The 72,089-nt window shown below is 39.2% G+C and overlaps 1 protein-coding gene across 1 annotated transcript; it reads right to left on the reverse strand.

Annotated features, from left to right (window-relative positions):
* Positions 1-23,812: 23,812 nt before the first annotated feature.
* TMEM200C (transmembrane protein 200C) lies at positions 23,813-32,891 on the reverse strand. Its single transcript, XM_037509731.2, is given in 3 exon segments — positions 23,813-28,445; positions 28,448-30,009; positions 32,755-32,891. Coding segments are annotated over 2 exon segments (1,881 nt in total). The 5' UTR covers positions 29,916-30,009; positions 32,755-32,891; the 3' UTR covers positions 23,813-28,032.
* Between the last annotated feature and the right edge of the window lie 39,198 nt (positions 32,892-72,089).

Here is a 72,089-nt window from a genome sequence, read left to right on the forward strand (position 1 = left end):
CAGCTTCAGGAATCCTTTACTGAGACCCTAAAAAACTTTCATTTTTGTGTTTGTGCATAATATTATTTATGTATGTATAATGTATAATGGTAGAAGTTAGATCTGAAAAGAATTTTTAACATAAGAACACACAAGCTCATGCTGTTAGCCCTCTATAAGATCCTAGTACAGCACTTTTAGAGAAAAACGGGCATTAAATATAAAAATATTATATAATACATGACTTTTTATTTTAAGAAATGGGGTACAGGCCAGAGTCGCGGGGGTGGGGGTGAGAAGATTCACCAGAGAGAGCAGGGAGCAGAACAGGCAGATGTACCAAACTATACCACTGAGGGGAACAGAGGGCCATGTGGGTTGCTCCCCAGCCAGTCAGGGATCGAACTCGCGCCACAAAGGCAGTGGACAGCCTCACACCACTGTGCTCAACCCCCTGCGCCACCAGGGAGGCCCTATAATATATGAATTTTAATCCATGAATCAGTCTGGAGATCTAGAATAAGGAGGAAGGAAACAGTCTATAATCACAGGTCTGTGTGTGTATTTATAATGATATGATATATGACCTCTGCCCCCAAGTAAACAACAAAGATGACAAAAATAAGGAATATAGTTAATGCCTTATACCTGACAATAGAGAGCACAATGTTTATGTTTTCTTCTAGGTCTACCACTTGGAGAAATTATCAGACTTCTTTAACATCAGTATCCTCATCTATAAAATACTCATAAAAACTTCATTATAAGGGGGCTTCCCCAGTGGCACAGCGGGTTGAGTGCAGTGCTGTGACGCTGTCTGCAGCCTCCACAGTGCGGGTTCGATTGCTGGCTGCCCAGGGAGATACCCACATGGCGTGGCAGACCTCTCCTGTCTCGCCCACTGCTCCCCTCAACAGTGCTTTCTGTCTGTCTGCCTGTTCTGCATCCCGCTCTGTCTCTGGTGAATCCATTCACCTTCCTGTGTCTCTGGCCTGTACCCCAGCTCCTGTATAAATAAGTATAAATACCTTTAATTATGCAAACATAAATATCTATAATTATATCTTTAATTTTAATTATAAATATTTATAAAAAGTATAATACTAATTTTGTAGGACTGTTTATAATACAAAAAAATATTATCGATGTCAAGTACTAGCACAGTGCTTGGCATATAGTAAGTACACAATAAATGTTAGACATTTTTACTACTATTGCCTGTGATGTACCATTCAATTGCATAACTAAAATTATATCGAATTAAATTCACTTGCAAAAAATGCATTTATGGTTTTTTAAATAAAAGGTTAACGAAATAGCTTATATAATCTGCTTCTATTTTTGAAAAGGGCAAGTTTTATTAAAAACATCTGAGAATAAATGCACAACTTGTTAACTTTAAGGAGTACAGGTCGTTTACCTATTTATTTTCCTTCTGTGTATCAGTACCTTCCAGTTTTCTTCGATGGCTGTGGCTTACATAATAAAATGTTTTCCTTTGGGGCTGTACAGTATCTTTGCTGGCACTAGAGGGCGCAGAAGGACTCTTCTGAGCTTCTGCCTCTAAAGCTGAGCGTAGAACCCACAGTGAGCTGTCCAGGGTCAGGAAGTCAAGACCTTCAACCCAGACAGAAAGAGTAACAAATAACAAACTAACAAGTAAATACCTGCACCTTATGAGCTATTGGTACCAGGGTCCCACTTCAGACTAATTTTTTTATCTGACTTTGAAGGTGGATCTAGACATTGAATTTTCCTTTTTTTTTTTTTTTAAGTTCTCGGGTGATTCTAACGTGCAACTGGGGTTGCAAATCCCCCGATGCATAAGAAAACTGAAAGCCACCTGATTCCAGGTGCCATGCAGGTTAGGAACGAATTATGCCTTTCATTCTCATTCCCTCAAAGACATGATCAAATTGCCTAGGTGAACCCCAACTCCACATTAGTGAATCTCCTTCCCTCTTCTCCTCACCCCTCTGGAGCTTTCTCTGGACCTCCTACCCAGCCCTGGAGCACAGATGGGGTGGCACTAAAGGAGCTGATGCTCTCCACAGACTAAAGATTGAAACAGTCAAGTCTGCTTCCTCCAGATGTTTCACATAATGAGTTCTTCCCAGCACAGATGTTTCCTTATTCCACACTATAGCCCCAAGCCCTGGAAGAAGTTTTTGTCACTGATGAAATGCCTTACCTACAGATTTCCTGGTGGCCAGCTCTCAACAAGGCCTGCTTCTATGTTACAGAGAAAGTACCTGGAGGTTAGTGTGGCGGGAAACCTGCATCTGATTTCTTGTATTGCACAATTTGGGGCAAGTGGGATGGCTTAGAGAACTAGGCAACTCTAGAGGCAGGAAAGGGAGAGAAGTAAAGTTTAGAGGATCTGCTTCCCTGGGGAAGAGGGCTGCCCTGTGCATTACAGGATGCTTATAGCATCCCTGGCCTCTACCCACTAGATGCCAGTAGAGCACACATAACATTCATGACAACCAAAAATATCCCCCAACATTGACAAATGTCCCTTAAGGGGTGGGGGGTGGATTCTGTCATCCCTGACAGAGAACCATTTATCTGCCACAAACGTTGATTTTATTTTCAAGTGTTTTGTTTCTCTGTTATCAACAACTACTTTCAGAACCACCTGGATTCAAATCTGGTTTTATAAATTAATATCCTCAACTTGATAAATCTGTTTGCTCAAGAACAGGTTCACTTGTCAATTTGTAGGTGGACTCAATGACCCCTGTGCTGTGCAATAGAAAGTACACCATCATACGTGGACACTCCATTAAGAAACAATCAGCTGCTCATTTTCTTGTTTCCCACAGTTGCTTTTATTGACTTGTGTTGGGCTCTCTAGAGCCAGGTTGGGCAAGTGTGGCCACTTCAAAGGAAAAGGGAAAAGAGACTCAGCATGTGGATAGAAATGGAAAACATTTTACAATTTGCTGAGATTTGAGTTACTTTAATTTTGTTCACACACGAAAGGAAATCTGCCACCAGTGAGGTTCTTAAATCACACAGTTTGTAGAGCAGCAAGCTTTATGACTGCTATTGATTATTATTAAAGTCATTTCTTCTCAAACAATTATTACTTATTAGCTTTTTCTTTTACTTCAATGTACTTTACTTCATTTCTTTTACTTCATTCCCTTCCCCGACATACTGGAGATGCAGTAATTACAATTATTAGTAATAATAGAAAAATTTTTTTAAGAAAATCTTTGCCAACTTTGTTGGTGATACATGGTAACTTCTTGTCTTGATTTACATTTGTTTTCCAGTACTATTGAGTTTTAACATGTTTTTTCCTAGGGTTCCTTTTTATGTCTATGCCTGTCTTTCATGAACTTTCTTTTGGAACATTAATCTTTACTAGCAAGTGTATATTTTTATAAGTATGTGTGTATATATATATATATATACATACATATATAAAAGGCATTGACTCTTATTATATCGCAAATATATTGTCCAATAGTTTTGTTTAACTTTGTTTATGATAAGCAGTAATTTAAGTTTTCATGTAATAAAATAACCATTTTAAATGGCTTCTTCCTTTTTTCTTTCTTGCTGATAGAACTCTCCCCCAATTTGTTTTGTGATCGTCATTGCTATCTTTCTCCATTGCTTTTATATCAATCCTGCATTTAAACCTTTAATCATGGGCCTCCCTGGTGGTGCAAGGAGTTAAGACAAAGCCTATGAAGCTGTCCACAGCCACTGCAGCATGAGTTCGATCCCCGGCTGGCCAGGGAGCAACCCATATGGCGCAGCAGACCTCTCTTGACTTGCCCGCTGCTCCCCTCAGCAGTGTATTTCAATTAATCCACCTGTTCTGCTCCCCACTCTGTCTCTGGTGAATCCTCTCACCCTCCCCACCTCTGGCCTGTACCCCAGTTCTTGTATGCATAAATAAAGAAGTCTTTTTTTTAAAAAAAAAAACTTTAATCATTCAGAAATAAGTCTTTGTATATATTATAAGAGAGCAATTTGAATTTATGTTTCTATTTAATATTTTCAGATATTAGATGCATTTCTGGGTTGAAATGGCATATATGCTCGTGCTACAACCCAGTTTTTTTCCAGTTCATCAGGGCTGTTTGCAATGATGATAATCTTAGCTGAGAGGTGTTGTTGACACCATTATTTCTTGAAAGCGACGGAAAGACCCAGCATCTTTGTGCTCAGAAAGCATTCCATTTTGTCATCTCAGTTCTTTGATGTTGCCAAGAATCACTGAACTGTGAGAAGCTGAAAGGAAATCTATATTCCATAGAAAATATATTTTTGCTTAATAAAGAGTGAGCATAATATTGGGATAGTACCTTCTGCTCACAGAACTGGACACACAGAAAGACTGATAGTGAAAAGCACCATAAAGACACTGCCAAGATATCACACCATGACCAAGACCTTTTATTGCTTACCTTAGAAATAAAGTCTCCAAGCATTTATTTTTCATTGAAAAAGAAACTGATTTGAGGGAGCTGGAACAGCTTGCACGAGTTATCTGTGACGCTAACACGGTTATAGCACTGCCTTCACAGGTCTGATGAATTGCTGCCAGATTTTAATTGGAACCTACACATGAAAAAGACTCTTGACTGTCTATAAATAATCACAACACAGCGGAAATGTAGCAGCTATAGAAATAGTTACAGCAAATACGAATTTCCTTTGGAAAACTGCAAAGTCTTTCTTCTGTCTTTTCCCTTCACCCTTCATCAACTTTTTCTATTAGTGCCTATCACTGCTTCCTTATACTTGGAATTATCTCCTAATTTAGGTTTGTAAAGTAGACAGGTTCAGGGGGTCCTGGATTTGAGAGTTCCTTGGTTCTTGACTGTGGTGTAAGAAGAATTTGCAGCCACATCTTCAGCAGAAGCAGAAGCAAAGTTTATTTAGAGACAGAATTATAGGACACCCAGGAGCTGTCCCTGGAGGGGCAGAAATCTTGGTAAGAACAGCTGTGAAGGAGTTGTTGCTCCTGCTTTAAATGGAGTGCATGAACTGTTCACTTTGTCTTATCAGGGGTGCACTGTGCAGGGGCTCACAGGATGTTGGTTAATCCATCCACTGAGCAGTTTCTCAGTCAGCCTCCCTTCTCTACTCCTGAGTATAGTTTTATCAGCATTGGCAACAGGTCGGGGCAGGGAGAGTTTCAGGCCTGTGTTGTTGGGGTGTCACAGCTCTGTCCCCCATTGGGAGGGGGAGAACATTTGGGGATTTTCCAGGGTATTGCTTGTCCTATTTAGGGCAATCGCCTTATAGTTCAGAAACTCACCAATTTCGAGGTATTGATCCCCCTCTGGGTGCTTCTTGAATTGTCTCAAATGAAATTGCCAAGAAGCCTGATCCTGTCCAATATGAAAACATTCTAAAACTCATTTAGCCAGACGTTCTCTTTCAGGTAAATGAGCAACAAATTTGCTATTTAAATTTTACTTACTTTGATCTTTTTCTTTATGGATAAGCATAAACCTTAAGGAAAGGAAAATGTGTATCTATTAAAGAGTTGTATATGGTAATGGTAATGATGATAATTATATTTTTATAAGGTATCTATTCCTCTAATTAGAAGCATTTAACAATAGCTAACAAACCAACTCCAGCTAATAAGTTTTAAAAAAGGGCAAGGAATAAGGCAAAAAGGAACTGAAATAATTCTGTTACACTACCCAAAAAAATAAAAATGGAAGCAGGTTAAACATTGAAGGAGACCAGACAGTTCGGGGAACTTCAAAGACACTTTGAGAGAGAAGATTTTACATGAACGACATTCTCAATGAGTAATGGAGAACAGATCAGGGGCTACTGAGGGGGTGTGACTGTAAATGGGTAGACTTTGTGGAAATGGAACACCTCTGTATCCTGACTGGTACATTTTATCACCAAATATATATATAGATACATTATAAAATTTCCTCGAACTTTGTACAAATGCACATGGACATGCAAAGGAACACATGAAAATACTGGAGAAGTCTGAATAAGACCTTTAGTTCAGTCAATAATGTTGTACCAAAGTCAATTTCTTGGGTTTTGATGAAATATTATCATGATGGGAGGTCTCATCATTAGAGGTAGCTGGGGAAGGGTACATGGGACCTTTTTTTTTTAAAGCATTCTTTTTTTTTTTAAGATTTTATTTATTTATTTATTTACACAAGAACCGGGGTACAGGCCAGATTCACGGGAGGGTGAGAAGATTCACCAGAGACAGAGCAGGGAACAGAACAGGCAGACTGACTGAAATACACTGCTGAGGGGAGCAGCGGGCGCAACAGGAGAGGTCTGCCGCGCCATGTGTGATCATCTCAGGCTGGCTGGGACTGAACCGGTGCTGCAGAGGTTGCAGACAGCTTCACAGCGCTGCGCTCAACTGCCTGCGCCACCAGGGGAGGCCCATGGGACCTTTCTGTGCTATTTTTTTCAACTTCTTGTGAGTCTAAATGATTTCAAAATTTAAATTTAAAAATTTATAAACCTAAATAAAAGTATTTGAAGAAACTTCTATTTGGACTATGCCTGCTCTGATAACATAAAATTACAAAAATTAAAACCATACCTAGTACTCTTTATGACCATATGTCAGAAAGTTAGAAATCAGCCATTAAGGGAAAACCCTTACTGGACATCTATGTACCAATAAACTTGATAACCTTGAAGAAATACACAAATTTCTAGGGCAATATAAACAACCAAGACTGAACCAGAAAAAGATAGAAGAGTTGAAAATACTGATGTCCATCATGGAAATTGAAACAATATTCAAAAATCTCCCCAGAAACAATTTACTTTAAAAGTGAATTCTTTCAAACCTTTAAAGAACATATTATGTCCATCTTGTTCAAATTATTTTTAAAAATCAAAGGAATTTCTTTGATGTATTTATATCACAAATATATTTTATGATGTCAATATTTCCCTAATACCAAAACCAAGATAAAGAGAGCAAAAGAAAATTACAGACCAATATTCACGATAAATATTGATACTACTATTTTAAACAAAAACTAGCAAATTGAATTCAATAATACAAGTATTACACATCATGAGCAAGTGGGATTTGACCCATAGATTCAAGGATCATTTATAGGGCAAGTCAAGGATCAATTTTATATCCATAAAAATAAAAATAAAAATCATGTGAAATTATCAATAGATTTGGAGAATGCATTTGATAAGATTCAGGAACTATTTATGACAAAACTCTAAACAAGATGGAAATAAAAGAACCTATCTCAACATAATAAGGACCATATATTATAAAACAACAACCAATATAATACTTAATGTTGAAAAACTGAAAGTTTTCTCTTAATGGCATGGACAAGACAAGGATGTCCACTCTCAACACTTCTGTTTAATACTGAGACTGGAGCAGTGAGACTACACAAAAAACAAAGGGAATCCAGATTAGAAGATAAGAAGTGAAATTATCATTATTCACAGATAATATACTATATATAGAAAACCCTAAACACTCCATTAAAAGCTATTAGGAACAATAAACAAAATAGCATAGTGGCAGGTTCTAAAATAACATAAATCTATCACATTTTTATATGCAATGAACAAAAAGAAAAAGAAATTAAGGAAATAATTCCATTCATAATTTCTTAAAAGGGAATTAAGGGGTAAGAGGAAGGGAGAGAACAAGGAGAGAGAGAATACAATGGACTGTGGTGCTTTGGTAGCTTACCATGGAGAGCTATGGTGACCACACCTGAGGGAAGAAATCCTATACTGTCAAAAATCTAACAAGGATGTAAATCAATTGTATGTCACTTAAATAAATTAATTTTTTAAATGAATCTGATACCTCAGAATTAACCAAAGATGTAAAGAAGTTATACAATAAATACTACAAAACTTTATTAAATAATTCAGATCATGAAATAAGGAGATGGGAAGATATTTCATGCTCATGAATTGTGAGAATCAATATAATCAAAATGACTACGTTGCCTAATGTGATATGTAAATTTAATGCAATCAAAATGCCAACATATTCTTCAAAGAAATTGAAATATATATATATATATAACATATATATATATAACCATAAAACATCTCATAGAGCCAAAGCAATTCTGAGGGAAAAAAGAGAGAAAAAGAACCTGACTGTAAATTATACTATAAAGCAACAGTAATTAAAACAATATAGAACAATGGATGAATGGAACAGAATAGAAAACCCAGTAGTAAACTCATGTATGTATCAGTACTTGATTTATGATAGAGGAGTGATGGCCATAAATAATGAAAAGAGAGTATCTTTAACAAATGTTGCTGGGAATACTGGATGGACACATGTAGAATGAAGATGGATTTCTCTCTAACTCCGTGCACAAAAATAAATTCTAAATGAATTAAAAACATCAATAAAACCTGAAACAATAAATATAGATGAAAGCATTGCTGATATGTTTTATGACATCAATAATGAAGATTTTTTGAAATAAAAGCAAAAATAAACAATTAAGACTACTTCAAGTTATAAAACTCTTATACAGTGAAAGAAAATAAAAGTAGATATAAAAAAGTAGATTCCTACCAAATGAGAGGAAATATTTATACAATACACCACTGACTAGAGATTATTTTCCAAGACATGCCCCAGGTTAACCTCTGAATCCTCCTATTCAGACATAACCACCATCTTAACACTCGATATTTATAAGAATACATCTGAATTAATTCATTTTGAGGAGTAAATGATTTATAGTCCTTTGTATTTTCATTGTTTTTAAATTGTGGTAAAATACACATACCATAAACTTTACCATTTTAATCATTTTTAACTATACTGTTCTGTGGCATCAAGTACATTCACATTATTATCCAACCATAACCACTCTCCATCTCCAGAACTTTTCCATCTTCTTCATATGAAAGTTTGTTAACCATTAAGTAATTTCCCATCTTCCCTTTCCCCAGTTCAAGGTAATCTCTTATCTATCTCTGTCTCTATAAATTTGACTATTTTAGGTACCTCATATGAGTGGAATCTACAGTTTTTGTCCTTTTGTGAATGGTTTAATTAGCATAGCACCATATCCTCAAGGTTCACATTTTGTGTGGGTCAGAATTTCCTTCCTTTTTAAGGTAGAATAAAATTCTATTGTATATATAGTATATGTATTTTGCTTACTCATTCGCCTGTTGATGGACACTTGGGGAGTTGCATCATTTAGTTATTGTGAATAATACTGTTATGAACATCAGTATATGTTGTAAATATTTTTAAGAGTATCATGTTAATAACTCAAAGAAAATAATGTCTAGTCATGCAATTTCAGAAGAAATGGGAGATGGGGAAGGGAGTGAGAGAATTAAGCATTCCCTTGCTAATAAATAATTTCACCCACTATCTAACCTATATTTTCAGATTTGGGATTCTACATATGCTTGTTTCTGTATTTTTCAAGTAACAAAATAAAAGATAACAGGTTTTACTGTAGCTGAATTTATTTTTGTACCATAGTTATGGTACAAAAGGAGAAAAGTTTCAAATAAATAAAGATACCTAGAAATAATTTATTGTAATAGTTGGCAGTCTCCAGCTAAGACTATATCTCACCTTCCTTACTATTTTATTCCAATTCACTCAGCTTCCCCTTTTTTGCATCTTAACCACATGCTTTGGAATTTTTTGTAATTAAGAGATTTTCTTTTAAAGAAATTCAAACTGTTAATTTTATGTGTTACGATTGATGCAAAAGAAAATAGTTCTTGCCAGTGCCCTCAAAATCGGTCTTGAAAAATTTGGACTATTTCTTCTGGTAGAAAGCAACAAAACTACATATGTCTAAAAGCAACAAGAGGCAGATATCACCTTGGTATAGATTCTAACATTTTGTTTTTAGTTGATTTGAACTTAGGACACTTTTGTGGTCACAAATTTAAACTATGTCAGTTTTGTCAAACTGGAATTATATTTCTAGAATCCTCTCCAATGTATACCTCCAGGTTAGAGTGGCCTAACCACCATGGGCAGAAGATAGAAGTGAAGCATCCATCATCATTCTTGGAAGGTCATTAAAGATAGGGTGACTGATGTTGAGGTGTGAACAGATTCCAGTTTTTCTTTGTTTTCCTCTCTTCACATCCAGTTCTCTCCAGCTGCTGACACTGATGTCTAGCAGTGACCCCAGATGATTGGTAGCAGAGATAGTAGCTATTAAGGTATTACTTCCCTTAATCCATTCCAAGAACATTTCCTTCTCAGTCCCATTTTGGCAGCTGGACATGCTTGTTTAGATTCAGTGGTTTCTGACTTCTATGCTCTGCCAACTTCCTCCCAAAACTTCACATCCCCCAGCTCTTACCAAAATTGTACAAAATCTAATTTCAGCATAAACATCTTATTCTTCATAGCAGTTTTGTTTCTCTTCTTGGACACTGACTGATGATTATTAGCACCACAGAGCCTAAAGGTTGAAAATTTGAAATAGGTTCTCTGACTGACTTGATTAGATTTAAAGATATTAATGTCAGGTTTCCAAGAAGTAAGAGTCAGTAGTAGTCTGTATCACTCAATGTCAAAACAGTTATTTAAATTATCACTTATGGTCAATTATCTGTAACAGACGAAGCTTTAGGTGATCAGGTAACAACTTTCATAAAACATTTTGGTGAAATAATGGATATAATAATTTTGGTTGACTGCTTCTAAGCATGCTAGAGAATTTAGAAAAAAGAGAATTAAGCTTAGGGTTTTTCCAGTTTTTAAAGAACTAATACTGCTTCTAAAGAAAGTTTTATCTCCTTCAACAAGAATTAGGATTAATTTCTAAATCAAACTCAAAGTCAAGTCTTGTAGGAGATTGACTTACAATGTAAATTGAACTTTGAACCTTGTAGGGTCTTATGTTAAATCTAGGTCATTCATTGAGAACTAAGGTATCAATGATACTTTGAACACTGAAATGGAGAAAAATGGGCAAATTCCAATTAGATCAAAGAATTTAAAAAGCAATACTGTTTTCAGGAGAGATTATGTAAGTCAGTGTCACCATCAAGTGACACTGACCATCAAGATGCACAATGGTGACTACTACCACATCCCCATTTAACTTGTCTAATAGGTCTTTATAGAAAATAGTAATATTTTGGAAAGTGGAAGAATTATTGTAAACTTAATCAGGTAGTAATTCTTATTGAAAATGCTGTTATAAATGGATTTCACTGATGAAACTAATTAACACATCCCATGGCATCTGGTCTATAGTTATTGACCTAAAAATACTTTTACAGAAAAAAAAAAGTATTCAACTAGTAGGAGTAGCAATATTCTTATGACCATTTGCCTGTGTAAGCAAAAGTTAAGACATGGCTTGCAAGTGGCTCTGAACAACATAGTGACACCACAAAAAATGAACAGAACTGGGAAGAGGTATCTGGGAAGATACTGGAGTAACATATAACAGGAATCTATCTCCCTACCTAGAAAATAATTGTACTGTCAGAATCTGTCTGATGTAACTATTTTAAAACTCTGGAGTCTGTTGTAGGTTATAACTTACAGGGGAAGAGTTGGATGGTAAATTATAGTTAAATTCAATTCTTAGCACAGTTGCACCTATTCATCCCTCACCCCCAGTCACTTGGAAGGCAATTTTTCACCCGTTCCTAGAGCATCTTGCACCCAGCTTAGAAGAATCAGAGTGGACAAAAAGGATCCTGCCTTCCAAATATTGGGTATTTGTGCTATAATTGCTGGTTGCTAGTTTTGATCTCAGTGGTATGGACAAAGAAGTAGGTAGCCATTGTTAGTGTACCTGTCTCCATTGTTTCAAGCCCCTCTTTCAATCAAATGAAGTACCTTCCAAGTAAGGGAATAGTTTCATATTCCTCCCCTTAATCTTTCACCTTTTTCCCTTTGGGGAGCCAGACCTCAAATGTTTGAACATTCAGAAATAGCTAGATATATGGGGAAAATTAGAAAATGACTATATGTCCAGGGAAAGGCTTAGAATTGACCTGAAAGGAACTAAAGTTTATACTGCAGGCTCATCCATGGTACAGAGCTAGCTGACAACAATGAAAACAACAAAATAATTTTTTAAAACTTCACAAATCCTGGGGAAGGGGAAAATCTAATTTCCAGACTTACCACATTGTTAAATTCAAATGACCACTGTTCAACAACAACAAATCACAAGCACACAAAGAAGTAGGACAGTATGTCCCAATCAAAGGGGAAAATAGAAAATGTTCCTGAAAAAGATGTGCTGGCAAACCTACTAGACAAAGACTTTTAGACAACAGCCTTAAAAAATGCTCAAAGAACTAAAGGAATATGTGAACACTATCAATAAAACAATACATGATCAAAATGTAGCAATTGATAGAGGCAGAAAACCTATTAAGAAGCCACCCTTCCCCCAAAAAAGAAAATCTGGAGCTGAAAAGTCTAATAAATGAAATGAAAAATTAAAAGGAAGATTTGAGTAGGTAGAAACATGAATCAGTAAACTTGAAGACAGGACAATTGAAATGATCAAGTCTGAGGAACAGAATTTTTAAAATTATAGAAGAAAAGTGAACAGAATTGAGGGACCTTGGAGATACCATCAAGTGGAGCAGTATATGTATTGTGGGGATCACAGAAGGAGAAGAGAAAGACATAGGGATGGAGAGAATATTTGAAGAAATAATGGCTGAAAAATCCCAAATTTGAAGAAAGGCATACATAAAAACTTCCAAGAAGCTCAAACAACTCCAAATAAGAACTTAAAAAGACCCAAATGAACCATACATTTTATAATCAAACTTTTTAAAAAAAACAGAAAGAAAATCAAGAGCAGAAATACAGAAATACATCATCACATAAAAAATTCCTCAATAAAATTATTAGCCAATTCCTCAACGGTATCATGATAAGAGACTTCAATAATGGATAGAACAAACAGACAAAAGATAAGTAAGGAAATAGAGGATTGAAAAAAAAACCAATAAATCAACTATATTTGATAGACATACACAGATATTCTATTTAACAACATAATACATATTTTCAAGTTCATATGAAAAGTTTTCCAGGATAAGCCATACTTTAGGCTAGAGTTTAAGTCTCAATACATTTAAAAAAATACATTTCATATGAAGCATTTTATTTTATGTGACTTCATTAACAAATCATTAACAAAATCATTAACAAAAGAAAACTAGAAAATTCACATAATTGTAGAAATTAAAAACCAATGGATTAAAAAAAATTACAAGGAAATTAGAAAATACTTCGAGATGATGGAAACAAAACACAACATACCAAATCTTATGTTACACGGAAAAATTAGTGGTCAGGGGGAAATTTATAGCTAAAAACACATTATAACCATCAAAAAAGACCTTTAACAGACTAACCTTGTAACTTAAGGAAATAGAAAAAGGACAACTAAATCAAAGCTAGCAGACTGAAAGAAATAATAAAGGTTAAAGCAGAAAGATTAGAGAATTAAAATAGAGACTGTCTATGACACAAAAGTTTGTTCTTGGAAAGACTCAACAAAATTGACAAACTTTAACTAAATGGGCTAAGAAAAAAAAAGAAAAAATTCAAATACTAAAATAAAAAATGAAAGAGGGGATAGATATTATTACTGATTCAACAGAAATAAAAAGAAGTATAAGCAAGTATTATGAACAACTGTGCACCACTAGTTGGCTACAACATAAAACAGACAAGTTTCTATAAACACAAAATCTACCAATCCTAAATTATGAAGAAATAGAAAATTCAAATAGACATAACTTGTAAGGAGATTGAGTCAGTAATCAAAAATCTCCCAACAACAACAAAAAATCTTGAGCCTGAATATCTGTTCAACCTGAATGCCTTCCCTGGTGTATTCTACCAAATATTTAAAGACAAGATCATACCAATCATTTTTGAACTTCTCCAAAAATTAGAGGGGAGAACACTTCTTAATCAGATAAAAATTCTACAAAAAATAAAACTATTAGTCAATATCCTTAATGACCATTGATGCAAAAATTCTCAACAAATTACTAACACCAAATTCACCAGTGCATTAAAAGGATTACACATCATGACTAAGTTGGATATATCTGCAATGTAAGAGTGATCTGGAGCACAAAATTGGTCAATTCATAAACAGAATGAAGGAGGAAAATCTACGTGATTGTCTCAACCGGTGCAGAAAAGCATTTGACAAAAATAAAATACTCTGTGGAAAACAACATGGTAGTTCCTCAAAAAAGAAAATTAAACTGGATTACCATATGATCCAACAATTCTACTTCTGACTATATACTCAAAAGAATTAAAAGCAGGGATATTTTCACATCCACATTCATACCCACATTATTGACAACAGTTCAAAAGTGAAAGTAACCCAAGTGTTCATCAGTAGATGAATGGATAAGCTCCATGTGGACTCTGCATGCACTGGAATATGATTCAGCCTTCAAAGGGATGGGTATCCTGCAATTTAATGAGACATAAATGAACTCTGAGGACATTATGCTTAGTGAAATAAGTAAGTCACAATTGGACAAACACTGTATGATTCCACTTATCTGAGGTATTTAAGAATATTCAAAATCACACAGATAGAAAGGAGAATGGTAGTTACCAGGGATTGGATTGGGGAGAGGAGAGGCGGAGTTAATGTTTTTTTGAGCACAAAGTTTTGATTTACATGATGAAAAGATGAATGGGATAGATGGTGGTGCTGGTTGCAAAATAATGTGAATGCATTTAATACCATTTGTATACTTTAAAATGATTAGAATGGTAAACTTTACGTGATGTGCATTTTACCACAACAAAGAAAAATTGAACAAGTGGAGCAATATTGCACTAGCCCATGGTGGCATGGCAGAATCCTGCTGAAGGAAAATCCTCTTGTGGGCAGAACTTCTAACAGTACACCTGGAGTTCATATGCCTGGGAGGGGATGTGTCCAGAAGTAGGGCTCTGTGTTCATTCAGAGTATAAATGTCAGGGCTTAGAAAGAATGTAATTGGAAAATTCCCAACAAGAGGTCTTGGGAAAGAGATATGTGGACAGTGCTATTTGAAATGAGCACAGAGTATAAAGATATTTGTGTGCTGTATTAATGTTAATGGAAGAATAGTCTCAGGACAGGCAGATTTTAATCATCGGGTAGGCAACATAACCCATTTGTAAATTTCAGTGATCTTCTTTTCCCAGACCTTCCATCATTGTCCAGCGGGCTCGTAACCAAGTGATTATTGCTGAGACAACAGAGAGCCTCCCTCAGGGCAGCAGCTTGATTACCTGGGAGGGGTGGGCTCATCATGGGAAGGGCAGTGCTTTATTCTCACTGCAGTATGTTCTCACCCAGGTTATGGATTTGACATCCTCGCTGTCAATGCTTCTGCCAAAACCACTATCTCTGGGTTTCTGATATGCCTTTTCACCATCATGGTATTCCAGACAGTTTGATTCTGACAATGTAACTAATTTTACAGCAAATACAGTGTGGCAATGGCATCATGTACACAAAATCCACCAGTTTAAATAATCTAAACAGCTGGCCTAAGAGAACAGTGTAATGGCATTTTGAAGACTAAGTGACAGCGCTGGCTGAGTGGCAGTACCCTACAGGGCTCAATGTTATTCTCTGGGATGTGATATATTCTCTGAGTCACCACTAGTATCTGCCCCACAGCCATGACCCATGTGTCCAGTGACCAAGACATGGGAACAGAAGTGGTCCCTCCACTGCTATCCCTCAGGACCTACTAGTAAAATTTTGCTTCGAGTAGCTACAACTTTGTACTCTATTGGTCCAAAGGTCTTCATTTCCAAGGCAGAGATGCTTCAACCAAGGGACATAGCATCAGTTCTATTAAGTATTAACAAGGGGTGGTTTGTTGGAGGGTGAGTAGAGCATGTGCATCTATGGAAGAGCAAAATGTAGCCCCAAAACTTAGAATAAAATTTTAAAAGAAGAAAGAAAAAAATGGTAGCAAGAGAAAAAAATGGAAATTGAAGTTGCCATGTGACCTTCTGGGTTATTTGTGCCAGAGCACCTGTGGGCAAAGAAAGGCCTTACTAGGCTAGCTGATGTGATTAATGTGAAATGTCAAGGAGAAACTGGTTTGCTGCTACTCATTGTGGGTAAGAAGATGGAACACTGGAGACCCTGCAGGTGCCTGTCATAAGTCCCATGTCCTGGGGAATTATTATATTGAGAAATTACAATAGCCTGGCACAGACAGGCATGCTCTTGATAGGCCTTTTTAGGAATGAAATTTTGGATCATCTACCAGGAAGACAATCACAAATAGCCATTATAGTTGCTGAGGATTGTGAGACTATGAAATATGAACACTTTTTTTTCTTTTTTCCCCATTCTTTTATCTAATTTCAGCTATGCTGATAGTGGTTAATACATCTCAAATTATAAGTTTAAGCTATGGGGTAGCAGAGGGTTGGGTGGGATTAGCTACAAGAGGCATGAACATACATAGAAGAATACAAAATAACATCATACAAATAACCCATTAACTCCACATTTCCTTTTGTGGAGTGTTAGTCTTATCAGTTGTATGAGAGATAGTTATGTCATGCCAAATAGAAGCATTATTTTGTTATATCTTTATTAGTAAGTTAAATATGGCTAAACGTGTATAAGTGAATGCCACACTGACAGCAGATGAACTCTGGGATTCTTAAAGGGCGTCGACTTCATTAGGTTGGATCTTCTGTTTTCAGTATATACTGACCTGTTTTTAGTATATACTGGCCTGAGCTAGAATTGGCTAAAAGAACAATTGTGCAAGAAAGAAGCAAGCAGTAGTCACTATTTGGAATGTTGTATGAGGTTATGGCAGACACAGAGGAGCCAGAACAATCCCATTTATCTTTGCTCTCCTCCACCCCATGTCCAACTCCTCTTCTTGACTAAAGATCATTTAAAACAATAGCAGCCCCAAGTCCACCCATAGGTGTTTGGTGGTGACTGATAAGTGGTAGCTATGAAAAGCACAGCTTGCTGCCATTGCCCGTTGCAGGAGTCTGAAAGTCCTAGGGTTTGCAGTCCACAGTGGTGGCTGGATGTCCTTGGCTTCTCAGGTACGCGACTCCTTGGATAGTTCAGATTCCTTCCTGGATCTACACATGCCCCAGCTTCTCCTATAACCATGCAAGGTTGCCTCCCTGCACTAAATCTCTTGTCCCTTAATTCATAGTGCTTTTTCTCTTTGATCGAATCCTACTGATTGAGAGTTCTATATACTAGATGACGAAGTTTCCAAGTCATGAATGATGGAAAGGAGTGCCTTCTCGAGGAAACCTAGATATTTGCAGGTGGTGATATTATCATTAATGGCTGGTAATAATAATAGCTGACATTTATTGCGCACCTGCTTCATATCAGACACAGGGCTTACATACCTTTTCATTCCCTGCAAAAACCTTCTGAGGTAGCTACAGTTATCCTATTTTGCAGGTGAAAAATTATTGTGATCTAGCACAAAACTGAAAATGCATATTCTTAGCAACTATTGCTAAAAAAGGAATATTTTATATTATTGTTATATATTAAAATTATCTGTTTATATATCAGTGTTCACCACAGTGAGGTATTTCAAGATCAAGAATTACATCTTTTATATATCTTCATTATGAATTACAAGGCCTGAAATTTAGGAGATGTATGATAAATACTTGCTGGACAAATGACAAAAAAAAAGAAAGTGGTGGGAGATGCAGTCAGCATTTATCAAGAAAAAATGGCTGTGGATGTTTGTTCACATTTCAAGGATGTGAGCCTAGCTACATCAAAGAATTCAGAAAAAAATACTTAGTCAACTCATGCGATTGATGAGAGTAGTGGTAAAAAGAAATATTTATTATGTAGATTACCTTATATTTTGACCACAGGGAGAGGAGCAGTCATTTTATAGAAAATGTTTTGCTTGTTTGGTGAGCATTCATTTTATAGAAAAAGTCTATCATTCATGAAACAGGACATTTCATTTTACTTTAAGGAGTACATACATCTACTTAACAGTAGGGGGAGCAAGATGCAGGGAAATTTAAAATTGTAGAACACAAAAAAGTGAAGATCTGAGTCACTTCGGGATAACACGAGAAAGTAATTTTACACAAAGCAGTTTGAAAACGGGGTGTTGATGTGTTTTAAATACTGACGCTCCTATTGAAAGTGGTTTTGAAATTGCTTGCTTGGATTCTACCATTCTAGCGCCCGGTTCAGGGAAGATGTGGCAATGATCGATGTAGGTGTTCAATAAGGGTAACACAGGATAGATTGTTTTTAACCTAGATTAAGTGATAGTCCTTTGGCAGTAATGAAATTCCCACCGTGTATACTAATTAGGTCCAACCTTGAACCCTTTATTGTCTATGAAAAACCACAGTTGGAAGTGAAAATTAATACTATTTAAATGAAATTCCTTAGCAATAACATAGTGTGGGAAGACAAAATTTATATCGCTATTGCTGTGTTTTGCTTGTTTGGTGAACAAAGATTATATTCTGCCTTGAAATTCAAAAAGAAATTCATAGACTAGTTCTATGAAGACTAGAGGACAGAAATTCACTTCAACTGTATGGTCCCCACAAACCAATGATTATGCTGTTCCACTTTGAGTTCTTTGAATACTCTCCATAGCAAATCTTCTCTGAAAAACACCTCTAATGGGCATCAGACCAAATATAAACTCTTTCAAAATTATTTTGACCACCTCTGAATTTGCTCATTTGTCTGGGGTGGGAGGATCCTGTATATTTATACAGAGCAATACAATTGCAGAGTTAGTCCTGTTTTAATTTAATTACACAAACTGAGTCTGAAATCAATTCCAATGTCTATAAAACTGAGATTTGCTTGTTTCACTTGACTTTCAGGGCGTTTTTTCTCAGTCTCTCTTAAGCCCACTTGGTAAGACCCAGAACTCTAAAAAACTCAGGTCTTCACTTATGTTCAAAACCTTGACTATAATAGGCATGGTGGGGATATAAACTACTTGATATGAAAAACAAAATACAATATAAAAACGGACCATAGAATTCTTCATTGAGCCTTACATATCTGCTTTGCTGTATAAATATGAGCAAGTTTATCCCTCAGCCTGCGCTATGACAGAATTCATGACAAAAACTAGTTTGGGGATTTGTTCCTTTTCTTAAGGTTGTGGTGTCTATTACAGCAACTATTATCTATTTGAGGCAAGGGTATGTTCTTACTATGGTATGTTTTCTTACTGTCCTATTATTGTCCACAGACCTCAAAATAAAGCAGTAACGTGTAAAGATGTTCTTTTTTTTTTTTTTATTTTTCAGTGGGTTAATTGATGCATACGTGTGAACATTCACATACCAGTCCCACCTCTCAGAGCTCCTTCAGTGACTAACTCTTGAAATTCAAAATCCCAGGAATCCTTTTATTTAATACTTCCATCATTAATCCTGATTTTCATTTCAACAGCCTGATTCCCAAATCTAGAAATCAATCTCAGGTACTTACATCAGTTTTAGGACATTATGGTAAAAATATTCCAGATTTTGAGAGGCCCTCTCACTAATTTTCTCAACAATATTCCCCTCCTCTGCCTTTAAGATTGTGTAGAATGCTTATAAAAAAGGTATAATAATGGCTGAATTGTTCATTTTGAGATCCAACCTACAGTTTTATCCTTATCTTTCTTCCATGAATTAAGTATGCTAAATGATGTTGGACAAAAGAGAAAGCACTTATAATCGGCATTGCTGTTGAAGTTGTTCTTCCTAAAATGTACAAATAAAAAATCAGAGAAGATTGAGGTGGACCTGTGACACTTCTGGGATCTCATCATTTTCAGTGAGTAGAAAGACTATCTTGAACCACCAGCTCCAGGAGTGCAAGTCCAAAACAGCCTTTATAACTGGAATTTGCAATTTCCTTCCAAATGACTGTGGAACATAGCTCAATAATTATGCATCTCAACCATTGTGTAAACAAGTTTAATTAACATTTTTCAGGCATGTCACATTTATACAATCACTAAGTAATTTTCTAAAATTATATTGCTGAGAAATTGCCACACATCAATTTGGATTATTTTTACTCATGATCCTAATCATGCCTGAAATAAGTTTGTTCTGTTCATATCACTTTATATATATTTTTAATATATTTGGTGCTTCCATTGAAGATGATTCATACTTACAGGCTAGCCAGATGCTCTGTTCAATCTATCTGTAAGTGTTTTGTTTAATTGCCATGGACTTAATCAGAGCTGCCATTTTTGTTTTCAAGCCACTATGGCATTAATAAATTTCCTTTTCACTCACTTTATAGTAAAAGAAATTTTGGTAAGCATTCATCCCCTTGTTCAACTTGTCAGAATATACTGTCTAAGGTTTTTAGTGCCCAATTTAGGGAACAAGATGGTGGTAATCATGCACTTATTCTTCTGGCTTTTTGGCAGCATGTTTTTTATTCAAAATGATTACATTTACTTTTCTATTTGAGAAGACATCCAATACTGATCACAAACAATTACTAATTATTAGTAAAATACTCAAATTGCTTTTTGGACTCCTGTTAAGTCTATTATTATTGTTATTGTTACAAGTGCATTCATATTTTGCTAAAGTAGTAATCCCAAGCAAGGCTAATAAATTGAAAAATGTTCTCAGGCATGAAACTGAAATGAAATTAGGAATACAAATGGAAGGAATTGTACAATGAAGTGTGCAAGCACTGAAATAATATTTCGTGCTCCAAACACATTAGCTGTATGGTTACATAAGTATAAGGATTAGCGTTCAGGTTACCGAAAGAGTCTTTTGGATTTTCTTGCTCTTTATTTGCTTCCTGACATCATTCACCATTCCATATTAAGTACAGAATTTTATTTATGAGTACTTCCAAATTTTAAAGATTTTACCAATAAATATATGTCTATGAAAGATTTTCTTAGTGGCTTTGATAATAAAACTGCAATTGATAATATCTGTTGAACTTTATCTTTAATGGAAAGTGCTTTTGCAAATTCTCACATTTGTGAATTAGAAGAAAGAATGAATGCATTTTATATTTTTTTGTCTGGACAGTGCTTATGCTCTAAAATGATTTTGCAGAAATAAAAATGTAAGGAACTCAAGCAAACAGAATACTACTACTTTTTGACTTTAATGGAATATTTGTATTGAACAGTATTATTTATTTATCCTATCTTTTAGTTTGCAGCTTTGTATGTAAATGAAGCTTTGCCATTATTATTCTGCCTGAATCTGTTTTCAATGATTATCGCACAGTTCAGGAACTGAAGAGCAGATTCTTCTGATGCCAGTCCATAAAGAAAACTTTGCCTATCTGCAATAGGATATCTAGACCTTCAATAATATGTCCTTTTGCTCTGAACAAGCATGGGAGGAAAAAATAAGAATGAGATGCTTGTTAGTAACAAAATAAATTACTGCTTTCTGATATGTCATGCTGCAAATTGATGCTGAATCTACTCAGTGATGATGTCTAGTTATTGTAACAATGCCCACAGCTTGACAAAATAACCTCTAGGTTTATTGCTGTTTTCAGTCTTTACAGAACACAGATCAACCCAACATTATCTACATGCTGGGAACATACGAGCAGTGTTGCCAAACAAGAGATTCTCCAACCAGTCTTAATCCTTTAGGAAACATCTAGAGAAAATGATTTCCAGAATATAAATGTTTAAATTAAATGGTTATTTTAAAGCAAAATATAATTCAGCAAAAAACATTCTTGCTCAAAAAAGGTCCAATAAGAATATGGTTTGTTAGCTTCATGTACTGATATTCTCAATTCAGAAGTATTGCTAATCAAGGTCAGTTATAAATGGGGAATAAGTAAATATCTACTGATAGCAAATGTATGCAGTTATGGTTTTCACACCCAAATCACTTTAATCTTAATTCCAAATAGGTATTAATTACAATTGGGCTACTGCAGCTATAAAAATGAGATGGCTATCATTTATAGGTTTTTTTTTTTTTCCCCAAAATGAATACCTCTGTCTGTGATTGTGAAGATACTTGGGAAAAATCAAATATAAGTTGTCTTATGAAGATCTAGCTGGTTGCACATGTTTTGCCTTCTTGGAATTGCTCACACTGGGTCTGCTATCTGATACAGATATGCCAACATTTTGCATATTGTTGATTTTTATTTCCCAAGATTCAGTTGTAGGGTCCATATCATAATTCTCTCATGATACTTGCATGTGTTGAAATTATTAGTTAAATGTCTGTGTTAACAGCAATAATATTGAAAATTTCTGCACCATGCAATTGTGTTTTATTTATAGTTAAATCCCTTCCACCTACTATAGGACCTTCCTGACTCATGTTAGGTAATTACAAATAAATTTTGAACTGATCTGAAAATAAATCACATATATTTACCAAAATGGCAGCAGCTTTAGCCAAAGCTATTTACTCCTACAGGTGAATTATTTTCATTTAAATTACATCTTGCAAAACGGAGGGGTAAGACAATTATCCACATAAAGTAATGGCCAAAATCTTACACTGAGACAAAGCAGACTTTTGATTCAATTGACCCAATACACTAATTATAACTAATAACTTATGTATTTTTCCTTTGAAAATATAGACATAGTTTAAAGACATTCAAGTTTTTCAAGACAAAGCAATTCTTCAAAAATTTGTCCATCGGTTTCTTTTCCATTATTAGACATTATTACATATTTAATAACTCCTATTATCAAGTGGACTTGTATTAGTGATAAGTTATGTTGAATTCTTCAAATATTGAAAAAAATACAAATTAACATCCAATTGTATTTGCTGAATATTTTCTAAGGAATAAAAATCATGGAAATGTGTCATTTTAAGACACTCGTCCACATACAAAGGATCTACACACAAGAGTAAACACGTGCTCATTTGTGAAACAAAACTCTTTTCCTCCTGAGTCTAACCTAACTTTGTCTTTTTTGCGTTTTCACACAATTCTTTTTTTTTCCACTTCTGGGTACACGGTCCCCCTGTTTTCCTCTCTGTAGTTGGCGTTCTACGGTCTCGCCCTTAGTGGGGTCAGAAGTACAGGTAATGCAACACAGGTTACTGAGAGAGGTACCTGATACTCCAGGTGAATTTGCATAAGCATTTTTATTCTTTTGACAATGTCATAGAAAAGAATGAATCATCCAAATGTCCTTTGTCATACGGGGCACTATCACAGGTTAGCATTATTGATGGGGTAAGGATCAGGAACCAGTTTAAAATTGAACCAAAACGTATTTTCACATGATAGAAGCAAAAAAAATCCCCTGGCTCTGGGTTGAAGCTTAAAGTCAGAGACTAGCAGGCATTTGGAATTCCTACTCTGTTCAAGACCACAGGAACCCAACATCAGTCCGGTGCTTTTCTAACATTATGGAGAAATAGATGTCACACAAAATCAGATCTTGGTAGATTAGCAGGTAGTTGTTTGACTAAACATATTCACCAATTTGTGGTGAATTGATATAAAAAAACAACAAGCATTTCACATCCATTTAAAGTAACTGATACTTTTTTTGAAGAAAGAAACCTCAAAGGTGGTTTCTCTAGAAAGAAAATAAAGCCTTAGAATGCTTTTCAGAGTTAGTCATTCAAAAACTTACTCTAATATTCATCCAAAGATTTTTGGCCAAAAATTAAAATACATAATCTGGGTATATAGAAAACAAATTCCACAGTTATCAATTCTATTCTTTATTTGGCTACAAAATGTTTATATATATATATATATATATTGATCAAAATACAAATACTTATTTTGTTCTAATTTTATGTTGCTGGGTAGAGGGGTTATAAATTCTCTAGCTCAAAAAATTTTGAAACTACATCTTTAAAAAGAACCACAAATGCCTTTTGAGAAAACTAGTGCAGAAAAAAATTTTGTCTAGAAAATTTAAATCAACATGCACCTGCTTCTCACTTTACATCTTCACAGAACCTTCTTCCCAGGGTGCTTTTCTGATGGAAAAGGGCTGGGACTATGAGGCTAATCTGGCTTTTCTGATGTCACCAGTTAGTGGAAAAGGAATCATCATGGTAAATACAGCCAACTAAGCCAACTTAGGTATTCAATTATTGTTATCTGATATGATAATGATGGGACCATGAGGAGCATTTTTCATGTTGTCATTAATTCTACATTTTATTGGGATATTGTAGCAGCCTATGTTCTCATTTTTAAGGTCTATTTTTTTCTTTCTAATATACCTCAATTTTAGAGACTTTTCAGTACAGTAAGTTTATGGTTGTCCCTAACAACTGAGTAGTAAATTTAGCCTACTAATTACTTTTCTGTATTTTGCCTTAATAATAGTAGTTAACATTTACTGAAGGTTTATTTGTGCCAGGAGTTGTTCTAAGTTCTTTAAGTATATTAGTTTATCTAGTGCTCATTTAAATTTAAATAATTAATCCTATGAGTCAGATGCTATTTATTATCTTCACTTAACAGATGTGGAAACCCAGGTACAGTTTTATGTAACCCTCCAAATCATGCTTTGAGCCACTGTGCTATGTTGCCTTAACCTTTGGATTTTTAAACTTGAAATTATTGTTAATAAAAAGGAAGGCCATATAAAATGATTCCTTTTAGTGGTTGATTCTATTTTAAGTAAAACAGAAAATCTTTTATAATGCTCTTTATGTGCCAAGCCTATTGTAAGCGTTCTTACAGGTACCAATTCATTTAATATTCACTCCAGCCCTAAGCGGTAAGTACCATTATTATTCCCATTGGATGGGAAAATAAATTGAGACACAGAGAGACTAAGTAACTTGCCCATGGCCACCAGCCAGTACATGATAGAAATTCGAGGTAGGAAGGATGGGTATGCAGATTATTGCAATTATTTTATCATTCTGGTCTTGTCACTGCTGTTTGCCTTTGAACAAATTGTTTCGTCTTTTGAATTTTTAGAAAGCTCATTTATAAATAAAGGGTAGGGAAGATTCCATGACCACTCAGTTTCCTTCAAATAGTCTTACTGATTTTGCACAACAAACTCTGCAAAGTCACTAGGAAAAAAAACTTACTTATGCTACTCTGTAGACTTAAATGCAAACTCCAGCTTTTAAAATGTACATTCTAACACTTCCCTGCATATTTCTAAGAATGGATCTGGAAAGCATCTAACAGGAAGCTAAGAAGGCAGAAAATATTTTGATGGTCTCCAGAAATGCCAGTTTCAGCTCAGCATCTGCCAACAGGTCCAGATAATCCTCTAAACTCTATATAAATCCTGGCTCCACCACTTACCAGCTGAACAACGCTGAGCAAGTACTCCACCCTCTGACCTCAGTGTCTTTTTCTGTAAAAGGGGGATAATAATAATCCTACTTCAACAGAGCTGCTGTGAGAAATAATTGAAATAATATGAATAAAGCATGTAGGCAGAACTTGGTCTACAGGATTAGTGAATTAAAATTTAGCACTGTTCCTACAGAAGATCTCTGCTCAGATGAAAGGGGAGATTGTGAAATACTGTAGTTATTGCCTAGGATTTTTCCTGAGGCCGAATGAAAGCCTAGTTCCACCCAAGATTTGGAAAACTGAGCTCATCATTTTTTTATCAAGGAGGGAAATCCAGTTAAATTGTTCAATGGTTAATATAAAGGGGATTTGATACTAAACTAAATTAGCTTGCTGAAATTATTTAATTTCAGAGGACCTGTGTGCAATATGTCAATATGAGCTAATTTTTATTTAATCTGATTCATATAATTAGGTTATCAATATTGTTATGTCTAGTTAACTGGACTGAATTTTCTAAAGTTTATAAGGAACAAATATTACTCTGCCCATCACTCTTTAGTTAGACTCAGAGGTAGTAGCTTTATTATTTGCTAAATGTCTTATAGTGCATTTCCTGTGGCCTAGAAATAGCATCTTAGAATACTAGAATCTGTTTTTCTTTCTAAGCAATTCAGCAAATATGCATTGCATATACCATGATTGTCCAGCGTATAAGAATATGGAGGAAAAAAACTAGGGAATAAATTAGGTCCATTTTAAATTGATTACAGAATGTTGCACTAAGTGGTGGTTACTGATATATTCACTACGCAAAGTTTTATGCACAAATATTATGTGATTATATTCAGGATAAAACAAATATCCTGAATGTGAGTAAAGCTTGCAGGGCTGAAGGAAATCATAGAGACTATATCATCCAGTTGAGGCCCACAGGGATTAATTGATTTGCTGAAGGTAATGCTGATAATAAGTAAGCATTTCATACTTTAGCACAGGCTTTCTTGAGCTCATGTCAGGGAAGGCCCATTCTTCTACAGCATTCTTTCAGGTATTATTCAAATGGTAATAATAATTGCAATAACACTGTTGAGAACACATGCTGAGCCAAAGCGACTGTTTGGCTCTGTTCCTATCACCTCTTGTCCTATCTCCTCTTAACTCTATGGGCCACATCTAGTTTTATAGATCAGATGACTGAGACCCAGCATTTGTGACTTGTTCAAGTCTATACAGTTAGCAAACATTGAAAGTTGAGATCTTGTCTCACTCCTGAATCTCGACTCTTCTGCTGGACCTACAGCTTCACCCATGGGGACCAATAGGATGGTATTTTTTACTGCATTTCCTTTAGAATCAGTATTTTAATCTCCTGCAACCATAATGGCTGCCTGTGACTACAGAACTTGTACCCAAATAGCTGAAAGAAATAAGATTCCCAAGACTTACAGCTCTACCTCAAAGGATAAGGGTATCAGAACAGTACCTAAATTATTTGTCTACTGTTCTTGAAAATTAATTGACTTCTAACAAATAAACTGAAAGCAATCTACCAAATTATTAAAACATTACCTTTTAGCCTATATAGGCTTGAAAGATTGTGAACTTAAAATCAAAATTGACTCGTCAGGCCCAAGGGGATGAAAAGAGACTATTAAGTTTGGGGCTCTATAAATTAAACTTGGAGGTAAGCTAGAAGTATTATAGAAAATTACTACTTATTTAATGTGCCATTCCTTTGGAAAGAAATTCCCAAAAGTTCAATACTGCCCTATATTTAAAATTTAAAAATATACTGGAAATTGATTAAATAATGATGGTGCTAAGCACTTTGGGTAGATAACTACAATCTTAGAAGCAGTGTCATAACAAAATATTTTAGCTTTCCCAGCTGAATTGTTAAATGTTTAATGTGTGATAGCAGCACTAAGTCCAAGGCAAAATGAGGCGATATGTTTAACTGTTTGAAAACTTGTTTTATTTAAAAAAATTTAATATTAATGCTATTTTCAATACAAGTGTGATAATACTCAAGAAAGTAGCATGTATTTGATATGGTGAATTTAGTAAGTAACAATCCATCTAGATCCTGGCCCCCTCTGGTCTCCCTTAGATACCCTAGTAGCAAAATGTAAATACCCTTTTAAAAAATAAGAGGCCTTTGGGCAGTGGGATGAGTAGAGTGAGATGGGGCAAGGAAAGTGCTCTTTCATGACACACTCATGCTTTTGGCTTTAACTTCATTTAGTAAGAACAGTTCTGGGAGAACTGAGACAAACCCTTCTATGCTCCATTAAAAAAAAAAAAAAAAAAACAATAGGAGAAAAAGAGCTTGTCAGGTTTTTGTTTTTGTTTGTTTGTACAAACCAGAGGCAGAGTGCAGGGATTAGGGAAATTAGGGGTTAAAAAAAAAAGTTGGAGTAAAGTGCACAGTTACTGTCAAAAATATATTATCTTGATCCTAAGAAAATTAAGAGAATTTTATCTAATGCACTAGATTGCTGACCTTTTAATACATTTGGTTTTCATGGAACATACAATCACCATCAGACATAAGACTAGTTTGCTTTTTTTAAAAAAAAAATTGCTTGGAGTTATCTACAGGAATCTCGTGAACGCAATTCAAGGATAACATTCTGCAGCTCTTTGGGTATTGGATGATTTCCTCGGACAAGTTCACCAAAGGAAAGAGGGGACCTCTACGCTCTCAGCTTCCAGGGAGGCTTTTTTCCTGCCTCCTCACTCCTCTCCTCCCCCACCTCTCAACTGCTTGCTCCCTCTCTCCCTAAATGCCAGTACTTTCCAGCTCCCTGTCCTCCACCCCTAAGGCGTGAGACCTGGAAATCATGAAGAGTTTCTCTTTGTTTGTAAACTGCTTCTGCACCGACAGAGGCGACTGGGTCGTGGGTAGCTCTTGGCTAGAATCTCCCGGGGGACTTGGCTCCGCGCCCGGAGCGGGGGCAGCCGCACAGTCTTGACTTTGACTGGCTACGGTGTCCACAACCGACTCCAAGGAGGTGCCCATCTCCCGGAGGGGGGTGTAGCCCTTATTGCTGCAGGACCCGTCATCCGACTGCGAGCTCCGCGAGTCCCGCCTCGCCTGGGGAGAGTCCTCCAGCCGCAGCGGGGGCGAGGGGGAGGCAGCTTTGGCCAGGAGGCTCGAACTTGGGTCCGCGCTGCTGGGGGAGGGCGGGGGTCCGGGGCCGGCGGCGCGCGGTAGTCCGGTAGCCCGCTGGTGCTGCGGCGCCGCAGGGCAGCGTACCTGCCGGTCCTGGGCAAGCGGCCGCCCTGCCCCCTGGCGGTGCGCGCCGCCGCGTCCTCGGGCTCCTCCGGCTCGCCGGGCTCCCAGCGCGCGCCGCACTCGGCGCCGGGGAGGTCGGTCAAGCTCAGGTCGAGCTCGCCCCGTGGGATCTCCCGGGATCCGCGTTCCCCAGGGGGCGTTTGCCAACTGCAGCTCGCGCCCTCCTCGTCCCCTTCTCCTTCCTGGCCGCGGTCCCCTGGCAAGGGTAGCAGTGCGAAGGCGCTCAGGGAGGAGCCCACGAGGGAGCTGGCGGTGCTCTGGCGCCCCCAGCTCCCAGGTGGGCTGCAGGGCGCGGGGCTGCTGCTGCTGCGGTTGGCGGCCGCGATGGCCGCAGCGGCCACCGGGGTGGCCCGGCGACGGCCCGCCGCGCCCGAGCGCTCGCGGTAGATGCTGTACACGGCCTCCGCCAAGCTCGGGGGCTCCCGCGGGCTTCGAGGGGACGAGACCAGGTCCGGTGGGGACGCGGCGGCCGGAGCACCCCCGCCGCCGCCCCCGCCCGGCGCTGTGGGCTGCGGCCACGAGCCCCTGGTCAGCAACGCCGCCGCCCCGAAGGCGTCCCCGGCGCCGCCGCAGCTGCCGGGCTTGAGCTCCAAGCCCCGCGACTGCACGTAGCTAAGGAAGCCATTGAGGGGCGCGGCCCCGGAGGGCGCCGAGGCGGGAACCGAGGACGAGGAGGCCGCGGCCGCCGCTGCAGCGGCCGCAGCAGCCGCTAGGTCCTTGGCGCGGAGGCTGTGCACGTCGATGACCGTGGAGTAGAGGTCCCGCAGGTTGATGATCTTGGTCTTCTTGTCCCGGTTCTCGTGGAGCACCGCGTTGGCGCAGATGAAAAGGAAGATACCGATGCCCATGATGAGGGGCCCGAAGACCTTGAGTTTGTCGGAGTGCAGGTAGCCAGAGAAGACGCGGAAAAAGAAACCCACCGACGTAGAGGAGGTCGCGGGAGGCACGGCCGCCAGCGCTGGGGGCGTGCTCCTGGGCGTGCCCACGGAGCTGGCATTGACACCCTCGGGAGCACCAGGAAGGCTCCGGGACCGGTTCTTGTTGCCACTGCTGTTACTATTGGCCGTGGTCGGGACCCGGTGGCTGCTGCCTGCTGGCGGCAGCTGCTTGCCCCCCTCCCTGTTGGCTCCGTTGGTCTTGGGCCAGTAGCCCACCACCGCCATGGCTATGCCCACTAGCAGCACCAGGATCCCGCAGAGGGCGATGAGCCCGGAGATGGAACACAGTTTCAGCTTGCCTTTCACCACCACCACGTCGTTCTTGCGCCTCTTCTTGGCTTTCCGCTTGCGCTTGGGGACCTGGCTTGGGGGGCGGAGAGGATCCTGCTTTCTGGCGGAAATCCTTAGCAGGCCACCGGTGGCGATCATGGCGAGCCAGTGGAGTGAGGGGCTAGCCTTTGGGGAGGAGGCTTGTGCAGGGGGGGCGCCAGCTGTCCACTAGCTGCTCCGCCACCTCCTCCTGCTGCAAAGCAGAGGAAGACAGTCAGAGGGTAAAGACTTGGTTGCAGCAACATCCCACGCGCTGCAACTGTCCTGCTCCCAGATCCCACCATGTGTGCGACCTCCACCCCAGGGCCTTTAACCCACTAAGCGAAGCGCCATATAAAGGGGTCCGGGAGCAGGGGACGTAGGAGGATTGGGGAGAATTGTTGCTGTAATTGATAGAGGTGATAAAACATTTCGAGGGACAAGGTCTCTTCCCCTCCCACACACACTCTGTAGATAATATTCAACATCGTTCATTTCCAACTCTCCTGGGTGGCAGTAAACGAGTTCTAATCATAGGTAAAAGCTAAATGTGGGGTCTCAGAGTATTGGTTGAGGAGTCTTCTAGTAAAAAGACTTTCCCTTTTCCCCACTGGAATCCAAAGATTTCTCCAGGGAGCTGCCAGGGGAGTTGTATGTCTCTAAGCAGAGGAATTTGTCAATGTGGGGCCCAAAGTCACTAAAATAGTCATACAAGTTACTATTTTATAAAGACAAAAAGAATTCACTTCTCTGGATGAAAATGAAAGGCCATGTACAGGTAGACAGATAGATGGCTTATTTACTTATCTATAGAGAGATCATTGCCAGGAGAATAGATGTCAATACTCTGACAAGAAATCCCTTCACAAAGTTATGTCTCACCCATTATTGTTCCTACAGCTAAAGGCAAGCAGATCTCTCTGGCAGTCTTCCTCAATTCTTTTCTACAACATCTGGACAGCTTCTTGGGATGGAATATTTAGTTTTAGGTAACTGGTTATATAACTAGGCCCTTCCTCCTGGCCTCCTCTCCTCCAGAGAAACTCCCTTAAGGTATCACGTGCCAGATCTCATCGGGGAATTTGAGAAGTCTCCTAGAACCTCTAAGAGAAAGACATTCTTCTCATGTGGGAAAATTACAGTCTTTAAGAAAAAGAGCCCACTCTGCCATAAAAGCTTTCTGACCCCTTATTAATGTGCACTTTTCAGTACTCTTCAGAAATCCAATATTCAAATGAGCAGGCAATTAACTGGGTGCAGCAGACTACATAATAATGATGATTTGTAGAATGACATTTCCGCAAGTGAGAGTTGTTTTCGTAATCTTTTTCTCATGAGGTCATTTTTAGGAAGGGGGGTGGTGATAACAATCTATGGACTATCCTAAAGGAAGTTGAGCTGTTTGTAATAAAGCCTGGGTAGGTACATGCACAGATGCGAATTTGTGGATCTGTTATCTTCTTAAAATACCAATCCTGCTGGATCTCCAGAGTAAAACATTTTGTGTTCCATTGGTTGTGTTCCCTCCCATTAAGGGCACTATATGGATATATCACTGTATCACTGATAAGCCTTTTGGTATTTTATCCTTTATAAAATAATACACATTTTAGAATAAATTACCATTGAAAATGTGGGATTACTCAGGTAGAATTTGCTTTTAATTGGATCTGGTGAAAAGCTCTGGCCCTCAATTCCTCCATTATATCAGTATAGGCTGGATCTTTTCTCCACTGGTGGAAAAGCAAATGGTAATCAGCTTTTTATAATGCTCGTAAATCAATATCTTCTTGAAACTTAGTTGGTATTCAGTAATAAAAAACACTGGGTGGGTTAGAGAGGAGTCAGTAGAGAGAAGACATCTATAAACCTTTTAAATGATAAGAAGGAGCTGTACCAGTAAATACAAACAGACTATTTAGAAAACAAAAAACAGAGCGGCTAACCCTCCAAAATAAGCACATTTATTTTAGTTATTAGAGACTCCAACATTGCTAATATAATAATTTAGAGATGTGACAATTTTAAAGATTTAGAAGCCAGAGATTCTACAAGCAAACCAGACTCAGTTGGCAGGGTGGCTCTCCCAGAGGAGAGAAGAGCTAACATTTTGTTGGGTATTGACAAGGTGCACCAGGACGCTGGGCATCTTGGAGGAGGTACCCACATGTATATCTCTTCGGCAAGGCAGCTTTGACTCTGGGTAGATGCAAGAAGATCGGAATGAATTTCAACAATCTTTAAAATTACTTTAATACATAGTAATTAACTCCCTAGTTTATTATTCCTTCAGCTCCTTTCCAATGTATCCACCAAACTGACATGAAATACTGACAAAGGTCAAATGCAAGGGAAGACCCTTCCATGGAGGATTTTCTTCATGCCTAATGAAGGAAAACAAACTTAGCAGTCGAGTTTGAACGCCCTTGCAAATGTACTGCCTGGTGCTGGTCTTTCCGCGTTCAAGGAATGGAGGATGGGGGAAGTAAGGAAGATGTCTAAAAATACAACTGCTTGGGAGAGACATTCAAGTTCGCGGCTCATGATGGATTAAGCCCCACTCCGCGTCTGAGGCTCAGCGCCCACAGGCTGCGAGCGCCCTGCAGTAAACGGGACTCAACCCAGGTATTGCCCTCGGCCCCTCGCTGGCCAGGCAGCGAACCCCTTGCCCTTCCTTTTGGTCTGCTTATTTGTGTTGGAGTCACATGAGTGCAGCAGTTGGGAGTTCGCCCGTGGACAGACGCGGGCAGGAGCGGAGTGAGGGCAATCTTGAATTCGTCTTTTCTGGGCAGCGCATCCCGTGTAGCCCGTCCGGGAAAATTAGTCTCCCCGAACATCAGCCCGGGGGACCGGGTGGCTCCGGGCAGGAGGAGAAGGAAGGAAGGGCCAGCTTGGGCGTGAGGACAGACAAAATTGCTCAAAATGGCAGCACTCTAAGCAAACAATATCACTCACTTACCCGGGAAGGCTGGGGCAGCTCTGGAAGGGCAGACGGGCGCCGGGGCAACACAAAGGAACCATGGAGAAACTTTTTCAGCCCGAGCCGGAGGCGGAGCGCAGGGACAGCGCCTCCGGGCCCTCCATCCGCGCGCTACTCAGCAGCCCAGCGGGGGCGAACGCCTGCCCCAGGTTCTTCGCCCCCTGCGGGGCCGCGGCGAGAGCCATTCCCAAGAGTTTGCAAGAAGTGTCAGGTCCTCGGCATCCCGCATCCTGCCTCGGGGCCGTTCTCTCCGCGCCGCTCCTCCGGCCCCCCTCGGCTTCCCCTCCCGCGGCGCTCCCCGCCGGCCCCAGCGCCTCTTTGTGTGGCTGCGGCGCGCCGGGCTCCGCCGGGTGGAGTTGAGCCCGCGGCTGCTGCGACCGCTCCTAGCGGGGCTCGGGGCAGCCGGACTCGAGGCCGTTGCTAAGAGACCGGAGCCATGACACAGGAAAATTGCTGCAGGATGGCAGTCGGTACCCGGCCCGACTCCGCGGCTCAGGGGCTCGCCCGCCCCCCGCCCCGCCTCCCGCCTCCTCGCGGCGCTCCCCGCCGCCCGCCCGCCCGCCTTCTCTGCTCCCCCACTTCCTCTCCAGCCCGCAGCCCGTCCCTTCGGAAGAGCCGCTCCCGCCACCCCCCGCCGCAGGACCTGGAGGCGCGCGGGAGGCGGAGGACCGGCCGCGCGAGTAGGGAGGGCAGGGCGCGGGGCGTCTCTCCCTTGGCCTTCCCGGCCCCTGGGGCGTCCTGCACCGCCGCCGGCCTGCTCTGAAGCTTTGTTCTTTTTCTTCCAACTACCTGTCTGAGCAGCGGGTCGGAGAGGGGCAAGAGGAAGGGCCGACGCCCCCGGAGGGTCTCCCCATCAGCATCCGAGGGGCGCGCTCCGGTGAGAGAGGGAGAAGTGCGTCCGCGCCCTCCCTTCCTCCTTGTCTCCCCCTTTCTCTGTCCTTTTGTTGCCTCCACTCCTAGACGCGACACAGCCTTTGCTGTTTGCCCCCCTCCCACTTGGGAGTTTGCAGTGTGGACGCACCGCGAACACAGTAAGTTGTCCCCCTGCGAACTCGGGCCGAGCGGAGCGGAGCCGCCCCCGCTGCGCGGAGCGCACGGCGGGACCCGTGGCCCCGGCAACCTGCTGGCCTCGCGCTTCGGCGGAGCCGGCTTTGGGGCCGGCCTCCTCGGGACCGCGGCGTCGCCGCCGACTCCGGCAGCTGGAGCCCCTGGAGAGAACCGCCCCCAGGCTCTTCCTCGGGCAGCGCCTTCTGCGCCCACCCATTGCGTTCATCAGCGAGCATTAAAAGGAAAACTGTAATTCTCCAGGAATCAGGGTTAAAATCAAAGAGAGGAGGTGGGGGTAGGGCAGATGTCCAAACTCTCTACGTCATTTTTAAAAAAGCGAGAGGGGGGAGAAGAAGGAGCTGGTTTTCTAGCTCATCCCGGTCCTCTCAACTGTAAAGAAAATGACAGGGAAAAGAGAAATTTAACAGGATTTCCCCCTAGAGTATTGAGAAAGTAAGGACTATTTCAATTAGCTGTTGAGGTGAAAGCAGTAAGGATCCAGGGGGAAAACAGGGGAGCAGATAAAACAAATGCACTCTGAACTTTGGGGTCCATACAGGAACACTGGCGTGGGGAGTGGGGGTTTGTATATTTTGACTTCGGCTCTTCAAGATCCCACAGAACCACACTGGAGGGCTTTGCTGTCCACAGTTCTAGTTCCAGAGTGTTCCTCAGTGTACACCTTTCACTTCTGTTTGAAGATAGAGTATACACTTCTCCCAAAGAATAATGAAGAAAAAATACAGGTTTAAAGATACAATGTGGACAATGATAATGTGAGGTGGGGAGAGAGGATAGATGGAGGAGAAATGTTCCCTAGAAGGAAATCCTGCACCTACCTGTTTAAAAGGTAGCTAAGTAGCTAGCTCTGTCACCCTTTTAAGCAAATAGTGAATCTGGAGGATGATCACCCACCTTCCACCTGCCTATTACTGTTCAGACTCTAGAAACACTAAAAACAAGCCACAACATTGCGTTGTTTCCTTTTTGGAGAAACTACTGCAAAGGAGAAATAACTAGGTCTAGTTGTCATTTTTAAACATTTTTTTTTTTTTTTTTGCTCCAAGCTTCCAGATTTCTTGAATCCCAATAAGCTGGTGTTTTGTACGAAGATTGGTCTACGATCTCATTTCACTCTAGATCTGACTGCCAGGGACATGGGTGGAAACTCCTATCCTTTGTGGACCTCTGATTGCTGAGCTGTGTAAACAGGAATTATACTGCAGGACTTCATTAGGATTTTAGGTGGATTAAACCATTAATAGTTTCAATTTTCTCCATAAATTATAACCATCATTTGCACATTTAAAATTCATTTGAGGGATTTGGAGAAGAATCCTTCTCTAAACAAATAGGCCTTGGTACAGAACTAGTTTTTTCTTATCCTGAAGGCTGCAATGCAATTTATGGTTTATTATTCAAAAGATTCCTTCTAAAATGAGCTCTTTTGAACTTTCAACTGTTCTATTTAACCTGAATGTTATAACCTTCTGTTATTTTCTTTGTTTTCAGCTCAGGGTATGAGAGGAAATCAAATAGATCACATCTGTTTCCAGTGGAATCCTTTATCCTCTGTAATAATATAGTTTCAACATACATTCCCAAGGGTTTCCAAGTTATATGGAGTTATTTTTAAAGCATCATGGATGCTTTGACCCTTCTGGAGGCACCATCCATCTAATTTCACTGGCTGTTTTAGTTAGGGTGATTTCTGAGATTGTGGGACATTTCCTTTCACCCTGTTGAGGACTGCGGGCTCAGGCTACCTAATCATAATAAAGCACTATTGTCTCATGCATGCAGAGCTCTGCACAACTTTCAGAACATGTTGTAGCAGGAGAGTAATGAAGGCCTTGGGAAAAAAGAAGAGGGAAAAAAAGAGCTTAATTCAATTAGATTAGACTCTGACCTGGAGCCTTTCATTTGCTCTTTCTTACAAACAATCCTAATGTAATATCTTCTGTATCATAATTTATTCACAACCCATTGACTTACGCTAATCATTTCACAACTGGTCTGTTCTCCAGGACTATTATAGAGAGAGCAGTGACCTGCCTGGGCCCACTTAGGCCTTTCTTGGTCTCTAGGAGTGTGCAAGGGGAGAGGGTTTGTTGTTGTTATTATTATTATTTAGATATAACTGACATATAACATTATATTAGTTTCAGGTGTGCAACATAGTGATTCAATATTTGTATGTAATACAAAATTATTATTTATTGCCATCCATGGTTATTTAGTCCCTTAGGAACTTTCAAATCTACATTACAGTATTGTTAACTACAGCCCCCATGCTATACACTGTATCCCCAGAACTTACCTATTTTAGGGAAGTTTGCTCATGTCAACAGCTTAACAGCTGCAAACTCTCCACTTGCCACACCTTCACAATTGTCCAGGTTGCAGAAGCAGGTGGTTTAGGATAACGGGTGGTGGGAACAATTGGTATGTATCTTTCACTAACTAATTTAATTAAGTAAATGACTTATCTTGCCTGCCTCAGTTTTCCATAGCATTGTTGTAAGAATAAACCATTTCATGTAAACGAATGCTTAGCATGTAAACACTCATTACATTTAATTTTACCTTGTTATTCTAATATCTTCTCCCAGCTCACTATCTTTATCCAGGGATTGCACTTAATCTCTTCAAAAGGGTGTTCCAGCATCAGCTGTTGTGATTGAACTGTGCTTATCCATGTGGCATAGAACATCTCCAGGAAAGAGATCACACTTTCTCCTTTGCTATACTGCTCATTTTGCAATTCACTGTGGCCCCTTAATGTACTCAAGAACCCACATTTCAAACTCATGTCACTTTACAGTCAGAAGTCTGTAAAAACACAACCAAGAGCACATCCTTCAGACTGGAAGTTTGAGAATTTCATGGAAAGCACTGTCAAGTCTTTTCATGGTATCTCCGCAACAGAAAAAAACTATCATCCCAAGTTCGACCAGTCCCTACGTCACTTTGGATGATAACTTGCCCTAATGAGAACTAATAGGAGTTCATTCATCTGCTCTTTCAAAATTGATTATGATGTGAATTGCAGGAAAGAAGAAACATGCAGATAAATATTTCATTCCTCTTCTTTCTTTGTTCCTTCTCCACTCTCTTCATACCCCTGTCACTAAAAAACAAAAGCATGACAAAAGAAGCAATAGATTAAGCACTAGATAACAAAATTATTGCATAGGACCTACACTGAAAAGCAAAATTATTGCATAGGACAACAATTGCAATAACTTTGCAAATGTAATAACTTTGCAAATGCAACAGATGTAAAGTTATTGCATTTGTTACCTATCTGAAACTCATATTTCACTGGGAATTCTGTGTTTTATTTACAACCCCACAACAACATACCTTTGGTAGTCTCACAATTTTTCCAGTACATATAATAAACAAAAGAGCCTGATAAAATAGGAAATATAAAGTGCAACCATGGATGGATGCCTCATTAGATTTCTTTTGGAACAGAGTAGGCAGAAAAAGAAAACATTAAACAGAGCCTGGGTGAAACAATAGAACTCAGAAGCCCAAGGATGGCACTGCCACAGCTGGGTTGCTCTTGACTTTGGGGTTTCTCAGTTAAAAGTTAAATGGTTCATTTCAGCCTTCCCCATGGTACACTTCTATGCCAGAGGGAAACTGCCTGCCTCCACCTCTACTCCCCAGAGTCCCACAAATGAACCTCTGAGACTGAGCTCAGCATCACTTTCAAGAACTTCAGTTTGGAAACTAAGGTAAACTCATGCTAGTGTCAAGGTGATGATCAAGCCCAATTGTTGCGTCCAAGAGTTCAAGCCCAAATGCTGCCACTACAAAGGAGAGGAAATGATGAAAAATCTAAAGAGCCTTCATTTCAACACATCAGACAGGACCATGAAGAGGGGGCGGGGGGATTTTCTAGCTCCTTCCCAGTTAAAGGGCATATGGCAATGACAGCTTCACTTCTGCCTTCAAACCCATTCATTGTTAACATTATAAACCACCAAGCTCTCAATTATAGACGTCCAAGGGGTTGTTTTCTCTAATAAGTAGGTTCATTTTTGTACATTCAATTTCCTCTATGGCCCACATTTTCCATGTACACTGTCAAAGCTGGATTGTAAGTCATAAAATAATTGAGGTCTAAGCTGAGAAACCAGGGTATGTTGGCAGGCCTGAAAGCAGATCAAAGCTGATCTTGGAAGAGTTTTGCAGCCAAGAAGAGACTCACACCTACGTTTGCCCTAAGCTCCCCAAATATTCTAAATGTCCACACCAACGTTGCTTCTATTATTTCTAATACTCTAAAGGCGCTTTGGATGATGACTCGCCCCACTGAGAACTAATAGGAAATTCACACATTTGATCTTTCAAAATTAATTATGATGTGGGGCCTCCCCGGTGGCGCAGCGGTTGAGCGCTAGGTTGCGAAGCTGCCCGCGGCCTCTGCCGCGCCGGTTCGATCCCCGGCTGCTCCCCGGCCACCGGAGGAGGGTCCCACATGGCGCGCAGACCTCTCCTGCCTCCCGCTGCTCCCCTCAGCAGTGTACTTCGGTCCTTCTGCCTGCTCTGCTCCCCGCTCTGGCTCTGGTGAATTCTCTCACCCTCCCGCGCTTCTGACTGTACCCAGTGCATGTATAAACGAAACAAACAAACAAACAAAACAAAATAAATAAATAAAAAGCATGCCTCTATAAAAAAAAATTAATTATGATGTGAATTGCAGGAAAGAACAAGCATGCAGATAAGGAACTGGTTTTCACAAGTAAAACACAAGATTGGGTGACAGATCTTTGATTTGTCTGATAAGCACTTCTTTAAGTACCTCTTGTGGGCCCAGCTCTTTGATTCTGGCATTTATTCACTCAACAAACACTTATCGAGTACCTACTCTGTGATAGTTACCATTTTAGGCACTGGGGATGAGATGGTAATTTGTAGAAAGTCCTTTCTCTTAGGGTAGACCAGCAGCTAAACAAGCGAGGAAATTTCAAAACTTGATGAGTATTACGAAGAAATTTAAAGAGGGTGTATTGACTGTTTAGAGAGAATAATTTAGATTGGATGTTCAGGGAAGACTTCACTAAGGAATGTGTACTGAGAACTGAAAGCTGAAAAAGAATTGACTATTTGAGAGTATTCCTGGGGAAGAAAAAGAATTGGGGTCATGACCTTTTAGCCTGTAATTTAGATTCATTAAAAAATAATTAGCAACCAGGGCCTCCCTGGTGGTGCAAGGGGTTAATACGCAACCTATGAAGCAATCCACAGCATCTGCAGCAAGAGTTCAATTCCCGGCTGGCCAGGGAGCAACCCACATGGCGAAGCAGACCTCTCCTGCCTCGCCCACTGCTCCCCTCAGCAGTGTATTTCGGAGAGTCTGCCACCCTCACAAAGTATCCCTAAACGAACACGTGAGAGTAGATACCAGATCCTTGCTAGGTAAATGTCCCCTATCCTATTACAGCACCATCCCTAAGCCCGTTCTATACAGAAGTTTGGGGGCCACCACTTTAGGCACTGCATTGGTTACAGGCATTGGGGCTTGGAAAGCCTTAGTTAGACGGTAATGGTTGTGCAATGGTGGCGAATACTGATAAAGTGCTGGCTGCATTTTGGCGCTGAACTGGTTGCTGGGAATGCAATGGAGGTAAAGGCCACCTGTGAATTTTGGGTCAGATCCAAAAGACAGGCAGAGGTTCTTCATATTCCTTTGTGGTTTCAGTGAGTGCCAACCAGGCAGCCGTGGCTTGCTGGTCTCGACTCTCACCTCCTTATCATGTGAGCTTCCATGCTCCTAGGGTAGGAGTGTGTTTTGCACAGACTTAGGTTTACAAAATCTCACACCCATCCATTGCCATCATCATGAGTCCTACATTTGCCCTACTACTTAGGAATTTAAAAGGGAGGTCTCTCAAAACCTTGTAATGTTTTAGAATACCTGCTGCTGAGTTATTGCACATGGAACTATAGCACATTAATATTTGGGACTGTAGATCATTGGGGGTCAAAGGGTAAGAGTAAGGCATTAAATTTGAAGGGGATGCCATCCAGTTATATTTTCGTATTACACACACCACTCAGATGACTTCCTAGTAATATCTATAATATATTTCTATTCTTTGAGGGTCACACCGAAAGAGAAAACTGCTCTGTCATGGAAAATTACCATCACAGGGCATACATGTCTAAAACTTAAAACCAATTCATCAGCACTGATAGGATAATTTTACCCAATGAGACTCTTCTGATCTTATTAGAAACATAAAATATATGCTAAATGATTAAGATGGGCTCAAAATAATATATTTTTCCGGAAGTGAAAAGTACACATTTATTACACTAAATTATTTTTGAATATCTATAAAATCTTACCAACAACCATCTGAACTGATTTCTTTATACTAAAGAAGAATGAGGTATCATTATATCAGAAAAGCACCACAAATATTTCTTTTCTGTGGAGAAAGATGCTAACATCCCTTTTTGACAGGCACAGTAAAGTTATAACAGTTTTGTATAGAAGCAAAATATTGGGATGGTATATTGGAAGATGATATGCAAAAGAAGCAGAGATAATGTTTCAAAGTATTTCCCATTTTATTATTTTCAAATGCCACTCCCTCCAAGGATCAAGGTTGATCATGGAAAAGTCTGTAGAGCTGTGAGTATTTACAGCAAAATGTATAAGAACTTGATATATTCACTTCACAAAGGGAAGCTGTATAGCAGATTTCCTTCCAATTCCTCCCAATCACTTATACTGTCTAGCTTTTGATGACATTAATATTAATAAAATGCTAGAAAAATTATACTTTTGGGAAAGTTGATACCAATCAATGTCACAGTTGTCTTTTTTTTATGTTTTTTTGCACCCAAGAAATGTTTTTCCCATTTAGATAAATAAAGTGTTACAATCAAAATCAAGAATCCACAAGTCAAGGGCAGAGAAAGGGCAAAGATGGCGATTTGTAGCAGTCATTTTAAGAACTTGAACTTGAATGCTTACCTTAGAATTGCTGAAACCCAGTGAGTACCTGCAGTTCCCCTTTGTCAGCAGTAAAGGCATTTCTCTAGGAGTTCAGTAAAGCTGAGGGCACAGGAGAGGGGTGGTGGGCAGGGCAGGGCAGGGCAAGCAGTAAGGCTTCAGGAAGTTACTAAGCTCCAAGGCTCCACCAGTGGATCTAGCTCTCTGATTTTCTGTGCCCCTATCCACTGGCTTGTAAGGACACCAACTGTCAACTAGTCTCTCAGTCTCAGAGCAAGAGAGTTTCCAAACTATGTCAAAATGGATGATTTTTGTACCCTTTTCTTGGGTGCTGCTGTTAGCAGGCAGACTGAGTGTTACCTCAGGACCCTTGCACTTGCATGCTCTAAAGGTGCCTGGTCATCTCTGTGCACAACGGCATATTTAGTGTGAAAGAACTTTAATAGGATCTGTGTGCAAAGAGAGAAAAGAGAGGAAAGAATACGAGTTTCCCAATAAAACACCCAAAGTGACCCATCCCCTCATGGATAAATGCCCAGCCAAACAGCTTTGGCCACTGAGGCCAAAAAGCTTGTCACAAGTCTAAGACACCTTCTGGTGGGGGACCCATAAGAAGGAGGTGAAAGGGGTCAGGGCAAGTCTGGGAGGAAAGAGCAAAATCAAAGTACAAATAAAGATAATGGCTGACACTGTCAGCCCTCGTCACCTCCGCCCCAACAGGTCTTTTAGCCCCATGCCCCTTCCTAGGGTCTCTACCTGGCTCTCCTCCATGTTTTTCCTCCAAGTTTCCCCAAGTCCCTGGCACAAGTCCAAAACCAAGAAGCAAATATGCCCTTCTTTTCCACATGATTCTTTTTCTTCTAAGTCTTCCCTGTGTCTCTCTTTTGTGTGTCCCCCCACATGATCCGAGCCCACCTGCTCTTTATCTCAGCTTCTCCCCCTCATTAAGTGGGGTGGGGAGCATGGACATACCCTTTTTATGGAGATGACTCTTTCACAATGAGTGCCTCACCTCACGAGGTGAAGTGGTGGCTATACATATCCTATTTATTTAAAGGCTGCAGAAAGTCAAACTAGATCATTTGATTCCATCTTGCTTTTGCAGCCAAGAAATTCTCAAGGGCATATGGCTTAACCTGTTGAACACAATACATATCAATGCACTATTTAAATGATGCTTGATGTTGACTATTGGCATTAAGTGATGTGATTTGAAGAAAGTACTACATGACTTTTAAAGATTCCTTGTTGTCTTCCTTCCAGCCTTCATATTCTCACTTAAAAGCCAAAGAAACTGGGGCAATACATTATGTAATGTTCATTAGGCTCTTTGTTTTCCACCTCTCTTGTGTAACAAGAAACATGGTTTATACCAAACATAGTAAAATTACAATGTCCCAAAATAATTAGAAGCTATTGGCTTTGGTTTAATACTGTTCTGAATCTTGCCTGCTCTTCGACCAGTGATTCTCAAAATTCTTCAGGAGGTGGGATGTTTGAAAAATTTCAGAGCTCTTCTTGGAACATTTTGAGAGTCCAAACCTAAAATAAATTCATGTATGACTTTAGATTGAATCACAAACCATCTAACATTAAATTCTTACATAGAAATAGAATATACATCAAGAATTTAGGAAATACTTATGGGAGGAAACCTTAAAATTATGAAACTTTGCTAGATAGCATTTTCCCCTAAAAATTGGAAAAGAGCACTATCATTTATTTGAGCCATGGGGCTCTTTGACCTAGTTATGGTGCAGCAGTATTCTTCAAAAATGTAATATTTAAAATATGGTTGTAACTATCAGGATGGTTAGATAACTAAGAATCTCTATCTTTGGTCATTATTTTTGCTTTTGCCACTTAGCTAATTGACCTTTAAGATGAGACTGTAAACACCTACCTGTTTTCTTAGTCTTTTTGTCCTAGTCTCTTTCAGCAACACTGCTTTTCAGGTTTCTCTAGCTCATTAACTACCTCATTTCTCTGGACAATGCCCCAGAGGTATTAGTTGGCACTTTTCCCCAGTTGAATCACTTTTTTTTTTTTTTTGTTCCTAGAACATTTTTCTTTATCCAAGCAAATCCTTTGCTATCATTTCTCTGTCCTTAAGGGTGTCTGTTAAACCTTCATTTTGTCTCACTATTACTTAGGGTACTGTTTACTCCCTTCTGATCATTAGTGAAATCACAGAAGGTTCATAATCATCAGGGGATTTTTCTCTTCTGGTTATTTGTGTTCAAGACCTTACTATGCACAGAGGGACAAGTACCTAGGGGCCTGTATTGTTCTAAGACAGAGAAAGGATTTAACCCTCTTTGGAATCACTTTTGAATAATCATTTCATGAAATATTTTTCTATATAAATCAATAATGCTCTCACTTATAACAAATACCTCTATTGTATTTTTGGAATTTTATCAGAAGTGTTCATTCTATAAATTATCTAATGTTTTTTCATCATAGTGTCTCTGTTTGAGGTTTATGAAGATGGAGTAGTTGTCTCTAAAATTCTCTGGGAGGATTTCTTAGTGAGCTTGCCTTCTGCCCCAACTCTCAAAAGATTCTCAGGCATAAAGTTGATCAGTCACCAGAGGGAAGCTTTCCTTCCTTTACCAGAGGTCCTTCCATATACAGCCTCTGTGGGCTATCTAAATTGCCCATAAATTTGTGAATGTATAAATAAAAAAGTTCTACATCCATACAATGATCTAATACTCAGCAATATAGCGAAACAAAGTACTGACATTACACCATTAACAGTCTCAATGCTAATGTCTTCTCAGGAGACCCGATTGATGGCACTTGTTTTCTCCTCTTACCATCCTCTATCTACTCATCTCCTTGGGATTTTTCTCTTTTCAAAATTATGTCAGAGTGGAATGTTTCTTCCTAGCTACCACCTTTCTTACGATCTTCTTTTTTTTTTAAAAAAATATTTATTTATTTATTTATACAAGCACTGGGCACAGTCAGAAGTGCAGGAGGATGAGAGAATTCATCAGAGCCAGAGCAGGGAACAGAACAGGCAGACTGACAAAGCACACTGTTGAGGGGAGCAGCGGGAGCGGCAGGAGAGGTCTGTGGAGCCATGTGGGACCCTCACCAGGGGCCAGGGATTGAACCGGTGCTGCAGAGGCTGCGGGCAGCTTCACAGCCCAGTGCTCAACCGCTGTGCCACCAGGGGAGGCCCCTTTCTCACAATCTTCAAACAAATGAGGCAACTGTTTTTTTTTTTTTTTTTTTTCACTTTTGCTGTCAATCACACAACCAATAGCTTGCATGCTCTAATCAATCCACCTGAGAAATTTACAGGGATTATAAGATCTTACAAAATGGTGAGATCATAAATAGAAGTCCCATAGGTTTTATTGCAGGTTACTTTATATCTGGAATGTGGCTCATCCATCGCTCCTGTTCTACAATTAGCAAAGGCAAAAAGATCCGTTCTTTGTCCTAGTCACATTTTCCAGGATGAGGACTGAAAAGTCAAGATGGAGCCTTAGGTGCAAACTAGTTTTTAAAAATGTGGTCAGAGCCTCTTAGAGACACTCTGGATAGGAACCATATGCCCTGGACTCTCCTGGAGCACTGATCCCTCCATTTCTCCTCCTCACACATTAACTGCCTCTGGACGGCCACTCTATTAGCTATTTTAAGATTTCTGACCAATTGTTCCTTCATTCAACCAGAAAGTGTCCTTAATGAGAGCAACTGCTCAATCTTGTTCGCTGCTACATCTTTAACACTGCACACAGTGACTAGGAGTATATATCACACACTCTCCATGTACAAAACAGTGAATGGATTAGCAAGCAAAAGGACATATACAAAAATGAATTAAAAATACTAGACATCCCAGTAACCAAAGTCTATATAAGTAAAGATTTGGGAAAACACAAAAACTCCATTAGAAAATAGGCAACAGACATGAGCAGAGTTTTCATCAAAGAGGATACATGGATGATAAGTAAGTACATGAAAAGATATTCAACATCACTAACCATTAGGAGAATGCAAATTAAGACCATGACAAGCATCACTATATCTTTAACAGAAGAACTGAATTTTTATTTATTTTTATTTAATTTTTTTAAAGATTTATTTTATTTATTTCTACATACAAGAGCTGGGATATAGGCCAGAGATGCTGGATGGGGTTACACCAGAGACAGAGGGGGGAGCAGAACAGGAAGACTAACTGAAATACACTGCTAAGGGGAGCAGCAGGTGAGACAGGAGAGGTCTGTTGCACCATGTGCATAGCTCCCTGGCTGGGGATCAAACTCATGCTGTAGTGGCTGATGATAGCTTCCTGGTGCTGAGACTTAACCCCTTTCACCACCAGGGAGGCCCCCAAACTGAAATTTTTTATTTATTTATTTTATTTTATTTTATTTTTATATTCCCCATACAATTGCAACCCCCTTAGTCTCTGGTTCATAGTTGTTTGTTGATTTTGATTTTTTTCTTTATTATAGGTCCCTTATTTAGGTTTTCGCTGAGCATGATCCCTTCCAGCTCCATCCATGTTGCTGCAAATTGTGTGTGTTTATCTTTTTTGAATGCTGAGTAATATTCTATTGTGTGTATGTACCACATCTTCTTGATCCAGTCATCTGTTTTTGGGCATTTGGGCTGTTTCCAAAGCTTAGCTATTGTAAACAGTGCTGCTATAAACATAGAGGTGCAGGTGCACTTTGGAATTGATGTTTCTGTGTCCTTTGGGTAAAACCTAAGAGTGGAATTGCTGGATCATCAAACTGAAATTTTTTAAAGTGAGAATACCAAATGCTTATGAGGAGCAGGAGAAACTGTGTCCCTCCTTCATTGCTCTGGGAATGTAAAATGATATGGTCACACAAATAATTTAGAGGTTTTTTAAAAATTGTTAACATTCTTTTATCAAATCACCCATCATTCACATGTCTAAGCATTTATCTAAGAGATGTGAAAGCTTATGTCTACAAAGTTTTGTACATGATTGCTTATGGAAGGTATATGTGTAAGATAAATGCAAGGTTCTCATTAAGTGAATGGTTAAACAAATTGTGGTACATTCATACCAAGGAACATTACTCAGCAATAAAAAGGAACAAACTATTAGTTGATCAAAAACTTTGGGGAAAAAAAGCCTGTTTCAAAATGTTCATTTTATATAATTTCCCATCTGTAACACCCTATAAATATCATCATTATAGAGATGGGAACCAGATTAGTGGTTGTCGTGGGTTACTGAAGGTAGTCAAGGGTCAAGATGGTGGGTGGGGAAAAAAAAATCTATGTATAAATAAATAGCGCTAGAACAAAGGAGATTTTTGTGGCGATAGAACAGTTTTGCAACTGAATTGCTATGGTGGTATAGGATATTCATGTGATACAATGGCATAGAATTGCTCCACACATTATGCCAGTGTCAATTTCCTGGTTTTACTATTGTGCTAGAGTTACTCAGGATGTAATCACTGGGAAATACTGGGTAAAGGAACATGGAAACTCTTATACTTTCTTTGCAGTGTCCCATGAACCTATAATTATTTAAAAAATATTTTTTAAAAAAGATTTATTTATTTATTTATTTATTTATTTATACAAGCACTGGGTACAGTCAGAAGCGCAGGAGGGTGAGAGAATTCACCAGAGCCAGAGCGGGGAACAGAACAGGCAGACTGACGAAGTACACTGCTGAGGTGAGCAGCCTGGCATGGCAGGAAATGTCTGCGCGCCATGTGGGACCCTCGCTGGTGGCTGGGGATCGAACTGGTGCTGCAGAGGCTGCGGGCAGCTTTGCAGCCCAGTGCTCAACAGCTGTGCCCCCAGGAGAGGCCCTAAAATATAAATTTTTTAAAAATTGGGCATTAAAAAGAAAAGGTATGCAGATACAAATGTATTATAAAATTAGAGTAAATTATGAAAGTTGTGATAATTAAAGTTCTAATAAATTAAAACATGTAGAAAGATGAATGAATCAATGACAGATTTTAATATATGTCAAAAAATGATACCTTTTGCTAGTAACTCAAGACTTTTTAATCTTTCTAGGCTTCCATTCAGTTAAAAAAAGTTAGGTACTGCTTTTCACGAAACTCCAGAATGAATTCCAGATGGGTTAAACACTTAAAAAAATTTAGATAATGAAAAAGTTAAAAATGAGTAAAGATATATTGGATCATAGTGAGACTCTTTCCAACCAGAAATCAAAGACCAAAGTCATAAAGAAATAAATTGATAGCTTGTTCTGCATAACAATTTTTAACCTCTTAGTTAATAGACATCAAAACAAAAATTCAAAAGCAAAGAAAAATATGAGGCAAAAATTTAGTATAGACACCAAAAAACTAATATCCTTAATATGTAAAAATACTTCCCAAAAATAATTTCTAAAAAAAAAAAATCTTATGTAGGGGAACCTCCCTGATAGTGCAAGGGGTTAAGATGCAGCACTTTGAAGACAACCTCAGCAACTGCAGCATGAGTCCTATCACTAGCCAGGGAGCTACCCACATGGCACAATAGACCTCTCCTGTCTCACCCACTGCTCCCCTCAGCACTGTATTTCAATCAATCTGCCTGTTCTTTTCCTCACTCTGTCTCTGGTGAATCCTCTCACCCTTGCCCCCACATCTCTGGCCTGTACCCCAGTTCTTATATGCATAAATAAATCTTAAAAAAAATCTTAACTAGAAATAATGGATAAAGGGAAAAGAAGGCAATTCATAAAATAAAAAATTCAAATATCAAATAGACAAGAAAATTATTAATTTGCTAATAATAAAAGAATGCTACACTTAAGAACAATAACTGTAACTCACCATGTAATTATTCACCTATCAAAATGTCAGAAAATAATTTTTTCTAAAATATTCACTGTTGCTCAGATACTAGGAAAATTATTTGCTTGTAATATAAAATTTAAAATATGTACACTCTGAGCAATTCCACTTTTAGGGAATTTAATTTACTGCTAATGATAATAATGACAAAACAATAATAATAATAATAATAATAGCATATATATATATATATATATATATACACATACAACTTCATAAGGACCAGACAATTTTCTAAACACTGTGTGTGTGTGTGCACGCATGTGTATTTAAAGATTTATTTATTTATGTATACAAGAACTTGGGTACAGGCAGAGGGTGAGAGGATTCACCAGAGACAGAGTGGGGAACAGAACAGGCACGCTGACTGAAATACAATGCAGAGGGGAGCAGCAGGTGAGACAGGAGAGGTCTGTTGTGCCATGTGAATTAGCTCCCTGGACAGCTGGGGATTGAACTCTTGCTTCAGAGGCTGCATAGAGCTTCACAGTGCTGTGCTTAACCCCTTGTGCCACCAGGGAGGCCCATTATGCATGCATTAACTCATGTAATCTACCTAGCTCTGTGAGGTAGGTTTTGCAGATGACTGCAAAAACTGAGGTCCGTAGATTACATAATCTACTCAATGTCACGCAGCTAGTGATTGGTAAACCAGAATTTGAATATGGCATTCAAACTTCAGAGAATATACTGTTAACTGTTAAACTATACACTCCCTCTCTTCCTATAAAAATAACTAAAGAGATATGCATACAACATTGTCTATGGGTATTTATCAATGTTTTCTTTATAATGGCAAAAGCTCAATAACTTCAATATTGGAAACTCAATACTGATTAGATAATTTAGGGACTATCCATCCATTGCACTGAGAATCAGCATCTATTAAAAGTGATGCTGTTGAGTGAGGGGGTGTCAAACTTCTTTCATGGGCCAGAAAAATCTTTAGGCCTTGCCAGCCTGTGGTCTCAGTCAGCATACCCAAGTCTGCCACTGAGGCACGTAGCAGTGAGAGGACATGTGAGCTCGCGAGTGTGGCTGGGCTTCAGTGAGACCACATTTGCAGAAACAGGCAGATAAGGCTTTAACCTGTGGGTTGTTTGCTGGTCCTTGCAGCAGAGTGGCTACATGAAATTTTAATATGAAATGTTTATGATTTTGCAAGTTAAAAAAGCAGGCTAAAAATTTAAAAATAAGTACATCTGTGTAAATATGTATTTAAATTTCAAATACAAATGATTATGGAAAACTAAAAGTACAGTGTTTGGCTACCGAAAAGTTGTTGCTAACTCCTTCTGCCTCGTTGTGTTCTACTCTAGAGGTTGGGAAACCAAATATTTATATTATCCTGCTTTGCAGCATGGAATGGTTATGTGACCCAATTTGGCCTACATGATTTAACAAAAATCCACAAAGAATAGTTTCTGAAAATAATTTGTGTTATTAATAAAAGGATACCTACAAGCCAATTTGCTCAGGATAGTAAAACAGGAAAGAAGGCTTGTGTCGCTGGTACATTCTTGAGTCATCAGCCCAGTCTTGCCCTCCCAGTTTCTTGTATGTCAGAAACAAAACCCCAAGATGATGGTGTTCATTTTGCTGGGATTTTTGTAACATGCATCCAATCCCTTAACTCATATAATACAGAAAGGTAATTTTATATTCACAATTTTGTCTCCAACAAGTCCTAACTCCCAGAACTTCAGTTTTCTACATGATGGATCCCAGAATCGAGGAGACTAGAGAAACATCAAAATTGCACACCACTTATCTTTGGGGTGATGGGATTTAATAGGTAATTTTTTTTCGATTTTCCTTTTTGTCAGGCATTTCTAAAGTGACTATGGATACCTTTTGTAATTATGACAAAAATATTAAGAGCAGCTTTTGTGAAGGGTTCTGGAACTATCAATATGATATAAAATACCAAGCCCATTTAAAGATAAAGAAGTGAACATAATTATAGAAATGGAGGACAGGTTAGTGGTTTTGAAGCATTTGTTGTGGGGACAGGTGTGACTGTGAAGGAAACTTAAAAGGGGAGTATCTTGATTGCAGTGGTGTTACATGACGCTCCACCTGTGCTAAAATTGCACAGCTACACACACAGGCACACCCACTCACACAAATGAGTACATATATAACTGGTGAACTTCAAATATGCTGTGGATTGTACCAATGTTACCCTTCTGGCTTCGATACACTAGTAGAGCAATATAAGCTGTTACCTTTGGGGAGGCTTGATAAAGGGTTTGTGGGGCCTCTCTGTACATTTCTTTGCAATTTTCTGTGAATTTATACTTTCAAACAAAAAAGGTTTGAAATACCTAAAAAATGAAAACAAATGGAGGTGTATTTGTAGGATTCCAAAGCTAGAAAGAAGTAAAGTTAATTTAGCCTAAGACCAAAACTTCCTTCTATTCTAGAAGTTCTAAAAGTAAGTTCCAGCAAAAGCATTTTTCTAGAAGTATTTTCTAGCCTGTGCTTTCATCAGTACTTGGAAGCCAGTTTGGAAGCAAATTAAGAACAAAGCATCACCTATGATCAATGGTCAACACTTCACATGCCAGAGGCTCAGTGGGCTAGAACATTTTTTTTTTAAAGATTTATTTATTTATTTATTTATACAAGCACTGGGTACAGTCAGAAGCGCGGGAGGGTGAGAGAATTCACCAGAGCCAGAGCAGGGAGCAGAGCAGGCAGAAGGACCGAAGTACACTGCTGAGGGGAGCAGCGGGCGGCAGGAGAGGTCTGTGCGCCATGTGGGACCCTCCTCCTGTGGCCGGGGAGCAGCCGGGGATCCAATGGGCGCTGCAGAGGCTCAATTGCTGCGCCACCGGGGAGGCCCCCTAGAAGATTCTTAAAAGCATTTAGCATTGATAGCATCAGCCTGAACCAATTAACATCTAAAATCACTTGGAGTATTTCTGGACGTAAACTGAGCACTTTTCCTTTCAGAAATGTTGACTCCATAACAAAAGAACCTAAGATAATATATGTATAACATGTATATCATATATACATAATATATTGCATCTATAGTATACATGATATTTATATATAGTGTATATATATAGTATTTGTTACATATATATTTATGGATATACACCATTCTTCAAACACTATAAACACCAAGCAGAGCAGGAAGGGGAGATTAGAAATAACAAACAACAGTGTCACCTATTAACGTAAAAGTTTTGAGACAATTATATATGCACTACCATATATGTGTACATATTTAAATATTCTGTAGTTCTTGAGTCTAGTGGAGTTCTTTTAAAGTTTGCTTTCTTCCAATCATTAGTGATTTCTTCCTGTTGTTTCTATGTTTCAGTGCTAGTGTAGGGTAAGTTAACAGTATCAGGCTTTTCTGCCCTCCCGCCATCAGGACAGAAGATGGATCCTTGCGGTCCTGAATGCATGCCTGATGGCGGGCACCTGGAGTAGGGTGTGGGCTTAGGTAGATGGGATTCACCTGGGCTGAGACGGGGCTTTTCGGGGAGGCATCACGGGGATGCCAGCAGAAGCAGAGAAGCAGGAGAGCACAGAAGCTGAGAGATCGCGAAAGAACAGCCGGAGGGAAAGCCCAGAGAGAGTGCGGATTTGCTGGGGGGAGGCCTGCCAGCCTCCCGGCCCCCCAGAACCGCTGCCTGCCGTGTGCCTGGTAAATCTAAATAAAAGACCTGCAAAAGCCACCGAGGGCTCCGGGACTCCCTCCTCCTTCACCAGGTCTGCTGGATCAGAAAACCTGCCCTGTGCCCATTCCTGCCCTTACAGTTAGTTAAAACAAGTTGCCCTCTCAGACCAATTTTTAAAACATATGCAGAGCTGAATTTTAGCTTCGGGAGATGTGTCTAAACTCTCCACCTCCTCCACTTCTGTCTTTTAAAATTGCCTTCAATCACTTGACCCACATTGAGTAGTTCGGTGTTTGTATCTTAACTTTGCAGCTACTGCACTGAAGTTTAGGTTCACATAAGGTTGCTGAGCAGGAGGAGGATTCTGAGCTCCCTCAGATGACAAAATGCAATGATTTCCTTGCTTGTTCTGGGCAAAAAAATTAAAAGTAGGGGAATAGAGAGGTCTCCTGTAACATCGACAGGTTTCTTGGCTTTATCTCTGTAGTTCTTTTTTTTTAAGATTTATTTATTTATACATACAAGAACTGGGGTACAGGCCAGATGTGTGTGTGTGTGTGTGTGTGTGAGAGAGAGAGAGAGAGAGAGAGAGAGAGGATTCACCAGAGACAGCGGTGCGGCAGCCCCTGCCGCTGAATGCCAGTGACCTTACTGGAAAAGAGGGAGGCCTTCACTCAGACACATAATACATCTGTGCGCTGGACTGGACAGTCAATGACAGGTAAGATCAGGGACAGACTAGAGAAGGCACTGGCCAGCCGCATGTCTGCGACTCCTGACGACCTAAGACAGGCGCAGTCCCCGAGGGGCTTCATCATGATAAACTTTGGCGTTCACATTAAACAAGGCCTACATGCCTATAAGCCTAATCTAGGCACTAAGCCCGCAGTAAAAACCCCTCCTTGGCATAAGAAAATGGCTGCTGCAGAGCGTCGCCTACAAACAAGCCTGATGAAATTACCTACAAAGCAGTTTAACCATTAACCAGATAGTCATTGTTTCTGAATAAGTAACAACTTAACAACCTGTCTATAATTATACTATTTTTTCACCTACTTTACTTTTTCTTTATATGTGTGCAATCAGTTTCAGGAAATGTAACCACATATACTTAACAACTTGTAAATCATTAGCTAGAAAATTGTATTCTATGCCTAGATAACAAAAAACATTGCTATGCTGGGAAAATAGATTTTGTATGACCTAATGCCTTTTAAAAATGTATAAAAATCGTAATGATTTGAGCACATTACATTCAGATCTTCACTCTTAAAGTGTGTCTCTCTGTCATTTATGCACCGAATCCTTGACCATCCTACAAGAGTTTCACATCCTTGGGACGGCCTTGCTAGTCTACCGCTGCGCTGGTCTGCGGCAGGTGGTGCCCAACGTGGGGCTCGAGTCCAGGTCAATTTAAAAGAAAAAAAAGTGTCCCTGAAAGAAGGTAAGTAAAGAAAAAACTGTACAGGATAAGCTGTCTCTCTCTCTTTGTTTTTAATTCTTTTCAAGTCAAGGATAGGATCCTTGCCAGAGCGCCGCGGGCTCGCTGATAAAAGATCATCAGTTCGAGAGGGCCAGGAAATCCCACATAGTTTCAATTCGTGAGTGTGTGTGTGTGTGTGTGTGTGTGAATACATGTTATTGTTGGCTCCACGGCTTTGGCTACGGAGTCTGAGTGAGCTGCAACCGGTCACTCTCGGGAGGTCATACGACATAACGGTCATCTGTTCCTTGGAACAGCCTGGTCTGGGGCTTATACGGACAGACCTTAGCTAAGATGTCCCAAAGTTCCCGCGAGAGACTCGAGCCAGCCAGTGCCAGTGTGTGACCCCATCTATTTAAACATGGGACAATTGCAAACTAAAAATAGAGACCTCTTTCTCTCCATCCTGGGCCATATACTCGAAGGAAGAGGAATGAAAGTAAGTAAAAAATCACTTGTGGAATTATATGAGTTTATTTTAAAAGTCAATTCATGGTTTCCAGAGGAAGGGAGTTTATCTCTCAAAAATTGAAAAAAAGTGGGCAAAAAAATAAAAACATTTTATGACCATCCTACACAAATTTCACATCCCTGGGACGGCCTTGCCAGTCTACCGCTGCGCTGGTCCACGGCACAGCGGGGAACAGAACAGGCAGACCGACTGAAATACACTGCTGAGGGGAGCAGAGGGCGAGACAGGAGAGGTCGGCTGCACCATGTGTGCTGCTCTCTGGCCGCCTGGTATCAAACTCATGCTGTGGTGGCTACAGATAGCTTCATAAGTTGCCTCTTAAAACCCTGCACCACCAGGGAGGCCCCTAGGTCTGCAGTTATAAAACAGCAAAGTTAAAATCTCTCCTCTGGAATAATGGAATTAATGTTTCTGTGTCATTTGGGTAAATACCTAGGAATGGAATTGCTGGAGCATATGGAAGCTCTATCTTTAGTAGGTCAAGAAATCAAAGGGCACCTGCATCCCTATGTTTATAGCAGCACTATTTACAATAGCTAAGCTATGGAAACAACCCAAATGCCCCAAAATAGATGACTGGATCAAGAAGATGTGGTACATATACACCATGGAATATTACTCAGCAATCAAAAAAGATAAACTCATGCAATTTGCAGCAACATGGATGGAGCTAGAAGGGATCATGCTCAGTGAAATTAGTCAGAAAGAAAAAGAAAAATACCAGATGGTTTCACTCATAGCAGGAACCTAGAAACCTAAATAAGGGACCAGGAAAAAGACTAATTAATACAAAGTAAAAATCAAAATCAACAAGCAACTATAAACCAGAGACACACCGTGGGGGCGGGGGGAGGGAAGGGGAGAGGAAGGACTAGGGTCAAAATAAGGGGGGGTTGTGTGCAATTGTATGGGGAATATAACCAAAATGAAAATGCATACATTGTGCAAAAATGAAAAATAATGTAAGAATTATATAAAATAAAATATTAATTAAAAAAATCTCTCCTCTTGGGTTTGGCTTTTTGTGATCTCCTAGGTGTCATGCAGCTAACTGGACCAAGTTACACATATTAACAGGAAACACCTGTAAACCACTCCCTGCTGCCTTACCTAAGCTCTCCTCCTTTTGATGCCCCCCATGAAACAACTCATCGGAATTTCAGATGCTGGGTAAAGATGGGGTCAGGCTGTTGGGAAACCTACTTAGAATGTTTACTGAGCCTCCTGCCCAGTAAGTCCAAGGAGCTATTTGAGTTTTTAGCAAAAAATTCAATATGCTTAAAAGGTGCCAGATGGGCAATGAATTGGTCTGTTTAGCCACAGGAGAGATGCTGCATGAATAATAGGTCCACTGTACTCTGTCAGCGTAAACATCATCTTGTCAGTTTGTTAGGACAATAATATCTAATAATAATTCTCAGCATTTGTCAGCTCCGGAGACCTTCAAACACCTAAGCTTATTTTCAAGACAGCCTTGTCAGTGGGGTTGATTGATTCTTTCCATTGTACACATGGAAAAGTTGAGGTAGGGTCTCAGAGAGAAAAGGATGAGTCAGAGAAGAGCCCCAGGGACAGCCTCTATATTTCTACCCTCTGAGTTCTCTACAAAAATATCGTTTAGGAATTGTGTGAAGTGATTATAGCACTGAGACCACCAATCAATCAAGAAACAGCACCTATATTGTAGCTCCATTTATTTTTCACTGGCCAGAGATAGCTCTGAGGAAACAATTGGAAAGGTGAAAAGTCACAACTTCCATTAGCAATCTCTAGGCGACCAACTGAAAACACAGTGTCTGAGAGTTTATTTTTCTGGGCTGGTAGGAAGTGCTTTCTCCACTCAGGCTCTGATCCTCTTCCCAGTGGAGTTCCTGCTCCTGCTTAGAAATCTCTGAGTGGCCCTGGGCCTGCCATGTTCCTTAAATGAGTTGCCTAAGACCCAAAAGATCATTTTTAAATAAAAATATATACTCAAACTCATTAAAATAATGACAATGGGAATGCCAGGTGAAGATGAAGATTGGGGAAAGGTCGTTTCCATGGAAATACCTTATTGGGTGGGACTAATTCTGGCTCTGCAGCATTTAAATCAGTAGTTCTTTTGTGGTAGGGGCATCAGAACTACCCAGAAGGGCTTAGAATCAGGTAACTCTTTGCCCTCAGATTTTCTAATTCAGTAGATTTAGAGTGGAACTGTATAATTTGCATTCCTAATAAGTTCTCAGGTCTAGTTCCAGAGGACCAAGTCTGGGGTGCCAACTGTTTTTGTAAAGCCTGCAAGCTAGTAATGCTTCTTACAGATGAACTTTTGCAGTTGACTCCATAAGAAACACTAAATTGAGGTCCAATTGAGTGAAATGTTGCTTTCCCTCAAAAAAAAAAAAAAGGCATTCTTCTCATTGGTATAACAATAACTATATATACCCTGTATTATAGTTTGAATTTTATCAGGAAAGCAGTGGAATTTTGTTTTCACCCTTGTTATATAAATAACCATATAAGATCCTTATTTTTGCCTCTTAGACCACAAAGTCTAAAATATTTACAGAAAATAATTTACAGGCCCATATTCTAGTGAATGCTGCTGATCTGGGAATGACTTTGAGAACCATTGTTCCACACTACTTGTATTAAATATCCCTTCTTCTGCTCACTGGCACAGCCAGGCCTGGCTTATCACAAAATTTTGAGAGACACACACGTCAGTGTTTATCATTCCATTCCAGACAGAAAATCTGTGGAGGCCAACAGAATATGGCAAATGTCCTAGCATTTGTTTAGAAATATAAGAAAAAGGAAAAGGATTAAAAAAATTCTATGATGGCTAGCCTCATAAGAATTTTAATGGAGGTGAGTTTTATTTGCGATGTCCCACCTGTTTCTAAGCTTTTGTCTCCCTGCCGGCTCAAGTGCTCAGGACTCTGTCATCCTGATTGTTCAATGACCTCAACTTCTGCTCTGCCTCACAGATCTTCCCCAACACACCCATAGTAACATAATCACTTCCAAAAATAGTCTGAAGGGTAGATCTTCAGAATTTTTAAGTTTGTGTTTTGCAACCATCCCAGGCCGGGTAGATTCACCTTCAGTTCTCACAGGCAAAAAGATAATTTGGGAGTCTTCAGTAGATTTTTACAGGCCTTGAATGCCGAATCAGGGGACAGATCAGTTTTCTCTCTCAGCTTTCCTCTAGCTTCCTCCTCTTGTCTCTCCTCTTGCCTCAGAGTGATGCTGCCCTTGGATCCCCTCAGCACAGGTGTTACATATATATATATATATGCTTCGGGCTCTCTGGGCCCAGGTGTCCACAATTACAGGTGTGCACACAAGACCGCAGGTGCCAGTCCAGATGCTAATGACAGCAAGGTGTAAAACTCCTAATTTTTAGCTCATTTAACCTACAGTCTGCCATTAATTTCGAACATGAGTGGCACAAAGAGTTATTTCTCTAGACATAGAGTTAGAGTTATTTCTCTAGACATTAGGTTGCTTGCTGCAATATTATTTGGAAATAATTTGCCCCCATTCTCTAATTCTGCTATCAATAGTAGATTCTCCATTTAAAAAATGCTGAAGGTCAAGTGTCCTATTGTAGCTTGTATTGAGGCAGGAATACCCCTTCACTTCTGCCTACTGACAATAATTAGAATTCACTTTAAGGAAAGTTCTGTCATCTTGACTCTTCTAACCTTGGGATGAGTCAATGTTCGCCTTCTTGCTTCTTCCTTTACCCCAGGATTTAGGAAAACCCCCAGGAAAACAGAGCAATCTAATAACAGGGCACAGATTGTTTTGCTATCCCATAACAGAAAACTAGCGACCATATCTCCTTTTTAAATTTGGACACACAATTTGGAAGTTCATGGCCATTATGAAAGTTGGGAGAGAGCAGTGTATTGCAAGAGTTAAAAGTTGTAGAGTTAGCTGGCCAAAATATGAGCTCACTGATAGTGAATGGCCTTTCTATACCACCTCCTCATGTGTGCAACAGTGTGAAAATAGCAGCTTCTCAGAAGTGATTGTTAGGATGATGAAGGGCAGGACTCCCCAGGATGGATTATTTCAAGATGAGATCAATTGAGGCCCTGCAGACTCACCAGAAACTTCTACCACTCCTTTAACTTAACAGAAATATGAAAATTGGGGCAATTAAAACCAGAATTAGAGCTTTTACAATTAGTTTTTATTTATAATACTTCTATCAGAGGAACTTACCTATATGGCAGGGTGAACATCTAATTACAAAGTATCTGATCTTCATTCATCCTATTAGTTCTCTTTCTCTCTTATTGAAGCCTCAAGGAGAAAGGGGGATATTTATTTATTTATATAGATGGATATTTATTTATTTATATCTTCATTTAGACCAAACAACCTTAGACTCTATAAAAATTCTTCACATGCACATAATTAAATTTGTTCTTTCCTCATAGTAATCTGTCTGATGTTAATTTGATGACATTACCAGTCCAAGAAGAATCAAGGGGTAGGGGAAAATTTTTCTTCCTCCCTGACAACAAACATAGATAATATACAGAGTTTGTAGCAGAGTAACTGAATTAGTGAGGGATCTATAAAGAGTAGCTTTGGTATAGAATTGTATGAAGTACTTTTTATTTTATACAATAGCTAGAAGTTAATCATTTGTGTCTATGCTCCCCACTCAACCCACCCTTTCATCTATCTGTGCACCCATTCATTCACTTGAAAAATATTTTTTGAAGGCCTATTGCAGGCCAGCTCTCCCCTTAATTTGGGGATAGAGTGTGAGAAAGCCAGATGAAGCCTTAGCCCTTACAGAGCTATATTTTAGTGGATTATAATCTCTAAAGAGGGAGAGAAATTTAGACCACTATCTAGAGCCTAACAGCAATTTACCAGGGATAGACACTTTAAAAGTGTCCATTAAAGAATGAGTCACCAGGTAATTGACTCCTCTGAAAGATGAAAAATAAGCCAGCTGTGGTTACACTTTCTTTCAGTGGGACCTGGGCCTGGGCCACCAGTCCGAGCACCATGCTGCTGGGCAGAGATCCTGGCCAAGCATCCTCGGAGCTCTGGCTGCTGTGATAGGAACCTCTTCCCAGTAAGCACAGAGGGGAGGTGACGGTTCCTGGTGAAATGGTGGTCATTCAGACAATGGTCTTCATATTAATTGCAGCATCTAATTCAGTGCTGAATTCCAAGTGGCAGCCACACATTGACTGTTTTTCTCCATAGCTCAATATTCTTTTCATTTCCATGGTATACCGAACAAACCGTTCAGCTGTGAGTGAGTTCTGGGAAGGAAAACACAATATTATAGTCCTGTGCATACTGAGAGGCAGCAAAGCTTTTAGAGTATGGAGCAATTAATTAAAGAACAATCATGAAACTGTTGCTGATAATTCACATCAAGCAGCTACTCACTGTTACTTATTAGTCTCGATAATATACATGATTATTGTTTAATTTGTTTTTAATATGGATGTACAGTTTTATGTAAACCTTTTGTAATTGAGAAGCAGCTAGAGATCCAGGTGCTCTGAAACACTTCTTTATTCAATTATCCAACTTTTAAAAGAATCCTATTATGCAACAAACCCAGATTATTAACACAGACATACACATTCTATCTCTTTATTACATGAAAGTATAACGATAAATCTATCTGATTTTATTTCAGGTCTCACAGCAAAAATCATATTATGTATGAGACTAACAAATAATGTTAATGGATCCATCATCCCTAGGAAGCAAGTCTATCAATAGTTGGTCAATAAATATTTCTTGGATATTTATCTTGTGCCAGGTATAGAGATGGGATTTTGTGGCTATGTATACCCCCAAAATGGTGTTTTACCCTCAATTTTCAGTAATTTTTAGCTTTAGTTGGAAAACATCATGTACAATATAAAGTAATAGCTAACAATATAAGGCAATAAATGTTGCATGTCAAATGATAAAATGAAAAATAATTGCAATATAACTCCATTGGCAACACAGTCTGTAGTCTCACTTGGCTGTGGAAATGTTGCCCACTTGGTCTTATCTGGTTCATGAAAGTTTGCCTGATTAAATAGAATAAGATTGAGTATATTCTCTTGCTACTCAGAGTGTGATTTTAAAACCAGCAGCTTCAGTAACACCTGCGAGCTTCTTAAATATGCAGAATCTCAAGCACAGCTCCAGGCTTATTGAACTGGGATCTGCCTTTCAACAAGACCCCCAGTGATTCATATAGATTCATATAGATTCATATAGAATCTATATAGATTCATATAGAACATTAAGGTTGGAGAAACACAGGCCTACCTTGCAGGCCCAAATAATTTTTTTCCCCTGGGGGAAAATTAGACTCATATTTACTAAAATCATTCTCACTCCAATAAAAAATAAATGAATGAAAACAAGCCTCTACATATATTCTGTGTTCTGAACATTTGGTAGCTGATTCCAGAATCTGTAAGAACCCATAAGCACCCAGTGACTGTCTCCCATGTCTCTCTGTGATTCTGGTAACCACTGCACACTCTGAGGTCAACAAGCCAAGTAGATTCTTAACTCTGAGGGAAATCCCTTCATCATCTAGCAAACCTGGCTCATCCCAAGAAATTCTTCTTGGCAAAGATTGATGGCTGGGAAAAAGGACCTCTAACAGGAAGCAGTATTGTAGCAACACAATTCTGTGTTTCCTTTCCTCTTGTGCTAAATACTCTGTATCCAACAGCCTATTTGAGGTTTCAACTTAGGCATCTAACAATCCTCTTAATCAACATGCAGAAGAGAATTCTTAATTTTCTTCCACATGCATTCCTGTTTTCTCACTGATCTTCCTATTCTTGATAAATGGCATTACCATTTAGCCACTAAATAAGTCAAAAAGAAGGAAAATCCTTCTGAACACTGGTTTTCCTACGCACCACATCTAATCTATGAGCATTTCATCTCAGTTCCACCTTCAGAACATGACCTTGGATATGTCCCCTTCAGCTCTCCACTGGCCGTCTTGCCTGGGGGACAGTGTGGATACCTAAGGGGTCTTCCTGCTTCCACTTGTGCTCTTGTACTCTCCGTGCAGCAGGCAACAATGGTCTTAGAAAAATGCCAATCTCTTCAGATCCTTCATCTGCCTGTAACTTTAAAGATTTCCTGTTTATCTTCAAATAAAACTCAAACGAGCAGATCCTGTTTGACCTGGATCATATTGTTCCTTCCCCTGACACTATCACCCACTGTGCTTCAGTCAAACTGAAGTTTAAACCTTTCTTTCAATGTGTTCAACTCTTCTACCTTGGGATCTCTGCATCTGTTTCCTGTACCTGGAGCAATCTGCTTCGCTCTTCACATGGTTGTCTCCTGATCCTTCAGAGCTCAGAATAACTGTCCTGCCTTAGAAAGGCTTTCCCTGAAGTTCAACTACTTGACAGCCCAGGCCGTGTTTATTTGTTTCATTGGCCTAATGATAATTGCCTATCATGTTTTTAATTTTGTTGTTTTACATGAGTCTGCCTTCCAAATGAAAATATAGTCCTACTTAGGGAAGATGTCTCATTTCTCTTGTCTCTGTTCACCAACACAAAAATGTGTAGATGAATGAAAGTAGAGCTCGAAATTTGTATGATTGGATTTTTGTCCTCTTTCAGACCAAATCTGAAATTCCTTATTTAATCACCTAAATTTCAGAAGATTCTTTCAGGCAGTACATATAGGTTATTAATAATGTAGACATACACTATCTCTGCTCCACATGTAGTTATAATAAGGAGTCAGCAATATTTTGAATGTAGGAGACAGGTGTATTTAGCCGGTTGATCATCTGTAGGAACACATGTCAGCAGCCAATTTTCTCTGTCTCTGAGTTAGTTCCTGGGATTTACTCCAGACAGTACTGTGGCCACTTGTGGGTAAGTGAGCCTCACTGAGCTAATATCTAAGGATGTAATAGTGGTAAGAGAGCCCTTTGATTCCCCGTATTCTGATTTAAACATGAAAGGAATAAGCCTTCCAGTTTCTATAAGGGTTTTAAATCCTTTCAAGTTCTAAGAAATCTGGAAATTAAAAAAAACCCTTATAAATAACTACCTGTTTTCATGTCCAATATAATACTAAATTTACTAATTTGGAGAGTGTTGCAGAATAATGGCCCTTCAAATAGATCTATGATCTAATGCCATTTGGAACCTATGAATATGTTACCTTACAGGATACAGGTGGTTAAGTTAGATAGGGAGATGGGACAGCTGCTCTGGATTATATGAATGATCCAAAATCATCATGAGTGTCCTTAAAAGGACTAGAGATGGAAAGGTGATGACAAAAGCCGAGTGTTAGTGTCAGAGAGAGATTTAAAGATGTTTTGCTGCTGACTTTAATGAAGGAAGGAAGCGATGAGTCAAGGAAAGTGGCATCTTCTAGAAGCTGGAAAGGCAAGGCAATAGATTATTCCCAAGCATCTCCAGAAGGAACTACCCCTGCTGACACCTAAGGGGCCTTAGCCCAGTGAGAACCATTTCAGACTTCTGTTCTCCAGCCTATAGAATAATAAATGCATTTTGTTCTAAGCCAGTAAGTTTATGGTAATTTGTTGCAGCAGCAAGAGGAAACTAGTACAGTCAGAATGGGTGGTAAAGATAAATCCCTCATGTTATTTTTCATTTGTAAAGTAATGCCAGTGTTCTAAGTCTTCCACAAGGCCCTAATAGGGATTATAAATGTCAAAGCACTTTAACTCAAAACGGTTCCCTCATCTCCTCAATCACAGCCTCCTTATTTCACACACAATCTTACAGCTTTGTTAACTAGCTATCCAGTCTTCAGCAGATTAAAAGTAGAGAATGGAGACTTATTGGAGCAAAAATAATGACAGATACAATATGTCATGCCACACAAATGACTTAACTATAAAAGAAAAGACAAGGAACCCACGAAAAGGCCACAAGAGGCAGATTGGTTAGTAGTAACTCAGTTTAGCAAAGTGACATTTGCTGGAGATACCACTTACATCACAGCACATGACTTCTCGTTTGAATAGGGACTCTGTAATGTTATGCCTGATATACCTCCCTACACGGAGACATGTGCCCTACATTTAAGTGAGATCCATCAAAATTACTTAAAATAAAAATGTTTTGATACCTCAAGGTAATTAGTCATCAAGAAAACCTATTCTTTAATGCTATCAATTAGCACGATATCCTGTGAAGTGTCTATTTTCATAAAAATGAAGTGTCTATTTTCACCTGCCATGTTTTCCTAGAAGACAATGAAGTTTCTTTCCATAGGACTTGAATCTGGTATCTTTTCTGGAAAATGGTGTGGAGTGCAAGATGGACTGTGGATTGCAGTTGGAAAAGACCACTCCTGACTCTTACCATCCCTGGAGAATAGCTGTCTGCTGAAAGGGCAAATCTCAGCAAGCTTTGGCTCTAAGTGCTTGCAATACAATTAGACAGAGTCATAGTTGACATTTAAACATTTTTCATTCTTCATTTTTAACCACCCTGTGAGCATTAACTAATTAAGCCTCATCAGGCACTGATGCAAAAGATTTACCTCCAATATTCTGCAGAAGAAATTAGTTATTGTGATACTTCTAGAATTTCACCTAATGATATAAGGAAGTACATAGGTCTTCTACCATGCCTGCTGTGATATTTTAAAGCATGGTTTTGAAGAGGATGCAAGCATTATTGACGGGAGCCTGCCTGTCCATAGACACAACCAAAGATGTCAACTAAGATGATAGTTGTTGCTGTGCATTTGTCCTATCACAGCTCTTGTTTGATCATGTCTAGTGCTCCAAGGCCTGGCACGCCTCCCTTATTGTCTCCTCACCTGCTCCCACTCTAGGACAAGCCCTAGCATTTCTCAACTGGACTAGGGCAGTAACCTCTTGATAGATCTCTTGCTTTCTCCCTTGCCCCTATAATCTTTCTCCTCACAGCAGCCAGAGCAATCTTGTAAAAACTTGCATCAGATCAATGCTGCTCCCAGTGCACTCACAACCAAGGCCAGCCTTCTATGCCGACTTCAAAGCCAGGCGGTTCCTGGTCTCTGCCAGCCTCCTGATGCTGACCCTCACTCATTACACCAGGCCCACTGGTCTCCTTCTCTTCTTTGAACTTTCTAGACTCATCTTCACCTTGAGATCTTTATACTTGCTATTCTTCTGATCTTCATGTCTCTGCTCAGGTGTCCCTGGCTTGGAGAATAGTCTTCTAAGAATCCAATGCACAGAGACTGTGCAGCTGTTAGAAACACCATTGTGGTGTCAGCATACACATTAATTGGAAATTGTTATTAAAGGTGTAATAGCTTCTGGTGATTTGGAAGTTTTTTACAAATTAGTAGTGGTCCATGAAAGTGTTTGACTTTAAAATTTGGTCTTGATACTTGAAAAGTTGAAAAACAAATGAATTCAAGTATGAAAGAAAAAAAATAACTACATAATGGGGGTATTTCACTTTTAAAAAAAGGCCAAATGATATTAAAATGATGTCACTAGTATATCTTGAGATAGTAAACACATATATCAGACGTTTCTCAAAGCTAACTACATGCTAATTTCAATGTGGTAATGATATGAATTCCTAATGCAGAGTTAGGCATTGACTAATAGTAGTTCCTGACCCCTCAAATATGGGAGAACCCATTTTTGTAAGTTTCTCAAATACACTTGAGACTCTTTCTTTATTCAAGACTTAAGAAGACTTCATGGCAACACAACCAGGATTTATAAAGAAGAGCAAACTGTTACCAGTCTTGCTGCAGGGAATTTAACTATCAGTCAAAATGTACAAGACAGAATGTATCTTTCTCAAAATTTTCCATTCGGGGAGCAAATAAGTTCATTTGTTATGTCAATAAAATGTGTCACTGAAATTTTATAAACTGCAAAAATATTTAATGTTCTGACCAAAAATGCAGAATATTTTGTAAAGAGAGGAAGAAAGAGGGGCCTCTCGGTTGGGCAAGGGGTTAAGATGCAGCACTATGAAGCTATCCACAGCCACTGCAGCACAAAAGTTTGATCCCAGGGCCAGGAGGTGGCCCTCATGGCGCAGCAGACCTCTCCTGACTTGCCCACTGCTCCCCTCAGTAGCGTATTTCAGTCAATTTGCCTGTGCTATTCCCCACTCTGTCTCTGGTGTGTCCTCCTACCCCCCACACCTCTGGCCTGTACCTAAGTTCCTGCATGCATAAATAAATAAATCTTTTTAAAAAGCATTAAAAAAAGAGAGGAAGAAAACAAAATTTAGGAGGAAGTACAGTGTGTAATGGGGAAATGTTAACTGTTAATTTCCTGATGGAGTAACCTGTAACACAGCGGTGCTGTTGTCTGTGGATCACCTCAGTGCCTTTGGGAACAGGATCTGGAGAGGCCTTTGGGACAAGGATCTTGCTTTACACACATGCAAGGGAAGGATTCAGAGTGCTGACCAGAATGCATAGCAAGTGGGATGAATGGAGGCTGAGAAAAGCAAGGAGAAAGTGCCAATGAGAAACCTTGATAGAGTGGGGGAGCCCAGGAAGGCGTAAAGGGCATTTAAAGACAAGAAAATGTATGGTGGGGCCCTGTGTCAGGTGAAATGTATTGAATATGTGGTGATCTTTTCCATGATCCTTAAATCTAGCATAAAGTTGACTTTGTGTGTGTGTGTTGTGTGCACGTGTGCATGCCAATTAAGAGTCCCACTTTCACATCTGTTTAGCAAGATAACAAGTGAAAAAGTGGCCACGAGAACATAAGCTTTTCAAGAAATCACTTTTATTAGCTTTATGCTTCCAGGGGGAGTTCAACGCAATCTGATACAGTTCCTAATATTTTGGGAATGTCACATTGACATCTGAGTTATGACTCCTTCAAAGCTTCTGCAGGATTGTGGGTGGGAAGAAGTAGTGAAGGAAATATCTTATTGCATTATAATAATGAAAGCTGTTGGTATTTATCTATTGGTAACTGTATCTAGGAAGTCATAGCTTGTCTCTTACTCTTAACACATCTATTTATTTGAAGGACAGACTTCCAGTGCTGCACACCAATACCAGGACCCTTTTCATTGTAGTTCCACAAAATTCCTACCTGGACACATGTTCAAGCATAACAGTTTGAAGAAAACTCCCTAAGGTGTGATAGGATAGTGGTTTCAAACCACCAAAGAAATAACAGTAAGTGCTGAGCGGACAGAGGTAAATCTTTCAAGATGTTATTGGAATTTTCAATAGTATGCCAGACTCAAAGTGGTATGAAAGACAGCTGTGCCAGATGTGAGGCCCTCATACTTTAAATTTGATGCTGTTATTCCACATGGCACATTTTTACTTAAGTGTGAAAAATAGTTTTGAAGTAATCTGGTTAAAGACTCTTCTCTAGGGCAGCACCTGAAAATATTGAAACTCAGGTGTATGAAAAGTGGGAGAGGGACTTCATTCTGGGCTTCATTCTGAATATCTTTCTGCAAGCTATTTTGGTTCTTTCTTAAGCCAGCAGTTAGCTTGAGGCTTGTAATATCTGCAGTTCTCAGTGGCTTTATATCATATACATTTCATATATTTAAAATGTGCCCTTTGAACATGTTATTATGAAGTGTTGTATGAGAATGTCAATCTCCTGATAAAAAGAAAAGAAGGTTTCAGTTTTGTGCCTGGGAAGATATGACTCAGTGACTTGAAGAGGAATCTATTGTGCAAACAAATACAGTTATGAAAGAACAGGCTGCAGTTAGATCCCCTTCCCTTTAGAAAGAAATCTTTCTACTTCTTGTAGTATACAATGACAATAACGTGAATCAACGCAACTTCCTGGAAATACACAGAAATATGCAGCAAGCAAGTTAGCTTTGAAAGGGACTGCGTATGTCCATGCGGAGAATGGAAGGTCCATCTTTGTTGGAGGTTGAAAAGAGACACCACTATCTGTCAACATTGAAAACTAAAAATTGCTGCTGCTTTACTGACCCTGATAGTGCAACTTTCTGGAAATACACATCTAGCAAGCACACAATGGTAATGGGACACCTTCTTAATAAGGAAGGTAAACAGAGACAGTGGTGAGACATCTTGCTATTCCCCTCCATACTAACATGCCACCTCATGTCTTTTCTTTCTCCCAACTAGCTCCTTTTTCTCTATTAATTTTACACACACACACACACACAAAGAGTTGCGTTTTACTCAGCCTAAAAACCTCAGATCAGAGAATTCCTAAAAGTTCTCTTCAGGAAGAAACTCTGTTTAATATCCATGGAATAGTAGTTATGAAACATGATTGCAAATGAATGTGAAACTTGTTCAAATGAGTTGCCATTCTCAGAGAAAGGATGAGTGATTTCTCAGGAACAGATTTTCATGGGGCTGGACAGCACATTGCAGTCACCAGTAAGTCATGCTCTTTGTAAGAATGGCATTGACGGCCCCAGAGCTTGCAATTGGCACTTCTGCAGACTTCACCACATTCACCATCACTATTAGGAACCCTCCACTTCTTTTTTTTTTTTTTACTCTGGATTATTTTTTTTTAATTTTATTTTTATATTCCCCATACAATTGCAACACCCTTATTTTGACCCCAATCCCTCCCCCCCCAACCCCTCATAGAGCGTCTCTGGTTCATAGTTGTCTGTTCATTATGATTTTCACTTTCTTATAGTTATTCATTTTCCTGGTCCCTTATTTAAGTTTTCTAGATTCCTGCTATGAGTGAGACCATCCGATATTTTTCTTTTTCTTTCTGGCTTATTTCGCTGAGCATGATCCCTTTCAGCGCCATCCATGTTGCTGCAAATTGCATGGGTTTATCTTTTTTGAATGCTGAGTAATAGTCCATGGTGTATATGTACCACATCTTCTTGATCCAGTCATCTATTTTTTGGGCATTTGGGTTGATTCCAAAGCTTAGCTATTGTAAACAGTGCTGCTATAAACATAGAGGTGCAGGTGCTCTTTGGAGTTGATGTTTCTGTGTCCTTTGGGTAAATACCTATGAGTGGAATTGCTGGATCATATGGAAGCTCTATCTTTAGCAGGTCAAGAAATCTCCACACAGCTCTCCATAGTGGTTGGACCAGTTTGCACTCCCACCAACAGAGCAGGAGAGTTCCTTTTTCTCCACAACCTTGCCAACATGTGTTGTTGCTAGTTTTTTTAATATGTGCCATTCTCACTGGTGTAAGATGGTATCTCATGGTAGTTTTGATTTGCATTTCCCTGATTACAAGTGATGAACATTTTTTCATATGCCTGTTGGCCATTTGTATTTCCTCTTCAGAGAAGTTTCTTTTTAGCTCTTCTGCCCATTTTTTGACAGGATTATTTTCTTTGTTATTGTTGAGTCTCATCAGCTCTTTGCAGATTTTTGTGATCAGTACTTTATCATTAGTGTTGTGTGCAAAAATGTTCTCACAGTTGGTGGGGTTTCTCTTTGTTTTTGTTATTGTCTCTTTTGCTGTGCAGAAGCTCTTTAATTTGATGTAGTCCCAGCTGTTTATCTTTGCCTTCACTATCACTGCTTTGGGTGATGTGTCTGTAAAGATGTCTTTGATGTGCATATCACGTAGTGTTTCGCCTATATTTCCTTCTATGTATTTTATGGTTTCAGGTCTTATGTCTAGTTCTTTAATCCATTTTGAGTTGGTTTTGGTGTATGGTGTGAGGTAGTAGTTAAGCTTCATTCTTTTGCATGTAGCGACCCAGTTTTCCCAGCACCATTTATTGATGGTCAACTAATATTTGACAAAGGAGCAAAGAATATGCATTGGAGCAAAGAAAGTTTGTTCAATAAAAGAACCCTCCACTTCTTTCCTTGCAATGTCTTATAAGTTGCTTTAAAAAATGACAGTGCTTATGTGGAAGATGAAGCCTACATGCCTACTGGAAATTGAAATGAGTCATTTTTATTTATTAACAATGAACATTAAGTACATTGCTATTTTTATGAAACATGATTGCAATAAAAATGAAAAAAGAAACTATTTACACCACTGGAATATGTTTAATACGCTCAACATACCCTTTTTCAGAAGTTTGCTGCAATACACCCTTCCAGACTTAAGAAACTGATAAGGCTACTTAGTATTTATCAAAAAACAACTATGTGTCAGATATGTTACTTGGAACTTGGTATCCTTGATCTTATAAAATCATTGCATTTTGCCTTTAGGAAGGATATGTAACCTTCATTTCACAAATGAGCAAAATAATAGCTCAAGAGTTAGGCCAGGAGTAGATGCCCAAGTAGATGGGTTTGCTCCATCGTTTGATCTCAGCATTATCTGATGTTGCCTTCTGATAAGAGGAAGAATGCTGCTGGAAAACTGCAACAGTCAAGACATTTGTTACCAGTCCAGGAATTAAGTGGGGTAGTGTTTGTAGATAAAGGATTGGCTTACTAGGAAATAAGAAATAGGGGGAAATAGTTGCCTCTCCTGATGGAAAAATGTTATGAGTTTATTTAATAGTTTCATAAGTGATTTGGATCAGAGTGTACACAGTGAGATCTCCAAAATTAAAGATGGAAGTGAAATGTCAAGCTGACAGGGATAAACCATAGTAAGATCTCATGAGATTTCATGAGTGGGTAGAGAAATAGCAAATGAGCTCTAGCGTGGGCAAGTATAAGGCAATATATATTCAGGGAAATTATTATAAATTTAGCTTATACACCTCTTGGTTATAATAGAGTAAAAGAAACTTGAAATCAATATAAGCATAAAATCATATTTTAAAGAGATGTTTTAGATTCATTTTTTAATCTTCATAAAGAGACATGGGGGGCCTCCCCTAGTGGCACAGCGGTTGAGAGCTGGGATGTGAAGCTGCCCACCATCTCTGCAGTCCCAGTTCCATCCCCAGTCACCAGCGAGGGTCCCACATGGCATGACAGACCTCTCCTGCCGTGCCCACTGCTCCCCTCAGCAGTGTGTTTCGTCACCCTGCCTGTTCTGTTCCCTGCTCAGGCTCTGGTGAATTTCTCACCCTCCCACGCTTCTGACTGTACCCAGTGCTTGGATAAATAAATAAATAAATCTTTAAAAAAAAAAAAAGAGAGACATGAGGAAAATCAATTATTAATAATCCTATTTTATAAAGAAAATAAAGACCTAAGTTGCTCCAGTAACTTTCCAAGGCCACCCATGTAGTTAGTAAAATAACTAAAAACAAGTCCCACAGAACCCCAAATCCATGCATTTTCTCCTCTTATTGGCTTTTCTACAGTATCATAAAACCAGTTATATCAAGTTTTATCTGGCGACATTATCTTTACCATGTCAAGGTCAAGAGTTTGACTTTGGAATTCAACAAACCTGGCTTCTAATCCCATTTTACCACTTTCCAAATTACATGACACAGAAAATGTTATTTAAGTTCTAGAGAATGTTGATTTTTTTTCTTGCTTAAAATGGGAATATAGAGTAACACCTGCCTCATAAGACTACTTTAAGAATTAAATGAGGGCCTCGCCGGTGGCGCAGCAGTTGGGCGCTGGGTTGCGGAGCACTGGGTTGCGAAGCTGCCTGTGGCCTCTGCGGCACCGGTTCTTTACCTGGCTGCTCCCCGGCCACCGGAGGAGGGTCCCACAAGGCACGCAGACCTCTCCTGCCGCCCGCTGCTCCCCTCAGCAGTGTACTTCGGTCCTTCTGCCTGCTCTGCTCCCTGCTCTGGCTCTGGTGAATTCTCTCACCCTCCCGCGCTTCTGACTGTACTCAGTGCATGTATAAACAAAACAAACAAACAAATAAATAAATAATACATGCCTCTTTAAAAAAAAATTTTAAAAAAAGGATTAAATGAAGTAAGATATGAAAATACATAGCTCAATGCCTGGCACATAAATATTTAATGAACACCCATTTAATTGTTATAAACAGACAAGAAGATACAATAAATTCACACTTTGAAGGACTCTGCTCCATGTAATAGCAATGACTGATAAAGTAATAAAAGAAAAGCGAAAACCACAGTTAGCTTAAAATTCAATATAAAACCTCATTCCAGACAAGAAATGGGACAACAATGCAGAGTGTCAGATTAGAGATGAGGGCCTGTTTGTCTCCGGGACAGGAGAGTTCAGTTTGGTTCCTATGGGAGAAAGGATATTAAGCCTTCCACCTGGAGGGGACCAGCACCGGGTTAAGTGGCCTCTTACAAGAATAAACTGTGAAAACCTTCACAGTTACTGTTCCTAAGCAGGGGCGAGCACAACATACTGGGGCACCGAGCAACCTCATGAGACCGCTTGTTGACTGCAGCCTGAACCTGACATCCCCTTATTAAACAGAAGGTAATAAGCACAATTTGGCTTAACTTGGGCAGTGGGTGGAGGTAGTTGGATGAGGGCAGCCCCCAAAGTTGTGAAATGGGAATCTGGAAAACAGAGGAAGGGGTAAATCAAAATAGAACAAACAGCTGAATCAAATACCTCAAAATGATTCTGCAAATCAATTGACTTCAAAAGGTTTTTTGGTTTATAAAATACGCAATGACATTTGATGTTAAGAAAAAAAAACAAAATAGATAATTAACATGAATTAACACCAGGAGTTAAAATAATCTCAGCCTTAAAAACACATTAACAGAGGTTTGTTTAGAATGCTCAAAGACTATTCATAAAAGACTATACAATTCATTAATGAACAGAAAATTGTAAAACAAAACCAAGCAGAAATATAACAAAGTCATGTACATATGATATCAATTTGTAACTTTGGAAATAAAAATATTGAAATTAAAAATTAATAAATAATTTAAACAGTTTAGTGGATAAAAGGTTGATGACCTACGAGAGAGTATTAAAGAATTATCCTAGAATGCTCCATGGAGAGATCAGACTAAAAATCAAAAAGGGGGTTTCAGCTACATGGAGAGAAGCTGACAGGCTCCAGTAAATACCAGTCAGAGTTTCAGAAAGAGAACTAAAAGGAATAGCAGAAAAACAATATTGGAAGAGATGATGTTTAAAATCTTTTAAGAGTTGCAATTGTATGGGGAATATAAAAATAAAGTTAAAAAATAAAGCTAAAAAAAGAGTTGAAGAAAGATGTATGTTCTCAGATTGATAGTCCTCTCAAGAGCTAATGAAGGTTAATTAAAATGCATCTAGGACTTGATATCAGAGCAAAAACATAGATATCAAAAAGAAAAAGAAAATCAGAAATTAATAGGGAGAAAAGAGATTATTTTAAAAGTGCACTTTAAATACTGATGGAAATAATTTTCAACCTTGAATTTTCTAATCATCTATTTTATTTTTGTTATTCAAGATTAAATGGAAAATCAAGTCATTTTCATACATAATAAAGTCAAAGAGAGTTTACTAATCACAGAACTTCAGTGTTAAAGTTTGTACCTTATGCAGAAGAAACCTGAAAGAAAGACTTGATATAGGGGGAAAGAAGCCACTAAATGCAGGAATTAGTGGCATGTGTTAGCAAATGCAGTGAATAATATATTAAAAATATAAATAATTGAACTGGGAATATAATTTTAGTAAAGCAAAAAAAGAAAACTGCTCTAAATAGTTAAATACGCTGCATTTTTGGTTTGGTGTATATATTTTTCATTTCAGGTCATTACAATTGCGAACAATTGTATCTAGTTTGCAAACTTCCCATAGAAGACAAAAATTTGGAATATAGAAAAGGATATTCAATGTTTGAGAGGAAAGGGGAAATGAAGAAGCAGATGAAAGGGATGATAAAAGAAAACATGTATATATTAGTTCAAATGGAAGAATAATTACAATTATAATTTAATTTACCCAGTAACTTAAGACAGGCTTTTGCAATGAAAAATAAACAAAATCCATGCATGCTTTGCTTTTTTTTATTTTAAATTTTTTTATTTTTATTTATACAAGCACTGGGTACAGTCAGAAGCATGAGAG

Source organism: Talpa occidentalis, unplaced genomic scaffold (assembly GCF_014898055.3).
Source record: "Talpa occidentalis isolate TD23 unplaced genomic scaffold, MPIMG_talOcc4v2.1 talOcc4.13, whole genome shotgun sequence".
In the NCBI taxonomy this organism is placed as follows: domain Eukaryota; kingdom Metazoa; phylum Chordata; class Mammalia; order Eulipotyphla; family Talpidae; genus Talpa; species Talpa occidentalis.